General features: G+C 40.7%; 4 pseudogenes and 1 gene segment (V, D, J or C); 3 read left to right on the top strand and 2 right to left on the bottom strand.

Moving 5' to 3' along the window:
• Positions 1 to 10637: 10637 nt before the first annotated feature.
• Positions 10638 to 11254, top strand: LOC102917943 (Ig kappa chain V-III region MOPC 63 pseudogene; annotated as a pseudogene).
• Positions 11255 to 37753: 26499 nt separating this feature from the next.
• LOC102918562 (immunoglobulin kappa variable 4-1 pseudogene) lies at positions 37754 to 38346 on the top strand (annotated as a pseudogene). Its single transcript, XR_013049656.1, has 2 exons — positions 37754 to 37819; positions 38024 to 38346. The product of XR_013049656.1 is annotated as an immunoglobulin kappa variable 4-1 pseudogene (transcript).
• A 7726-nt stretch (positions 38347 to 46072) lies between these two features.
• LOC143272381 (transmembrane and coiled-coil domains protein 1 pseudogene) lies at positions 46073 to 47226 on the top strand (annotated as a pseudogene).
• Positions 47227 to 51184: 3958 nt separating this feature from the next.
• LOC121828227 (immunoglobulin kappa variable 4-1-like) lies at positions 51185 to 51937 on the bottom strand. The segment is given in 2 exon segments: positions 51185 to 51609; positions 51812 to 51937. Coding segments are annotated over 2 exon segments (474 nt in total).
• A 13070-nt stretch (positions 51938 to 65007) lies between these two features.
• LOC143272236 (immunoglobulin kappa variable 4-1 pseudogene) lies at positions 65008 to 65358 on the bottom strand (annotated as a pseudogene).
• Between the last annotated feature and the right edge of the window lie 6731 nt (positions 65359 to 72089).

Here is a 72089-nt window from a genome sequence, read left to right as displayed (position 1 = left end):
AAAGCAGGGCAGTCTCTGTTTTTTGCAGTCAGCAGAAAGTTTCCTAGGATAACTCAAACACATCTGAAGGGATTTTATGTCCCACTGTGTTGACTCTTCATGCCCTAGTCTTTCTGAAGAGGCACATGGGGGTGGTGCTCTGTGGATGCTCTATGGGACATTGCTTCAGGAACACTTTGATCCCTCAAAATTAACCACACAATAATACATTTCATATTATGATTCTGTTTTGTAAAAAGGTAAAAGGAGGCCGGGTGGTGGTGGCGGTGGCGGCGGCGGCGGCGGCGGCGGCGGCGGCGGCGGCGGCGCACACCTTTAATCCCAGCGCTTGGGAGACAGAGTCAGGTGGATCTCTGTGAGTTGGAGGACAGCCTGGTCTACAGAGCAAGATCCAGGACAGAGCGAGATCCAGGATAGGCTCCAAAACTACACAGAGTAACCTTGCATTGAAAAACAAAACAAACAAAAAGTAAAAGGAAATGTTCTGCTATGATTATGGAGGGAAGTTGTCCCCACTAGATGGCCTTTAAGCCAAATCTGTAAATGTCATCAGGCATTAAAAATGCTGATAGGGATGAGTGTGAACTGCAGATGAATTCGGAAGTGTAAACTAATGGACGAACTTACTTTACAGTGAGCAAAGCAGGATCTTCCTATCCTCTAGTCTCAAAGGTAATTCTGGGTTAACTCAACAATCCCATAGATTGAAGAATCATTACACTGGGTCCTATTCAGAGCAGAGAGCATGCAGTCCCCTACATCATCTTTCTCTGGGAGCTAGAACCGAGGTAGCTATAAGAAATTTCCCTCGCTGGGCAGTGGTGGCACACGCCTTTAATCCCAGCACTCGGGAGGCAGAGACAGGCGGATCTCTGTGAGTTCGAGGCCAGCCTGGTCTCCAAAGCGAGTTCCAGGAAAGGTGCAAAGCTACATAGAGAAACCCTATCTTGAAAAACCAAAAAAAAAAAAAGAAAGAAAGAAAGAAAGAAATTTCCCTCATGTATTTGAACACTTAGTCCTCAGATAGTGGTGCTGTTTGGGGGAGGTTATAGAACTTTTTGGATGTAGAGCCTCCCTGGAGGAAGTATGTCACTGTTATTGGTTTTTGAGTGTTTATGGCCTCACCTCACCTCTGGCTCATGCTTTGCTTCCTTGCAGTTGGAGGTTGAGATGTAATCTCTCAGCTTTCTGCTTAGGTCTCCTACTACTGTGCCTTCCTTGACATTATGAACATGTAGCCCTCTGGAATTGTAATCTAGAGTAAACTCTACTTTAAGTTCCTTTTGATCGTGTTATTTTATCACAGTACCAGAAAAGAAATGAATACAGGGAGCAGTTTATTAAATAGACTCATAGACAAACATCCAACAGTTGTTATAAAATTAAAAATACAACTCAGGCCTATGGGACATAGCTCATTGGTAAAGTCCTTGCTGATGAAGAGCTGAGTTCAGATCCCCATCAGCCACCTAGGATACCAGCCATGGTGAGCTGGAAAGGCAGAGATACAGGAGGATCCCAGGACCAGCCAGACCATTCAAATCATTCATCTCTATTTTCAGTGAGAGACTAAAGGTGGAGGGAGATTAATAAGACTCTGATGTGATCTCTGGCTTCCATTTGCATACATATGCAATATATGTGCTACATTTCAGCCAAATTGGAGTGTTAGATATGAAAGAATTAATTTGTCTTAATATACTGTATTAGCTTTTCTGTTGCTGCCATAATGGTAACAACCAACATCAACATGAGAAGGAAATAGCTCTTTTGGGATATATGATCAATCTAGCATGAAGGAGAGTCAGGGCCTCCTCCAAGGGAAAAAAAAGAAGAAAGAAAAGAAAAAAATACCAAGTCCACTTTGTGTTGCCAATATACTCACTGGAGCATGGTAAAACTCCCAGTGGGCAGCCCCCTTAAAGAAAACTGAATCCTTCCCCACCCCCACCAGAAGCTATTAACTGTGAGGTAGTTCAGCATCCCTATCACAATTTTTTTTTCGAGATAAGGTTTCTCTGTAGCTTTGTAGCCTGTCTTGGAACTCACTCTGTAGACCAGGTTGGCTTCAAACTCACAGAGATCCGCCTGCCTCTGCCTCCCAAGTCCTAGGATTAAAGGCATGTGCCACCACCGCTTGTCCCTATCACATTTTTAAAGAGTTCTCTTCAATGGCTTTCTGTCTAGACTGTTTCTTTTTGTGGGGGGGGCAGGTAGAGGGGGTGGAGTGGAGGTGGGAGGTAGAGGTTGTTACAGAAGCCTTTTACGTCCCTCATTTTCAACTCTGTGTCTGCAGTCATTGATATCACTGCAAATGAAGCTTCCTTGCCCTTTATAGTCAGTGGCAGAATGGACCATGGACTTTCACATGGTTACTGGTGAAATCGTGGACCACGGACATCCATCCACATGGCCTCTGGCATCAGCATGGACCAAAGACCTTAGCATGGTCTCCAGTGGCAGTACAGACCATGTACATGAGCAGGACCCTTGGTCACAACACAGGTCATGGACATCATCATGGCCCTGGACAGCAGCATGGCCCACAAACATTGATATGGCTTCAAGCAACAGCAAAGACCAATGACATCCACATGTCCTTTAGTGGTAATGTGGACCATGGATATCAACATGGCCTTTTAGTGGTAGCATGTGGGGCTATGGGCAGCCACAAGGACCACAAATATCAACATGGCCTGGGGTAGCAACATGGACCACAAACACCAGCATGCCCACCTCTCCAAGCACAGATCATGGATACCAACATGGTCTCTGGGAGCAGCACTGTCCATCCAGGAGGCCCAATCCAGAAAATGAGCTGTTCTCCATCTCAGACATTCTATTGTTGCTCAGATCCAGGGTGATAGTGTACTGAGCAGTGTGCTCACAGGCAGAGCCTTCACATACTCCAGGCTGCTGTACACCACTGTGCCGGCCCTACTTGGCAATGACATGCTACCCTGTCCACTTTCACTTTCTACTACACCTGTCACCACCATCAAATTTCTCATTTTGCCTCTCTCCACCACTCATGAGCCTCTCCATTTCTGCATCTTTCCTACCTCTTCATCAAATATTTTTTAAGTGGCATTGCAAATTGCAGTGTGTCACACAGTATGTTTTTTTTATTTAATTTTTTTAAAGAAAATTCATTTTACATACTAACCACAGATCCCACTCTCATCCCTCCTCCCACTTCTCCCCAGGTTCCCCCACCCTGACCCATTTCCCATTCCCTCCTCCCAAAGGGTAAAGCCTCCCCTGGGGAGTCAGCAAAGCATGGTACATTCAGCTGAGGCAGGACCAAGTCCCTCCCTGCTGCAACAAGGGTTAGCAAGGTATCTGACCATAGGTAATGAGCTCCAGAACACCAGCTCATGTTTTTTTCTTCCCCAAATAGATTTACATGCAAATAATCATTGCAAGGAGTCATCGGTATGGTTTAATGTTTCTGGTTTCTGAAGCACCATAATGGATTTTTAAAGAAAAATATTTATTTTTATTGTATGTACATTGGTGTTTTACTTGTATATATTTCTCTGTGACGGTTTCAGATTCCCTGGAGCTCTAGTTACAGACAGTTGTGGGTGCTGGGAACTGAACCCAGGTCATCTGGAAGAACAGTCAGTGCTCTTTACCACTGAGCCATCTCTCAAGCTCCCTGGTTAATGGTCCTTTTAAAACAATGATTTTACATTTCTGCAGCACCTTCAATGGAGGATTAGTAGGAGGACATTTTGGTGGGAATAAGTGTGATGTAGGTAAGTCACATGTTTCAGCTTACATCTGTTTGATTAAAAGAGATTTTAGTGCTTGGGATCCACACAGAGTAACGGTGCTAAGGGCTGAGCTCAACTCGATGCTCCTCTTTCAACGATTGTTAATGTTTGGACCTTGAATGTTCCCTTATTTCATGATGAAGGTAAGGCCCATGTAGCAGAAATTTGCTTTCCAGGCTAGTGCTTTAGGAGGTTGTGGGACTCTTAGGAATAGAGAAATAGTAGAAAGTCTTTAGGTCATTAGTTGTGTGTCTATGAGGAGAACTGTGGTACTGTGTGTTTTCTGGATATGCAGTGAGCATTTTTGCTCTACTGCAATTCTTATTATGATGTCCTGCTTCACCAGAGACCCCAAGCAACAGGACATCCTATTATGAAATGGAATCTCTAAAATCAAGCCAAGGTTAGTCTTTGCTCTTAATGAGTTAGTTATCTTGGGTATTTTGCTACAATGATGGAAAACTGACTAAAACATGGTCTTACACTGTCTCTAATTCAGACAAGAGTTGCTTAAGTGTTTGTAAAATGGGAAATACATGACCACACACACTTTACTTGGTGTTAGTGAGATCATATACAATAATCTGTAACGAGTAATGACCTACTTATTCAAAATCTACTGCTGTATGTAGATTATTTTCAAAGTGAGAAACAGATGCCAGGTATTATATGGAATTCAGTAATTGCTACTAAGAGAAAGAGAGGGTCTCAGAGTTGTCAGAGTCAATAATCAGAGAAAGTAGGTAACTGGAGCAGTCCTTAAAGTTTTACAATCTGGCCTCATTTTCTATTCACTCTGCTTCATGTCCAAAAATGCAGCATGACCAGTTGGCTCCCACACCAGCCACAATGGCTTCCTCATCATCACAACTACATTCCTTTGAATTATAAACCAAAATTACCCTTCCTGCTTTAAGTTGTTTTTGTCAGGTCTTTGCTCATATCAGTGAGAAAATAATGCATCGAGCTTGTGTTAATTTATAGTGGAATAGTAAAAAAAACAAATGCAACAATATAATTTCCTGGGTAGTGAACTAGGATTGTATACTTGCAATGTGCAGAAATGTGCACCCGTGTTAAGTCAAATGCTGCAGAAATCATTTTGTTGAGCTTTCTCGCCACCTTTTGGAAGGAAACGGAAGCACAAAGAGGAGAGATAGGAAGGTAACTAACCTTTTGTGAACGTGCGTGTGTAAGCCCAGACTTCTAGAGGTCATCCATCTTCAATGTTGGAGCAACTGGAAAATGAAAAGGAGCTGGACAAGATGCCACATGCCTGGAATCCCAACACTCAGCAGGAAAAGACAGGAGGATCATGAGTTCAATGGCTGCAGGAAATACAGAGTGGGTACTAAACTGGTCTGGGTTGTCTAGTGAGAACTTGCCAACAAACAACAAGCAACAAAAATCAAAAATGAAAAGAAAAATAAGAGGAAAAAAACAAGAGAAGAAATATTGACAAGACATATGGAAGGTATAAAAACACAAATACAGGGCAAGGAGAAAAGGACAAATAAATAATCTTAAAAGTAACATCTTAATGGATAGAGGAATGAAGTCATTGAAATGAAAGCTACAGACATAGTTGCAGCACAGACTTACATTTCCAAAAGTGCATAGAGGACTGTAAGCTCAAGGAAGTAGAAGGAATGAAAAAAAAACCTTAAGGCAAGAATGTAAGTCTGTATGTGAAACACAAATACCTAATGACTTAACTGTTCAAAGCTCTTTTCAGTTTGAGTAAAGGATTAAAAATTTTAGAATGCATGGTGTGAAATCCACAAGGACTCAATAAAAGTAAGAAAAAAGTCTAGCTTTTAAAGTATCATATGACAGTTAAAAGTATCAGACTGATGTAATGCATCATCTGGGTATTTCTCATGTGCTGTCACTGCTCTCTTTAACTATACTGGGAGGTCATAACTATTCCTATTTGTCATTGATGGATCAATATGGATGTGTCCCTCTCATCTGAGTGATCTGTTAGGCCTATGGCTTTGAGGTCTGGGAGGGATTAGGTGTACAGTGTTTCCAACTTCGACAGTTCATTGGTCACTTGAATTTTCAAGTCTCTAATCACCTACAGGTTACCCCATTAGATGGATATTTCTCAGTATGCAGTGAGAATTTGGAGCCTTGGATCCAATGAGGGTCCCCCTTTAGTGGCATGTGCTATGGTTCTAAAGAACTCTGCACCTCTGGATGACCCGAAGTGCTGATGACTTGCCTTGGAGAAGCCCATCTAGTCTGGATGAGGATGACTTCTAACAACCCACTCATTGGTCATGTCCTGTTATAATGTCTCTAGAGGGAAACGTTCAGTTGGACATTTCATTGTTGGCCATAGCTTGGACAATGTGATCATCTATGGGACTTTTGGAGAAGATGAATAACTGTAACATGGACGTTCCAAACATAAAGGACTCACTCCCTGTGTCAACCCTTCACATTTCTTACTAACTGGGAGTCCCTCCATTCAAGAAAGTGGGGACACTTAAAAATTACATGTATCAGTTGCTCTCTCTGACTGTATATATTCTCCATTTTAACTAGTATTTTTTTCAGTAGTCACTGCTAGAAGTATCTGCAGCTGCTTCCACATGGATCCTTGATTGGCTTCTCCCACAAGTTCTGCACCACCATTGACCTAGCATATTATACAGGCATGATAGATTGTAGGTCAGGGGTTTTGTGGGTGGGTGGGTGTCTTAATTAGGGCTTTTATTGCTGTGAAAAGACACCATTGGAACAGCAACTCTTATAAGGTAATCATTTAATTTGGGTGGCTCGCTTACAGTTTTAGAGTTTCAGTCTATTATCATCATGACCAGGAGCATGGCAGCATGCAGGCAGAAGTAGTGCTGGAGTAGCTTAAAGTCCTCCATCTTTCAGACAACAAGAAGTCAACTGAAATTCACACTGAGGGGAGCTTGAGCAAAAGAGACCTTAAAGCCTGCCCCAATAGTGACACACTTCAAGTACTGTCCCACATCAAAGAGAATAGAATTTAAGGGTGAGAGCTCAAAGTAGGCACCAGCTTAACTTCTTCATGAGTTCTGGTGGTGTTACCCCTGACAATGAGTTCCCATTGTCAGTTTGCAGAGAGAAACCTTTTGCCTTAGCAACAGCCTAAGTTGTTTGGAGATTTCCATGGGACCCCTCTTGGCTAACAACTCAACTGAATGCAATTCAGTCCTGCTACTTGAAGTTTCGCCTTGCTACAAGAGATGACCAGTTGAGACTCTATGTCCCCTGTTGCTAGCAGTCCTAGTTAGGATCACCTTCACACACTCCAGGAAGTCTACACTGTACTAGGCTTCCATAACACCTCCAAATGACCCCCTCATTCCACCCATCTCTCCCCACACTGTCTCCCTCTACGCTCTCTCTCCACACTTGATCCCCTCTCCCATCCCTACCTACCCTTGGTCCACTTCTAAAATATAGTCTATTTCCCCCTTCTAGGGAGATCCCTAAGCCCCCTCCCCCAAAACCTCTCCTTTTTACCTAACCTCTTTGGGTCTATGGATTGTAGCTTGGTTATCATTTTCTCAACTGATATTTCCTTATAAGTAAATTTATACCATATTTATCTTTCTGATTCTGAGTTACCTCACTTAAGCTGTTTTTTCCTATTTCTTTCTTGCAAATTTCATGATGTTATTTATTTATTTTTATCAGCTGAGTGATACTCCATTGTGTGAATGTACTACAATTCCTTTTTTTCATTTTTCTTTATTAAGAAATTTTCTACTCACTATACATACCACCCACAGATCTCACTTCTTCCCTCCTCCCACCCCCAGCCCTCTCTCTCAAGCCACCCCACATCCCCATATCCCCCAAATCACGGTCTCCCATGGGGAGTCAGCAAAGCCCAACACACTGAGCCTAGGCAGGGCCATGCCCCTTTCCAAGGCTGTGCAAGGTGTCACACCACAGGCACCAGGCTCTCAAAAGCCTGCCCATGCACCAGGGATGGATCCCGATCCCCCTGCCTGGTTGTTCCCCAAACAGTTTGAGCCAAACAACCATCTTTCATATCCAGAGGGCCTACTCCAGTCCCATGGGGCTCCACAGCCACTAGTCTACAGTTCATGGGCTTTCACTAGTGTGGCCAGTCATCTCTGTACATCTTCCTACCATGATCTTGACGTTCCCCACCTGCAGAATCCTTCCTCTCTCTCATTGATTGGATTCCCAGAGCTCAGCCTGGTGCCTGGCTGTGGATCTCTGCATATACCTCCATCAGTCACTGGACAAAGGCTCCATGATGACAGTTAGGTTATTTGCTAGACTGGTCACCAGAGTAGACCAGTCCAGGCACCCTCTGGACCACTGCCAGCAGTCCAAGATGGGGTCATCCCTGTGGATTCCTGAGAGCCTCCCAAGCACCCTGCCTCTTCCTATTCCATGATGTCCTCATCTATCATGGTATCTCCCTCCCTGCCCTCCCACTCTATCCCTGTTCCAGCTCGACCATCCCATTTCCCTATGTTCTCATCCCCCACTCCTCACCATCCACCACCCAGTCTGCTCATGTAGATATTGTCCTCTTCTCCTGTTCTGGGTCATCTGTGTGTCCCTCCTAGGGTCTTTCCCTGTTTGCTAGACTCTCTGGAGCTTGTATCACAATTTCTTTATCCCTTCTTCTGTTGAGAAACATCTGTGTTGTTTCCAGTTCCTGGCGATTATGAATAAAGCCACAATGAACATGGTTGAACAAATATCCTTGAGGTAGGATAGAGTGTTCTTTGGGCATATGCCCAGGGATGGTATAGGAGGTCATGAGACAGATGGATTCCCAACTTTCTAAGGAACCATCATATTGATTTCCATAGTGGCTCTACAGGTTTGCACTTTTACCAGCAATGGAGGAAGTTCACTTGCTCCACATCCTTGCCAGCATGAGATGTCACTTGTGTTATTGATCTTAGCCATTCTGACAGGGATAAGATGGAATCTCAGTCATTTTGATTTACATTTTCCTGATGGATAAGGATGTTGAACATCTCCTTAAGTGTTTCTTGGCCATTTGATATTCTTCTGTTGAGAGTTCTCCATTTGGATCTGTGCCCCATTTTTAAATTGGATTATTTGGTTTTTTGATGTCTAGTTTCCTGAGTTCTTTATATATTTTTCATATTTGTCTTCTATTGGATGCAGAGTTGGTAAAAATCTTCCCATTCTGTAGGCTGCTCTTTGATTGATGATGTTCTTTGCCTTATAGAGACTTTTCAGTTTCATGAGGTCCAATTTATTGTTGATCTTAGTGCCTGCATGATTGGTGTTCTGTTCAGAAAGTGCCCATGCATTCAAGGCTATTCAAGGCTATTCCCCACTTTCTCTTCTATCAGTGTATTTGGATTTATCTTTGATCCACTTGGATTAAAGTTTTATAATCTGCAGCATAACAGATATGGATTTATTTGTATTCTTCTACATGCAGACATCCATTTTGACCAGCCACCATTTGTTGAACATGGTTTCTGTTTTCCAGTGTGTATTTTTAGCTTCTTTATAAAAACTTAGGTGTCCATAGGTGTGTGGATTTGTGTCTGGCTCTTCAATTAGATTCTTTTGATCCACCTATCTGTTTTTTGGGCCAATATCATGTGGTTTTTATTACTATACAACTTGTAGTTGGGAAAGGTGGAACCTTAGCAGTGCTTTTATTGTTCAGGATTATTTTACCTATCCTGGGTTCTTTTGTTTTTCCTTATGAGGTTGAGTATTGTTTTTTCAAGGTCTGTAAAAGAATTGTGTTGGAATTTTGATGAGTATTTCACTAAATCTGTAGATTGCTTTTGGTAGGATGGCCAGTTTTACTATTCAGTCCTACCTATTCATGAGCATGGGAGATCTTTTCATCTTCTGATATCTTCTTCAATTTATTTCTTCAAAGATTTAAAGATTTGTCATACAAATCTTTCACTTGCTTGGTTAGAGTTACTCCAAGACATTTTATATTGTTTGTGGCTATTGTGAAGTGTGTTGTTTCCTTGATTTCTTTCTCAGTCCATTTGATATTTGTATATAGGAGAGCTACTGATTTTTTAAAGTTAATCTTATATGCAGCCACTTTGCCGAAAGTGTTTATGAAGTGTAGGAGTTCCCTGATGAAATTTTTTGGGTTGCTTATGTGTACTATCATATCATCTATGAATAGTGATATTTTTCTTTTTTATTTGTATTCCCCTGATCTCCTTCAGTTGTCCTATTGCTTTAGCTAGAACTTTGAGTATTATATTGAATAGATGTGGAGAGAATGGTCAACTTTGTCTTTTCCCTGATTTTAGTGGAATTGCTTTGAATTTCTCTCCAATGTGAAATGCACTGCTGCTTGAAAACTTTAATATTATTGAGATTTCAAAGCGATTCTAAATTTCTCCTATTCTTTATGCTAGAATATCCATACAGTAATTCTTTTTTATCATACTGTTTTTTTTCTTGCTTAGATTTTTGACTTTTTATGAGAGAGAGAGAGAAGGAAAGAGAGAAAAGGAAGGGTGGAGGGAGAATATGATGTTGGATGGATAGGGAGTTAGGAAGGATGTAGAAGGAGTTGGGGGAGGGAAAACATGATCAAAATACATTGTGTAAAATTATTTTAAAAAACATGAGGTGAAGATTCAACAAGGCAGTCACAAAATCCCTTAGGATGTGCTTGAGCTGTTCTGTGAATGGTTTTTCAACTCTAACTACCACTGAAACAAGAGTAGGTGTTTCTTCAAGCACTAGCTTCACTGAGCTGTTTTGCATGTTGCATCAATAGTCAATGGTCTAGGCTGCTCAAAGCATCTTTAAGGGCAGCTTTTCAGTGTCTTAAGATTGACAGCTCTAGTTCATCTCTCAGAGATGAAGTCACCTGCTCTCCTGCTATGGGTTCTGCTGCTCTGGGTACCAGGTGAGAAGGTTCAGGGAAGTGTTGGAGCATCTATTGTAGTCATGGCTGTTTTCTCTGCCTCTGGGCTCTTAATAATTGGAATTATAGCATTATAATTTGTTTCCCCCTTTCCCAGGTTCCCTTTAATTTTCTAATAGATTTGAGTGATGCTTGTGACTGTTAGTATAGGAGTAACATGTCTCACAGTGATATTGTTTCAGTATATTGGCAATAGTAGTTTTTTATGTTTATCATTCCAGACTCCACTGGGGACATTGTGCTGACCCAGTCTCCAGATTCTTTGGCTGTGTCTCTGGGACAAAAAGTCACCATCTCTTGCAAGTCCAGTGAGAGTGTCAATAAATTTGGCATAAATCTTATGCATTGGTATCAAAAGAAACCAAGTCAGCCCCCCAAACTCTTGATCTATAATGAAGGTCATCGAGAGTCAGGGGTCCCTGACAGGTTCAGTGGTTATGAGGTTGCATTAGACTTCACCCTCACCATCCACCCCGTGGAAGCTGATGATGCTGCAACCTATTTCTGTCAGCAAGGAATAGAGCTTCCTCCCACAGCTCTCTATGTCTAAGCAAAAACCTCCTTGGTTTGCTGTATACTGAGGTTTGGTCTCTCAGATGTATTTCCCCTGAGACATCTCAGCTAGGGTCTGTGGAAGGTTTGTTAGAAAAGGAGGAAATCTACAACAGAAAATTCTTAAGCTCATGAGAGCACTGTTTCCCCTCAATGTCTTATAATTAAATAATTTCTTTACTAATGAATGCTGTCTCTGCTTATTATTTCTAAAACAAATTTTTAGATTTAATAATTTTTTACTTAGACAACTATTTAAAACTTAAAGGAAACTTTACCCAGTCATTTAAATAAAATATTAAGCATTTTTAGTAACTTGATTTCCAGATACTGCTTAATATTCTTAAGCTAAGATTCATTTGTTTTGTTTTCAAGACAGGGTTTTACCATGAAGCTCTGGCTATTCTGGAGTTCACTATATAGAAATCACAGAGATTTGCTTGTTTCTGCCTCCTAACTCCTGGGATTAAAGGCATGTGATACCACACATCACTGAGTTTTATCTTTTATTCTATTTTATTTAATTGATACCAGTTCTTTTGTTTTTCTGGAAATATAAGAACCACCTGCCTTACTTGTAGGTTTTTTTTCTATTACTTGGGCATGAGAATTGAAACCCCTCTGCCTCAAGAATATCTGTGATTGATATCACGTAGTAGCAGGCTAGATCCTCCAAGAATTTCTCAGCCTGGAGATTATGAAACAGGATATGTAACATTAATTAGTTCCATGTTGTTTCTATTGTGTTTAAGGTAATTTTTACTTTGATTTGTAGTCATTTGTTATGTTTTTTTTCCAGTTCCATCAATACTCAAGGTCCTTTATTTAAATAACACTTTTAAAAGTTCCAAACATTCTTTCCATTTCTCTTTTCAGGAGGCTACCTGTAAAACAGGACCCCAAGAAAGACACGGGGATCACCCAATGACGGAGAAATGGATGAGATCTACATGAACAGCCTGGACATGAGTGGGAGCAATGCATGGCAAGGGTCGAGGGAAAGAGAGCGGGAGATCCCACCTGGATCAAGGACAGAGAGGGAGAACAAGGAATAGGATATCATGGTAAATGAAGACCACATGAGAAAAGGAAGAAACAAAGAGCTAAAGAGGCCCACAGAAATCCACAAAGATACCCCCACAAAAGACTGCTGGCAATGGCCGAGAGACAGCTGGGACTGACCTACTCTGGCGATGGGATGGCCAAACACCCTAATAGTTGTGCCATAAACCCCATCCAAGGACTGAGGAATCTGGATGCAGACATCCACGGCTAGGCCCCGAGTGGAGCTCTGGGAGTCTAATTAGCGAGAAAGAGGAGGGTTTATATGAGCGAGAATTGTTGAAACCAAGGTTGGATAAAGCACAGGGACAAATAGCCAAACGAATGGAAACCCATGAACTATGAACCAAAGGCTGAGGGGCCCCCAACTGGATCAGACCCCCTGAATGGGTGAGACAGTCATTTGGCTTGATCTGTTTGGGAGGCAGCTGTGTGTTGGTGCCGGGTCCTGGGCTCGTTGCATGAGTTGGCTGTTTGAATCCTGGGACTTATGCAGGGACGCTTGGCTCGGTCTGGGAGGGGGGCACTAGACCTGCCTGGACTGAGTCTACCAGGTCGATCCTGGTCCTCAGGGGATACCTTGATCTGGAGGAGGTGGGAATGGGGTGTGGGCTGGGGGGAGGGGGAGGGGTGCGAGAGGGGGAGAACAGGGGAATATGTGGCTATTATGTTGAACTGAATGGTGTTGTAAAATAAAAAAAAAAGAAAAGAGAGGGAGAACAAGGAATAGGAGACCATGGTAAATGAAGACCACATGAGAAAAGGAAGAAACAAAGAGCTAAAGAGGCCCACAGAAATCCACAAATATACCCCCACAAAAGACTGCTGGCAATGGTCGAGAGACAGCTGGGACTGACCTACACTGGTCATGGGATGGCCAAACACCCTAATAGTTGTGCCATAAACCCCATCCAAGGACTGAGGAATCTTGATGCAGACATCCACGGCTAGGCCCTGGGTGGAGCACTGGGAGTCTAATTAGTGTGAAAGAGGAGGGTTTATATGAGCGAGAATTGTTGAAACCAAGGTTGGATAAAGCACAGAGACAAATAACCAAATGAATGGAAACACATGAAATATGAACCAAAGGCTGAGGGGCCCCCAACTGGATCAGGCCCTCTGAATAGGTGAGACAGTCGACTGGCTTGATCTGTTTGGGAGGCATCTAGGCAGTGGTACCAGGTCTTGGGCCCATTGCATGAGTTAGCTGTTTGAAACCTGGGACTTATACAGGGACGCTTGGCTCAATCTGGGAGGAGGGGACTGGACCTGCCTAGACTGAGTCTATCAAGTCGATCCCAGTCCTCCGGGGAGACCTTTATCTGGAGGAGGTGGGAATGGGGGGTGGGCTGGGGGGAAGGGGAGGGGGGCAGGAAGGGAGAGAACAAGGGAATCTGTGGCTATTATCTAGAACTGAATAGTATTGTAAAATAAAATAAAATAAAACAAATTGAAGGATTAGCAAAATAAATAAATAAATAAATACATAAAATGTAATAAACAAAAAAGTTCCAAACATTCATATATTATATTGATCATATCTGCACACCACTACATTCCTCCAACTCCTTCCTGCCCCATCCCCTTCCAGCTTTATGTCTTTTTTTTGTCATTATTAATAAACTCCTTTAGTCTGGTTAGTGCTGTCCATATGGCCATGTTGCCATCCACTAAGGCGTGAGAAGCTTGCCCCTCCCTCAGTTGACATCAGTTGCCAATATATCATTTAACAGGAATTTTGACTGGCTTGTTCTTGTGCAGGTAACCACAGTTACTATGAGTTAAGGCATGCAATAACCATGTTATGTTCAGAACTCAGAATTTCTCAGGTATCCTCTCTATCCACCAGCTCTTACATTCTTTCTGTCCCCCTTTCCATGAAGATCTTTGATTCTTGGATGGTGGGAGGTTGATATAGATGATTCATCCAGAGCCAAGGACTCAGAGTTTTTTTTTTATTTACTGGGTACTTTGACCAGTTATGAGCTTCTGTATTAACCACTACCCACCTCAAAAAGAAGGTTTGGAATAAAGACCAAAGTTGAGAGCAACACAAAACTGTTGGAGTGGCCATAGATAATTAGAACGCAGTTTGACAGCATGACCATTTAGCAGAACAACAGTAGGTTCACCACCCCTCCTGCCCTCAGAGCCCATGGTCTCTGAATTGATGGGACTTTGTCCAGATTTACTCTAATGGACATAAAATCTCTTCTGTGGGTCAGTCCTCATATCCAGCCAGAAACTGGTTGGTTACTACCATAACCATCAAACCACTATTACAACTGTTGGAATGTTTTGATGTTAGGTCAGAATGTTTTGATGTTATGAAGGATTCAGTGTCAAATGAGAAATTGATGTATTTTATCACCCAGAGTGCCTGCACTACTTTGGGAGGACATTTGTACCAAACACTGGAGTTTGTCCCCTTGCTGTTGTGGAAATACAAGTTAAAGCCACTTTAGACTCCATCTCAACCTCAGTCAGAATGGCCATCATTGGGAATATAGAAGGAAACAAAGGGAGTGGACTTGGTGGGAGTGAAAGCTAGTGCAGCCACTTTGGATATCAGTCTGAATTTTTCTCAAGGGACTAGAAATAATCTATCACATGGCCCAGCTATGCCACTACTGACTATGCACCCAAAGGACTTTATATCTTATGACAGAAATACTTACACATCCATGTTCATTGTTGCTCTATTGTCAATAACTAGGAAATTGAATTAAAGTAGATGCCTATTAAATGAAGAATGGCTGATGAAAATGCAGACACATGTAATATAATATTACTCAGCTATATAGTAAAATGAGATTATAAATTTGCAAATGAATGGATGAAATGAAAAAAATTTTACTAAGTGGTATCACCAAGGCCCTCAAATACAGACTCCACATGTTCTCTCTCACGTAAGGGTCCTAGATTTAAACCTTTTACTTTGTGTGGTTATCACGGAGTACATGCAACTTCTAGAAAACTAGAAATGGACTATTGGTGGGGCATTCATTTAGGAAAGAAAAATAGTAGCACATAGTGTAATGAATGTAGGAAGGGAAAGTGGTAGAAGCATAAGGGTTCTAGCAGGTAGTGAAGTGATAGAATGGGGAAACAAAGGGCCAGGGCCAGGGTTACCCCAAGTGACATATCCATGAAGAAGTTACTTGCAAACCTATGTTCTTGCAATCAAAGTTAGAAAAAATACAAAGAGATAGCACATGTGATATGAAAAAACAGGGAGGAGAGAATACTGGGAGCTAAATATTTAAATGGAAATTAGAAAAAAAGTGTTGGGGAAAGATGTGGTAGGGCTGGGTTGTCCAAAAACATTAACCTTAATAGTTTACACACTAATTAAACATAAAACTTGGAGTTTGCATTGAAGTAGCCCACTTTAATGAGGAAGCCTGCTCCCAGAAGACATGCATTATTATACAAAAGTCTCAGTGCCAGGAATGGGTTACCTCACTAAAATTGATGTTCCAGAGGAATCCTTGTTAACATAGGCCATTGCCTCTGCTCTTGGTTATCCACCATATCTAGATGGTAAAACCCTAATCAAAGATATCACACATTTTGATGGCAGGACAAAGAGAAATCAGTTTTGAGCTGACCTGGAAACTCTCCTTGCTAGCTGTAGATGTAACCATCTTGTTAAAAAAGAAACACAGAGCCAATGCAGAAATGAAAGCCCAAGAGGTCAGAGATAAGAGCTGAAAACCTTACTCTTCACTCTGCTGCTGTACTCCTCAGCATGAGAACTACTTCCTGTGTGTTTGTCATCTTATAGACTTTCTGTTCTGCCTTCTCATTGGTTGTAAACCCAACCACAGGACCTCCTCGTCACTGCCTGTCTGTACAGACCTCCAGGTCTTCTATGGTTGGTATTGAGATTTAAGGTGTGTGTCTTCATGCTGGCTGTATCCTTGAACACACAGAGATCTGCCTAGCTCTGCCTCCCAAGAGCTGGGATTAAAGGAGTGTACCACCACCGCCCAGCTTCTGCTATGGCTTGCTATTAGCTCTGACCCCAGGCAACTTTATTTATTAACAAATAAAATCACAGTTCAGTACAAATAAAATATCACCATAGCTAGCTATATTTTATAGTGCTGGCAGGTGCTGTATAGGCTTCTGGGGGAGAAATATATCCATGCTCATATTTCTGCATGGTCCCTGCATGCTACCATACCAGCATACCAGGCCAGATATACCACAACTGTGGCACAACTGTTTATGGGGTTACTATGACGATATTAACTAGATTGAGCTAGATCTAATCTGTATGAGGGAAATTCATGCCTCTAATATAATCATGGTCAAAACTCATAGCTAAAGAAACCATAGGCTCCAGTGGGAAAGGAAAGTGTATCGATATTTTTCTAATTGGTCATACTGTCAAACTGCCTTATATGTTTATATCGATAGATTGGTGCTGCTCCCAACCTTGCTCAAGCCTCTTACTGCACTGGGTAGTGGTTAATGCAGAGACTCATTACTATTCAAAGAGCTGAGACTAAGTGATTGTTGGTGATCAGTCATAGATGAGTGATTTATATTTCTCCATCCCCTCAAAGACTTAGAAACATTTTGGAGGAAGAAAGAAAGAAAGAATGTGAGAACTGGAGGATAGTGAGTTGTGGCTATTGCAAACATGAATTCCCGCTAGCTATACAAGACCTGCTTAAGATCTAGCCAATTAAAAATTTCAGTGTGAAAGAGAAAGAGATCCCATAGCTGAGAAATTATTGTAAATTGATGCCTTCTTGGGGAGAGATGGCCCCTGGTACATTCTTAACAGTCTATTGTAATGGTTCTCAACCTGTGGGTCACAAATTCTTTGGAGATTGAATGACCCTTTCATATGGGTCATATATCAGATATTCTGCATATCATATATTTACATTACAATTCATAACAGTAGCAAAATTACAGTTATGAAGTAGCAACAAAATAATTTTATGGTTGGGATCACTACAACATGAGGAACTGTATTAAAGTGTCACAGCATTAGGAAGGTTGAGAACCATTGCTCTCTTGGATGACCCCACAGCCATGTGTATATGGGCAGCACTAATTGGACTCTTAGCAAAAGGGTGGTATATGGGAGGGTTTGGAGGGAGGAAAGTGAAGGCAGAAGTGATGTAATTATATTATCATCTCAAAGTAAAAGAAATAATTGAAACTAAACGAAGAACAGAGGACAGGAAGTTGGATTGTTGAGATAGAAGAGTACTGGGAGAGTTGGAGAGTGACAGGTAGAGATGATAAAGATACATTGTATACATATATGAAAATTTCCAAGAGGAAACGAAATTTAAAATAGAAACAAACAGTGGTAGGAGTGAGCAGAAACCCATGTTTTTATGAAAAGGGAAAAATCTTTCAAAGGACAGTGTAGTATATTTTTGAATGGGGTAGAAAGTGACCTAAAGACTGGTTTTCAGCTTTTCATTTTATGTCAGAAACACTTATGGCTCATACACATTCTTGCTGTGTGTCATTTTGCTAGCACTGAAAGTTTGGCACATGAGACAGAGCATTCTACAGGACTTTCCCCTTGGTTGCAGCAACACTGAAAGCTCCTTATGCAATTTCTCCGCTCTCTCCCTGATGTGACCTCTGACCAGTCTCTTTCCTTTATGCTGCTGGACTGCATATGCTGACTTTTATAGAGAAGGAAAAGAAGTTTAGAGCTCCCTTCCAAGCAGCCATCAGCATTTATGCTCTAGGAGGAGTTTTAACTTGCATTGTATTGTTAAAATTTGCACTTCGTTTTAGTACTGCATGGTGAGTATAAAGTATAATGTAATTATTTCTGTCTAACTGGGAGCAAAAAGGATTAGAATGGGCTGAATCTGTCATTTCAAGGTTAAGTGCTAGTCTCTCTTCTACTGCCAAAAGACAGCCTTCTCTCAGCCAGTTGGTATTCTTTAGTGCATGCACTATACAGGGACAGGTCTTGAGGTAGGTTGAATAGCATTTTTGTAATGAGTCCTTAGTGCTTCCAGCCCCTAAAAGGAGGAGGATGATTCTCATTGCTCACAATTGATGTCCATTCTCCCAATGAACAGTTGGTACTTGGGCATGTGCTCTTCTGCATGTACACACACACACACACACACACACACACACACACACACACACACACACACACACACATACACACACACAGGGGGGGGGGAGAGAGAGAGAGAGAGAGAGAGAGAGAGAGAGAGAGAGAGAGAGAGAGAAGGGGAGGGGAAGAGAGGGGTGGGGAGGGGAGGGGAGGAGAGGAGAGGGGAGGAGAGGAGAGGAGAGGAGAGGAGAGAGAGCAGACAGATACTCCCCACACACCCAAGGCATGGCAGAATCTTATACATCAACTGTGGATTTTTCTGGATGAAGATCAGCAACTGAATTTCTCTCTTAAGATCTTGTCATGAGTCTGTGTACTTCACAAAGATGCTGACAATAAATTCAGATTTAACTAACAGGTCAATTAATTGGGACTAAAGTACTTTTAAAACTTTTAAAATGATGATGGCTGTTTGTCCATGAGAATGTCAAGTAGGATGCCTTGGGACTTTTTCAGTTAATTCCTTATGCTCTTAAGTACTAAGTCATGGTTTGAAGTCAAAGGCTTTGAATTTAATGATTTAAAAATCAGTCTTAAATTACTCATATAACCTTTGCAGTGTCTTGGGGAGTATCTCGTGGAAGGAGAACTTAGGTTCCTCACTTCAAATTTACAATAACAAGGACAGAATAAATGAGTGGAAATTGAGAGCTAGTGACTTATAGATGATCTGTTCTGATTTGAAAATTCTCCTTTTTGACAGTGACATAGAAAGCAAAGTAAAAACATAAAAATCACCTCACATGAATAATGAATATAAAGTAAATTGTGATAATGAGTAGATGTAAGACTGTACAGAAAGAGCAAGTAGAATATGCCATTGAAGGGACTGCACACTGGTACAGCCACTGTGAACTTCAGAATGGAGGGTCCCCCAAAAATGTGGACCTACCATATGATTCAGCTAATACTGCACTAGATATAGTCCTGAACAAATATAAACCAGCATGAAGCAGATGTCTTAGTCAGTGTTCTATTGCTGTGAGAGACGCCATAACCACGGCAACTCTTTTAAAGTGAAGTATTTAACTGGGGCTTGCTTACAGTTTTAGAGGTTTAGTCCATTGTCATCATGGTGGTGAGTACTGTGGCATGGAGGTAGACATGGAACTAGAGAAGTAGCACAAGAGTTCTACATTCAGATCCACAGGCAGCAGGAAGAGAGAGACTCTAGGCTTGCAATGTGCTTTTTGATGTCAGAAAGTCCACCCAAAACTGCAGACTTTCTCCAAGGCCATACCTCCTAAACCTTTCAAATAGTACCAATCCCTAAAGACTGAATATTCAAATCTGTGAGCCTATAGATGCCATTTTCATTTAAACTACCACAGCAGAGACACTTCCATACCCATGTTTATGGATCAAAAGGGATGATACTTGGGGGAGCAACTGAGATATCAATTCTAATTTTTATCAACATGAAATATGTGTAGTAGATACAGACAGTCAGAATTGATAATTTTTGGGAAGATGCAGGATTTACCAAAAGGGTTCTGCTTATCTCTGATGGCATCCAATCTGATCCACTTTAGCATCACTTCCCTGATCCAGATACCCCTCCTCTGACCATTTTCTCCTCAAATGATGATATTGTTATTGTACAAGCACTGGAGTTAGCCGATAAAGCTAGAAGAAAGACAGTTCACTGATGTAAACCACTTCACCCAGAGATGCATGGTATGTCAGAAGGGGTTAACTGGACTAGCAGAAGCAAGGGACCATGCCAAGAGAAATGACCACACCAATTTTGGAGAGGTGTGATCTGTTCATGATCATAGTTGGAGCGTACTACCTCACAGATGCAGAAGGCTCTGGGTTTTCTGATAAGCTATTCATAACCCTACAGAATAGAAGAACACACTGCTTGGACCATGCTTTTTGCTTACACCAATATGACTAACACTGAAATTCCTAGTTAAGATTAAAATTAGTGTACAAGTTTACAGATATGTAGCTACACTAGTGGCATGCTCTCTTTCTACTACGGTGATGGAATAGGTGGTTTGGGCCATTTTGACACTAACTTGAAGACTGGATTGTATTGTAAACCAGCACCCAGTGGCTTTAACTTATAGAAGAAAACATCATATTTTAGGTAATGTGGAAAGTTTTGTGGAGGGCCACTGGGCATATACCACAGTGTCTCCAGTAGTTGATTCCTTTTAATAACTTTGAATGAGTTAACTGTTTCTAAATTCTGAATTGGTTCACTAAGTAAAGATACTGAGAATTGTCAAAACTTTTTATATTACAATTTGGTAGACTTTAAAAGTGTATCTAATAACTTCTAAGTGCATAAAATGTAATTTTACAGGGATGTATGTATTCCTTGAGAATGCCATTTAAAACAGGAATAGGGTGCTGTTTGAGACCTCTAGAGTATAAAAGTAGAATGTGTAAGGGGGAAAGGTGCCTGAAGCCCCTTACTGAGGCTTTAAAAGACTGTTGGCCTCATGTTTTAATGCAGTTCATGTGTTAGTGTTTGTCACACTAGATAAATTGTTTTAAATGAAAAAAATAAAAAGAAAGAAACAACTCCCTGGTGTTCCTGGAAGAAATGGATGCACTCTGGGGGACACACCATTCATTCTTTAGAATAGATTCAATCCAAGGAAGAAAATCAATTCCCTGAGTCCAGCCATTGAGAGGGCATTAAGACTTGTCTTAGTTTTGTACTTGTTGCTGGGATTAAATATCCTGACCAAAAGCAATTTAGAGAGAAAAGGGTTTGTTTGGTTTATATTTCCAGGGTACCGTCCATCACTGAGGGGAAGTTAAGGCAAGAGCTCAAGCAGATTGGCTCATCACAGCCACAGCCAGAGACAGAAGGCAATAAATGAACTGATGCTTCCTCCTTGCTTACTGCTTCGGCTTTTCACTCTTGTACAGTTCCTGGTGCCATCCATGAAATGGTGCTGCCTGAACTTGAGGGTGTCCTTTGGCCTAAACTAACAACCAAAACAGTCCCTCACAGACATGCCCACATGCCAACCCCATCTAGGTAATTTCTCAATTGAGGCTTTCTTCTCATGTGATTCTAGGGGAAATTAACAAAGTGAGAGGGAAACTGACCCAAAATGCATTTGACAGGGACAGAGAGGATGACCACTTGGCAATGTGAATACAAAACTATAAACATTCCATGGACCAAGGTGTTTCTCAGGTAAGATTTCCAAAACCAGGTAGTTTCCCCCCAAATGCTAACACATAAGTTTCAGAGGGTCTTTGTTCTTGGCAGGCTCTCTGTAATTAGTGTACATTTTCTCCTGGTGTAGAGGTCAATCAAAATCACTTTCCAGTTTCTGTTTAGCCTAAGATGTAAAATCCATACTATTTGATCTTCCCAGGCAACTGTTCTCCTAGACATATCCTTGCTAATGCCAGGAGCCTTTCCCTGTAATAAAATCCTCTATCTTTTGTTCTTTCTTTGTCGTCTACGTATCTCAGTCTTCTTATTCATAAAACAAGGACCTGGAGGGAATGAAGACATCAAATGTAAATGTCAAGTTATTTCAGAGGCAGTGTTTGCATTGGATGCACAAAGAGTCTGTTTCTAAGGGCATCTGGGTTATTGTCAGAACTGTTTTCTTAGGGACTATCAGTTGAGGATGCTGAAGTTTCGTGGGCTATAGAGTGAGTAGACACCATCTAACATCCTATATATCACTGAAAGTTCCCTCACATGAGAGATGCTCAGTACTCAAAACAGACAGAAGAACTGACAGAAGAAAAGCAAAGATGTCCCCATCCTCTGGTCGCTGGCAGATCTCATTGAGTGAAGACAACCCTGGATTTGGATAGACTCAAGCCTAAGGTCAATGGGTAAATTCAATTGGGAGTCGCCAATGTGAATGAACTTCTGCAGAGCCCAGGGTCTCTGAAGCTACAGGTACTTAATTGACGGTGAAATAGCCTTTTTTTTTTTTTTACAGCAGGGTTATTAACACTTATGTGATCACTACAGGATGAAGACAGGTCTTCTGCCTGTCAATATCTCAGCACTACGATTTCTGTCCCCACACATTATGCATTCCAGAGTTGTCACCCAGTCAGGACAGTACTGATAGCAGGGCACATGACAGAGAGGGTAGGAGGCTCTGCCCAGCACACTCACTGCAAAGCCAAATGTGACCAGCAGAAACTGCTTGCATGCAAAGGAGGGGAGTTACTGGTTTGAGGGTAGACCAGTTGGGTGTCAGACACTTGTCCACCACAGAATTAGGAATAGAAAAAAAGTGTAAGGACATGAGTCAACGAGATTTCCAGACTCTCTGTGTTTATAACAGGCAGCACCAAACTTCTCAGGGCACAAAGTTATCAAATACTTCATCCTTTCCTCTTTTTGTGTGAGAACCTTGTGTGCTCCATTCTTTATTTCACTGCATCTGTAGTAGTTTTTTACTTTATTATATTAAAAACACATATTATTTTAAAAATTTCCTTCTTTCCTTCATCTAATATTGTATATGCCCCCAATTCACTTATTGGGATTTCAACTTTCATTTTAAGGAAGGAAGTTGAAAGTCCCTGCAGTGAAACCATTGGGACATTGACAAATATAGTTGGAGAAATCCAGGATGAAAAGACCTCCTATGCTCATAGGTAGTGAAAGTGACAGGAACATGGTGCCAACCTGATATATAAATGTAATGCATCTACATATTCCAGTGACATTCCCCAGAGCCAGAAAAGCAATGCTGAAATTTACTGTCTCAATAACATTAAGTGAAGAGGGTGTTTTACAGCGTTCAGTTGTGCAGTCACTTACGTGTCCTTTGCTCTGAGTTGCACTGGAAGTGTGGAGCCCTGTTGGAATTTATTTTGGCTCAGTTCTGGAGGCTCTACTCCATGGGTAGAAGGTCCTGTTCGAGTCTATGGTGAGGCAGCACATCAGGGTAGGAGTGTGTAGAGCAAAGCTGAGCATCTTGTGGTCAGGAAAGAGGAGGAGATCACAGGCACAGAATTCTTCCCAGGAGCACAGTGTTAGTATCTCAAACCTTTCCAGTGGTTCTCTATTTATACATGTTCCACCACCAAGCAAAAAATTCCCAAAGAACATATTTCTCATACTTGGTTGCCTTACCAAGACTTAACACAAGGAAAGGAGCTTAGTCCTACCTCATTGTGATATGCCATGCTTTGTTGATAACCATGGGGGGGCCTGCCCCTTTCTGAACAGAAACAGAGGAGGAGTGAACTGGGGTGAGGAGAGGGAAAGTGGGAGCAGGGAATGTGGTTGCAATGTAAAATTTAATTAATAAAAATTAAAAAAACAAACAAAATACCCTAAGCCAGCCTGGAGACCAAGGCTTTACCACGTGGCCCTCTGGTGGACAGTCAGGCTACAATCTACTTCAGTCCTCCAGAGGGTGGTATCAAGTTTCACTCAGCCTCATGACTTATAATGGTACTATGCATGGATAGCAGGGTCTAGGGCCTTTCACCCTGTCATTCCTGGAAGTGGAAATGTCTGAGTTACCCTTGCATTATACACAATGTTCACCATTGTCAGTGCCTCCAGCTCAGGGGCCACGAAGAAGGGAAATGCCTATCATGGAAGAGTCTCACTTCCCAGCTAACCTGGGGTTTGTCTTAAAGGCTTCAGTCTTGTGTGGAGTTGATAGTGAGTATCCGGAGGGATATAAGTCCAGCATCATAATTTGCCTTGTGTTTCAGAACAGGAACATTGCCAGGATATCTGACACTCTGTCCACAAGTTGGGATTAGAAAGCTTGGTGGTGATTAGCTGGAATCATTCTAAGTTTAGGTTTCCAGCCTCCTCCTTCATCCCATTCTCACAGCTCACTGCTTCTTCTGCTCCTGATGACATTTAGATTAAAGCCTCTTAGTGGAGCCAACAACAACTTCTAATCTAACCATGACACCTCGTTATTTCTCCATCTTATTAAAACTGATTGTTTTCTCTGTTTGAGAAGTATCACAATGCAAAATACAGTGTTGTTATGAGATGCAAAAAATTAGTTTAGGTTGGAGAGGTGGCTCAGTGGTTAAGAGCCCTTCCTGCCCTTGCAGAGTACATGGGTCATAGCAACTGAGTGTTTCTGAGCTGATTTGCATATTGAGACATTAGTCACAATGCAGATTGCTCAAATCACCTTTAAAGGCTGCTTGCTATCATCTAAGAAGCACCCTCTACTCCAGCTCTCAGAGATGGGGTCAACTACTCTCTTGCTGTGGGTACTGCTGTTCTGGGTTCCAGGTGAGAGGATGCAGTGCCAAGTGCATCCACTGTGGCCATTACTGTGTCCTGATCACTGATATTATAGTGTTTAATTGGTTTTAAGTTTCCTTTTCATTTTATTTTTCTCAGAGTATATCTCATGACGGCTATTACAGATTTCAGATATATGATGGTTTTACATGAAGTTCTTGTAGTATATCTGTGACAACAATGTGTGTTTATCCTTTCAGGTTCCACTGGGGACATTGTGCTGACCCAGACTCCACCTTCATTGACTGTGTCTCTTGGGGAGAAGGCCACCATCTCCTGCAGGGCCAGTGAAAGTGTTAGTGTAGGTAGAATACATCTTATGCACTGGTATCAACAGAAACCTGGACAGCCCCCCAAACTCCTCATCTATGCAGCATCCAAACTAGCATCCGGGGTCCCTGCCAGGTTCAGTGGCCGTGGGTCTTGGACAGACTTCACCCTCACCATCCATCCTGTGGAGGCTGATGATGCTGCAACCTATCACTGTCAGCATGGTAAGGAGCTTCCTCCCACAGTGCTCCAGGGCTAAACAAAAACCTCCTGGGGTTGCTGCTCACTGAAGCTCAGTCTCAGAGCTGTTTATCACTAGACATCTCAACCGTGTGATTTTAGAAATCTTGTTTGTAAAGAGAGTGAAGCTGTGGAACAGAGGTTTTTTAAAATATAATATATGTGTTTGTCCCACCATGTATACTTTATAATTCATCTGTTTGATTACTTGATAAAGGCCTCCCTGATATTATTTTTAAGGATTTAGATTCAATAAAACTTTCTTTGTTCAATACACTGAGTAGACAATCATTTTAAACTTACAGGAAACTTTTCCCTGTTGTCCAAAATAACCTTAGCTTGAGCTCTGAAGATTGTTAGTGGTCTTGCAGACAGAAACTGACATTCTCACCCTAATGTTACATTTCCACTTCTATTTTCTTCAGATTTCAAAGTACCTCTTCAGTGGACCACACACAAAGGCCTCCTCCAGCTGATTTACTGCTCAGCTTCTGTTCTGGATCTGTGTCCATCGCAAATGCTCATCCATGGGCTTAAACTCATTAGCTGTTCTTTTCTCCTCATCCAATACTCACATCTTTTTTTCTACAATATCTCCCACAATGGGGCCACATTCTCTTCTTGCGTCCTTTCACTCTTTGCTATTTTCTATTGTAGGTGGAGTGCAAAGTCTCACTGCATATCCAGAGCTGATTTGGAAATCACTTTCTAGTGTTCAGTGATCCTGAACATGCCATCTGTGCGCCCCTTTCCCCTCACTGCACAGTTCCCTGACACCATGCCCTTTTTATTTTCTACTTGTTCTACCAGTGTAGATGCATGAACACTAGAGGTCTAAGGGTGCACAGCCACGATCATGGAGGATTTACTTCTTAAACACCCTGCACTTCTACATGAGTCTTCCCTGGGCTTCTGCATCCTCCTCACATGGAGTGGGAAAGCTCAACAGAATGATCCTTAGCAACTTACCACAGACGTATACCTCTGAGTTTTTCAAGTTTACAGTTCTAGCTCAGGATATTGAAGCTGTATTGTATTAGTTTCCTACTGCTTCACAATAAGTTGATACATACATAGATACTATCAACAACACTTACAATCTGGGCAGGATCGGTGTCTGTCCTCTCATCAGAGTCTCATAGGCTACAGATAAGGTGTTGTCATGCCTGCACTCACATGTGGGTACACTTTTTCCAGGGCCATGGAGGAGGTTTCCAGCATCTCTTTTAGATGTGTCTTTCTGCAAAGAGGGCCGCTAGGAAACACACGGAGCTAAGTACTAACCCAGCCATCTGCACCTACCCTGTGAGTTCTCACATCTTTCTTCCCCTTGACATTTACCTGTCTCATCTCCTCTGCTTTAACCTATTCTCTGTTTATGTAACTGAATACCAGAAACTAGGATTGAACACAGAAAATACATCTATTTAGTACAGCTCTGCACTTGAAAAATCCTAAGAGCATGTTGCCTTGATTGGACCACATCTCCTGAGGTCTTTCTTGGTGTTTCATAACATAGTGAAAGACATCACATGCTGAGATCCATGATCTGCCAGATCTGCCTATTTTTACCTCTAATTATAAAGCTAATAGGGCCTTTATTGGGCCTTCCCATCATGACCTCATATAATCCTAACTGCCTCCCAAACACACTATTATCATATTCCTGGATCTGAATTTGAACATTGAGTTTCTAACACTTGTTGGTATTATGCATCTCTTCAGATACAGCCCACTCTTTCTTAACCCCCTTTTCCACTCTTGAGCCTCAGATTGTGCCTTGTTCAGATCTATGCTTTCCTGCTAATTCCTGCTGCCTTTGGTGTCCCACAGAGATGTTCTTCTGGATAATCTTTGCTGGTTGCAGTAGGCTGCTCCTCTCACACTTCTAAACATTAAGGATTTTCACAGTAACCCACAGGGGCAATCAGATTACTTGTTTTCTAGTTTTTGTGTGGGCATTTCCAATTACCTCTTCTCTCTTACATCTGATCCTGTCATTGAAGGGTCAATGGCTAACTTTTCCCAGTTACTACAAATTCAGGATTTCCATCTTCCTACTCATTAAGACATGGTTCATCTAGAGAACTATTCTTTCTTCTTCCTTTGTGTACAGCTGTATAAAATGTGAGTGTGCATGTGACACAGAGTGCACATGGAGATCAGAGGACAACCTCAGATGCTGGTCCTCTTATCTGTTGCCACTGTGAACTTCTGGAGATCCTCCTGTCTCTGCTTCCCAGCTTTGAGTACAAGTGCTGGGATCACAGATGTTGGAAGCACTTCATTTGTCCATAAGTAAGTTCCAGGGATTCAAACTCAGATATTAGGCCTAAATAAACAATATACACTGAGCCATTTCTCCAAGCAAACCTGTTCCTTTGAAAATTTTACTTATTTATTTTTTTGAGTGAGGTCCTCCACTTTCTTTGAATACATCTCATTGTTTAGACCTGTTTACATAGGCCAAGCTGTCCTGGACGTCACTGTACAGCCCAGAATTTCTTTGAATTGGGATATTCCCATGCCCTCCTCCTGATTGCTGGGATTAGACATGAATCAACATGCCCAGATCTTTACACTTTCTAACTGCTCTAAAGTGATAGCCAGAGTCATGGGAAATTTATTTAAAACAGACATGATGCCATATCCTGGGATACTTTGGGCTTTTACATGCTCTACAAATGGTTCTAGAAAGCTCCATAGCACTCTTTTTGTAGCATTTGACTCAGCATGAATTCCTTCCTTCCAAGTTTACACATGTAAGTTTTCACAAGAAATTGTGTTGTATTAATTTTGTATTGCTCACAATAAGTTAACACAAATTCAGTGTTATAGAAACCACTTATACTCATAAGTAGGGCATGGTGTGGTAACTCTTCTCCTCCAGGTCTCATGATTGAGTCAGAAAATAGACCCCCAAATTAGTTAGATGGAGGCCAGGGGTCACAATGGGAAATATCTCTGTTGTCAGAACCTGAGCAGACAACTATAAATATTCCACCAGCAGGATCATTCCCCGAGAAGACTTTAAAAGCAAGACTGCTTTTCCTGACTGCTAAAATAGACCCAATAAGGAGTTCCTTAAATGACAGAGTTTTCTTCCAATTTAGGACAATTGGATTTACTCTCCATGTTCTATATTTAGATAAGCTTATATATCTTCACTATGAGGAGATAGACAGATATGACCATAAGCAACTTCTGGACTAACTAGGAGGAGGCATATGATTCCAAAGATAAACACCTTCCCATAGAAAATTATGCCCTCAAGCCAATATTTCTCTGGCACCAGAGGCCATTTTCCAGCTTCAGGCATTTAGGAGGTGGACTAGGGCCCAATCCTAGAAGTTGCCAGTCAGCCTTAAACATAAAGGAAACTTAAGAATGACCATAGGGAGTAAGGATCACAAGTTTGGTGCAGGTGAGGGCAGTCACTCCTGTTGATATGAGCCTATACTGCCATGAGTACTGTCAGCCATGCACCCAGGACTTCAAAGTTCAGGTGACATTATAGACATAGAAAGACAGGATGTCAAGGACATCTTCTTTTATTTTTAGATAGATAGTGAATGCTCATCAGTTTGTAATTCTCTGGCCTGATGAGACACTGAAACTCCTGGGATCCCTAATCTCTAAGTGAGAAATGCTTAATATTTTCTTTACTTTGACTTGCCCTGCTATAGGCTGGAAAACAGAGAAATATGGTGTTTTAAGAGCAGTATTAACTACAATACTATTATCCATATCTATCCAGATCATCTAGGCATAAGGCCAGGAACCATTTGAATTCTTCTGTATGCAATTTTTTTTTGCTTTCTTGGAAGATTCAAACATCTACAGACATTGGTAGGTGGGATATACCCTACTAACCTACCAATACTACATCTGTGGAGGATCAACATCATTCTGAAAAACTGGCAGGTGGAAATTCTCCATTTTCTCTTTCCAAGCCATCCTACTCACTGTCTCCTTATTTACTTTTGAGGGCCTACTCTTTGAATCGACCACTATTGTGTAGTTCTTTGGCTCCATTTGTTTTTTTCCTTAAGGAAAATGCCACATGAATTTGTTCCCACCAGAGTTAATCTCACTTTCTTGCAGGACTAAAATTTGATTAAATCTGACTTTAGAAAATGATCAGATGGCTTTCACTCATATACTGAAGCTCCAGGAAGTCCCAGAAACTAAACAGATTCACTAGGCTCCACTCTCCCAGAATAGACAAAGCTGCAGAGAAGACTCCCAGAGAAGTTAAGATGCAAAGAAGACTCTGAAACAAGACCAGCTGCCTAGAAGAAGCAGATACCACCTGAGCTGCCTGGAAGATGTTTAGTCCAACTGTTCTAAAGAGCAACTCTTCAAACCGTTGAGCTGCGTTCAGGCTGTGCAATGTGCTCCAGGTTCCAAGATTTTGTGTGCTATTACCCACGCTGCGTGTGGGACTTTGGTGATGTAGCTGTCTTTGAGTCATTTCTTCTCTTGTAGGTAACCCCTTACTCAAACGCCTATAACCTGAATGAAATTCATTGGTTCACAATAATGGAGTTTGGTGGTATGTGTACTTGGTCTGTCATGGGCTCCCTACCTGTGATGAGTAGGTATGTGTGATGCATCAGGAAAAGTCTCATCACACAAGCAATGTCCTGTTGTACAGCCTGATGCCTTCCTTGAAAAGCTCAAAAGTTTTTGAAATGTTAATCTAACATTCCTCCATCTCTGGACACCAGAGAAAAAGAACTGATTCAAAAGGATACATTCATAAATGATTCAGTTTGAGACACCATGAGGAAGCTACCAAAACTACCTATTGCACTAGAATATATCGTAGATTATGTGAAGATCACAGTCCTGATCTTCTATAATCCATATCAAGAGGAGGCACAGCAACAAGGAAGGAGACAAAAGTAAAGGTTGACAGGTAAGTAGTGGTCTTAGAGTTACACAGGCCTATGAACCCCTGAATGGCCTCTGATGCTAACTAATATGTTTGAAGATAGTTGGGGAGTTTCAGGAAAGACTGCCTGTGCAAGCAAAGGAAGCTGCCATGAGCTGAGAGCTCCCGAGGCTGTCCTCTTCAGCCCTTGGTGCTCAGGCTGCCATGACTACTCAGAAGCTTGGGGAAAGGAGGTAAATGTCTTAGTAGATTCTGGAACTAAATATGTAGTTCTTTTATCCAGTGTGAGACTTGACTCTCTCCTAGCTCACCATAAAGGACATCTCAAGGAAACCTTTAATACCATATTTCTTCGAGCCATTTTATATACCGCTAGGGATATTTACTCTATTTGTATAACTTCTCTTTTTAAAAATTTTATTTTATTTTATTTTACAATATAATTTAATTCTACATATCAGCCACAGATTCCCTTGTTCTCTCCCTTCCTGCCCCTCTCCCCTTCCCCCCAAGCCACCCCCCATTCCCATCTCTTCCAGGGCAAAGACTCCTCCGAGGATTGAGATCAACCTGGTAGACTCAGTCCAGGCAGGTCCAGTCCCCTCCTCCCAGGCTGAGCCAAGCATCCCTGCATAAGCCCTAGGTTTCAAACAGCCAACTCATGCAATGAGCACAGGACCTGTTCCCACTGCCTGGATGCCTCCCAAACAGATCAAGCCAATCAACTGTCTCACCTATTCAGAGGGCCAGATCCAGTTGGGGGCCCCTTAGCCATTGGTTCATAGTTCATGTGTTTCCATTCATTTGGCTATTTGTCCCTGTGCTTTATCCGACCTTGGTCTCAACAATTCTTGCTCATATAAACCCTCCTCTTTCTCATCAATTGGACACCAGGAGCTCCACCCGGGGCCTAGCCGTGGATCTCTGCATCCAGTTCCCTCAGTCATTGGATGGGGTTTCTGGCACGACAATTAGGGTGTTTGGCCATCCCATCACCACAATAGGTCAGTTCTGGCTGTCTCTCGACCATTGCCAGCAGTCTATTGTGGGGGCATATTTGTGGATTTCTGTGGGCCTCTCTAGCACTTTGTTTCTTCCAATTCTTATGTGGTCTTCATTTACCTTGGTCTCCTATTCCTTGTTCTCCCTCTCTGTTCTTGATCCAGCTGGGATCTCCCAATCCCCCAAGCTCTCTTTCCGTCGAACCTTGCCCTTCATTACCCCGACTTATGTCCAGGCTGTTCATGTAGATCTCATCCATTTCTCCATCATTGGGCAATCCCCATGTCTTTCTTGGGGTCCTATTTTCCAGGTAGCCTCACTGGTAATGTGAGTAGCAGTCCAGTCATTCTTGTTCCACATCTAGTATCCTCCCATGAGTGAGTTACATACCATGTTTGTCTTTCTGAGTCTGGGTTACCTCACTCAGGATGATTTTTTTTAGATCCATACTTTACCTGCAAACCTCATGATGTCATTATTTTTCTCTGCTGAGTAGTATTCCATTGTGTATATGTGCCACATTTTATTTATCCATTCTTCAGGTGAAGGGCATCTAGGGTGTTTCAGGTTTTGGATATTACAAACAATGCTGTTATGAACATAGCTGAGCAAGTGCCCTTGTGGTACGATTGAGCATTCCTTGGGTATATGGCCAAGCGTGGTATAGCTGGATCTTCGGGGAGATTGATTCCCAATTTTCTAAGAAAGCACCATATTGATTTCCAAAGTGGTTGTACAAGCTTGCATTCCTACCCAGTGGAGAGAGTTCCCCTAGTTTCACATCCTCTCCAGCATAAGGTGTCTTCAGTGTTTTTGATCTTAGCCATTCTGACAGGCATAAGGTGGTATCTCAGAGTTGTTTTGATTTGCATTTCCCTGATGATTAGGGATGTTGAGCAATTCCTTAAATGTTTTCAACCATTTGAGTTTCCTCTGTTGAGAATTCTCTGTTTAGTTCTATAGCCCATTTCTTAATTGGACTGTTGGGCATTTTGATGTCTAATTTTTTGTGTTCCTTATATATTCTGGATATCAGTCCTCTGTCAGATGTGGGGTTGGTGAAGACCTTCTCCCATTCTGTAGGCTGTTGCTTTGCCTTGTTGACTGTATCCTTTGCTCTACAAAAGCTTCTCAGTTTCAAGAGGTCCCACTGATTGATTGTTTCTCTCAGTGTCTGTGCTACTGGTGTTATATTTAGGAAGTGATCTCCTATGCCAATGCGTTCAAGACTACTTCCTTCTTTCTCTTCTAGCAGGTTCAGAGTAGCTGGATTTATGTTGAGGTCTTTGATCCACTTGGACTTAAGTTTTGTGCACGGTGACAGATATGGATCTATTTGCAGCCTTCTACATGTTGATATCCAGTTATGCCAGCACCATTTGTTGAAGATGCTTTCTTTTTTCCATTTTACACTTTTGGCTTCTTTGTCAAAAATTATATGTTCATAGGTGTGTGGGTTAATGTCAGGATCTTCAATTCGTTTCCATTGGTCCACATGTCGGTTTTTATGCCAATACCAAGCTTTTTTTTTTTATTATTGTAGCTCTATAGTAGAGCTTGAAGTCAGGGATCGTGATGCCTCCAGAGGTTGTTTTATTGTACAGGATTCTTTTGGCTATCCTGGGTTTTTTGTTTTTCCATATGAAGTTGAGTATTATTCTTTCCAGGTCTGTGAAGAATTGTATTGGTATTTTGATGGGGATTGCATTGAATCTGTAGATTGCTTTTGGTAAGATTGCCATTTTTACTATGTTAATCCTGCCTATCCATGAGCATGGGACATCTTTCCATTTTCTGCCATCTTCTTCAATTTCTTTTTTCAGGGATATTTACTCTATTTATATAACTTCTTAATGATATATAGCTCAATGCTTATGCTAGGAAGTAACATCCTTGTCTAAAGAAATATCATTATTTTCATGCCTCCAGGCCATGTGATCTACTTACCCTTCAATGAAACAAAATAATCTGGAAATTTAGATGACTCAGGGAAGATTTTTCCAGCATCTTCATTACTATCCCAGTCTATATTCATCTCAAGATCCCTACATCTTTCATCATCAAAGACAACATTTTCTAAAATTGGAAGCTGTTAATGGATTAAAAATCATCATAGACAGGTTAAAGTCACAGAGTCATAAAATCATGCAACAGTCTCTTTAACACCCCAATAGTCAGAGTTTAAAAGGCTAATGAGTAATGAGGGCTAGTAGAGGCCATCTTTGTTAACCACGCATGGTCTATATCCATTCTGTTGCCCCAATCTCCATCCTTTGTTAACATCACCCCATTTAGGGAGCCAAAGAGTTCACAGTCATATTTGATGCATGTGAGGCACAGACGTAGATGCAGACAGAACACACATACACATAAAATACAAATAAATAAAATTTAATTCTGAGGTGTCATAGTGCTCCTGCAATTCACATCTTTATAGCAGAGCAGTGACAGTGAACTCCCCACAAGGAACTTCTAAATAACAGAAAGTGACAGTTCCACAGAGCCAGCCACAAAATCACTTGGGATACACTTAAAATACTCTAGGGAATTCTTTACTAATACCAACTGCCATAGAGTGACACAAGAGCAGGTGTCCTTTGAGCACCAAGTCTAGCTTCCTGAGCTAATTTGCATATTGAGATATTGGCCACAGTGCAGATTGCTCAAATTATCTTTAAAGGCAGCTTGCCTGTGCCCAGGAAGCAGCCTCTAGTCCAGGTCTCAGAATATGGTCAGCTGCTCCTCTCCTGCTGTGGGTACTGCTGCTCTGGGTTCCAGGTGAGAGGTTGTAGTGCTAGGACTATCACCTGTGGCTATTGCTGCTTTTTATGCCTTGATGTCTTTGATCATTGAAATTACAGCATTTAATTAGTGTTAAGATTCCTTTTATTTTATGGCTTTTCTGTGAGTAGCTCATGAGTGCTGTTACAGATTCCACATACATGATTGCTTTATACTGGGGTACTTTCAGTACATCTGTGACAGCTATGTGTGTTTATCATTCCAGGTTACACTGGGGAAATTGTGATGACTCAGTCTCCAGCTTCTTTGGCTGTATCTCCAGGGCAAATTGCCAGTATCTCCTGTAGGTCCAGCCAGGGTGTCATTACAGCTGGTATTCATCTTATGAATTGGTATCAACAGAAACCAGGACAGTCCCCCAAACTCTTTATCTATGATGCATCTAAAGTAGTATCTGGAGTCCCTGCCAGGTTCAGCGGCAGTGGGTCTGGAACAGACTTTACCTTCACCATCCATCATCCTGTGGAGGCAGATGATGTTGCAACCTATTATTGTCAGCAAGGTCTAGAGCTTCCTCTCACAGTGCTCCAGGGCTAAACAAAAACCTCCTGGGGTTGCTGTTCACTGAAGCTCAGTCTCTGAGCTGTTTCTCACCAGACATCTCATCCATGTGATTTTTAGAAATCCTGTTTGTAAAGAGAGCGAAGCTGTGAAACAGAGATTTCTTAAACTAATGTGTGTTTGTCCCACCATGTATGCTTTACCAATTATCAGTTTGTTTACTCAATAAAGACATACCTAGTACTATTTTCAAGGCATTTCACTTTTACTGTTCAATACACCAAATAGACAACCAGTTTAAACTTACAGGAAAATTTCCTTAGTCTTTCAAAGTAATCAGAGCTTGAACATACAAGGCTGTTAGTTGTCTTACAGACACCAGCTGACATCCTCACTCTAATGTCACATTTCCTCATCTATTTGCTTGAGATTTCAAAGTTCCTCTTCAGCAGATCACACACTCAAGCCTCCTGCAGCTGATTTACTACTTAGTTTCTGATCTACATCTCTGAGTCCATCACAGATACTCATCCACCAGCTTAGACCCATTAGCTGTTCTTTTCTCCTCATCCAATACTCACACCTTTGTATTATCTTCCACAATGTGGCCACATTCTCTTCCTGACGTCTTCCACCTTACGCTATCTTAGTTTGTGAGTTGAGTGAAAAGTCTCACTATATCCAGAGCTGACCTTGAAATCATTATCTTGTGCCCAGTGACCCTGACCTTGTAGCCCACCTACCCTTTCCCCCTTAGTGCTGAATTACACATTACCATGTCCAGCTCCTTTTCATTTCCTAGTTGTTCTACCATTGCAGGTGCATGAACTCTAGAGGCCCCAGACTGCACAGCCATGATCTTGGAGGATTTATTTCCTTGACACCTTTGACTTCTACATGAGTCTGTCTTGGGCTTCTTTAACGTCCCTGTGTGGAATAGGAATGCTCAACAGAATGATCCTTAGTAACTTTTCTCAGGTGCACAACTCTGAATTTTTCAAATTTACATTCCTAGCTCAGGATGGAAAACTGCATAGTATTAGTTTAACACTACTGTACAATAAGTTAATACAAATGTAGTGACTTACAAGCACAACACCTATAACCTAGGCAGGGTATATCTGGGTCCTCTGTGCAGTGACTTAGAGGCTATAGTCAAGGTATTTTCAAGGCTTCACTCTCATCTGGGTATCCAGAGAGTCTTTTTCCAAGGCCAGGGTTGATGTTTTCAACATCTCTTTTAGATGGTCTTTCTGCAATGAGGGCAGCCATGAAACACTCATGGAACTGAGTACTATCCAGCCATCTGTGCCTACTCTGTGAGTTCTCACATCTTTCTTCTCCTTGACATTTATCTGTCTCATCTCCTCTGCTTTAATTCTCTATTTCTGTAACTGAATACCAGAAACTAGGGATCTAACACAGAAAATCCATCTATTTATTACATCTGTGCTCTTGAGGAATCTTAAGAGTATGTTGTTATGATTGTACCACATATCCTCGGGGTTTTTTTTTTTTGGTATTTCATAACATGATTGAAAGGTTTTTTTCTTGTTCACTATGTCAGCAAGACCATCTTAATCCAGTTTAAATACTGCTAATATCTACATTATCCTTGAATATGCATTTCTGGAATAAAGAGTGTTGGTCAACAGCCATGACTTCTTTTTTTTTCATTTTTCTTTATTAAGAAATTTTCTACTCACTCCACACATCACCCACAGTTCCCACCTCCTCCCTCCTTCCACGCCCCAGCCCTCTCTCCCAAGCAACCCTACATCCCCACATTCCCCAAATCAAGGTCTCCCATGGGAAGTCAGCAGAGCCCGGCATGTTGAGCCTAGGCAGGTCCAAGCCCCTCCCCACTGCACCAAGGCTGTACAAGGCATCATACCACAGGCACCAGATTCCCAAAAGCCTGCCCATGCACCAGGGATGGATCCCAATCCCCCTGCCTGGGTGTCCCCCAAACAGTTCAAGCCAAACAACTGTCTTCCATATCCAGAGGGCCAAGTTCAGTCCCATGGGGGCTCCACAGCCACCAGTCCACAGTTCATGGCCTTCCAGTAGTGTGGCCGGTCATCTCTGCACATCCTCCCATCATGATCTCAATGTCCCCGACCTGCAGAATTTCTTCTCTCTCTCATAGATTGGATTCCTGGACCTCAGCCTAGTGCCTGGCAATGGATCTCTGTATCTTCTTCCATCAGTCACTGGACAAAGGCCCTATGATGACAGCTAGGTTATTAGCTAGACTGGTCACCAGAGTAGACCAGTCCAGACACCCTCTGGACCACTGCCAGTAGACCAAGGTGGGGTCATCCTTGTGAATTCCTAAGAACCTTCCCAGCACCCTACCTCTTTCTATTCCCATGATGTCCTCATCTATCATGGTATCTCCCTCCCTGCCCTCCCACTCTGTCCCTATTCCAGCTCGACTCTCCTATTTCCCTATGTTCTCATCCCTCACTCTTCGCCCTCTGCCACCCCCACCCCCCCAGTCTACTCATGTAGATCTCATACACTTCTACTTTGCTGGGTCATCCATGTGTCCCTCCTAGGGTCTTTCCCTGTTAGCTAGCCTCTCTGGAGCTTTGGGTTGCAGCAGCCATGACTTCTTGAAGGAATCATGTTTCTTTATTCTCCTCCATTCCCCAATGGAGAGTCCTCTTTCGGATCCTGAAGTTGTAGGGAGGATACATGTTAGTTTCTGTTGGGTTTACCTTTGCTTTGAGATTAAAGTTCCTCTGATCTCAGGTTTAAATTAATGTCCCCAGGATTTCCTGGAGCAAATATGGGCTTCTCTTTGCATCTCTGTTCCATGTTTGGCCCAGAAACTGGAGTCCAAATGTCTGAGGCACTGTTCACTGTCCTTACTGTAAGAGCTGCTTTGGAGACAGAAGTTAATAAAAAAAAAATAGCATTAAGTATCGCATTTTTGGATTTCCTCTTTTCTTTCTTACTTCCATCCTTCCTTTGTTTCTTTGCATGTTTTCTTACTCTATGTAACCTAATTTGTTGTTGTAATTTTTTTGAACATATCATTTCCCTAGGACTGTCAATTTCAGATAGCTCTCCTAATGTTTCTGCAAAGGTCACTTAATTTAAATATGTCTTAAATTTTAACTAAAGCATCTATTAGGGATCCCAGTACAGTCCTGCTGGAGAGCTGTAAGCCAATACTTTTCAGTGATTTCTCATGTTCTTTGTGATGGTACATTTGCCTGTTGATTGACAGCAGCCACTCTCACACACACTGCCCAGGTATCTTTTTGCCTTTGTATTTGCTGACTGCTTTGCATGGGCCCCTCCTACCCAGCCCAGCTGCTCAGAACTTATAAACCTGACCTTTACAGTGAGAAATGATCAGCATCATTCAGCAGGGGGAGCAAGATGGAGTTACAGACCCAGTTCCTCATGTCCTTGCTGCTCTGGGTGTCTGGTGAGAAGTTAAAAAGTAGTATAAACTTTCATAGTCACTTCTTTGTATATAAGAAATTTGCAATGTTTGCTAGTGTGCAATATTTTTATACAATAATATTTGGACAATATGGCATTATAAGGACATTAAGTGACAAATTTCATCTGTATTGAATACTGTGGTGTTTTTTTTATTATGCGTGATCACTTGTTTTCCTGATTGCAGGTGCCTGTGCAGATATAGTGATGACCCAGTCTCCATCCTCCCTGGCTGTGTCTGCAGGAGAGAAGGTCACCATCAGCTGCAAGTCCAGTCAGAGTCTTTTAAACAATAACAAGAACGGTTTAGCCTGGTACCAGCAAAAATCAGGGCAGGCTCCTAAACTGCTGATTTACTTAGCATCCACTCGAGGTACTGGGGTCCCTGATCGCTTCACAGGCAGTGGGTCTGGAACAGATTTCACTCTCACCATCAGCAGTGTCCAGGCTGAAGACCTGGCTGATTACTACTGTCAGCAGCATTATAGTATCCCTCTCACAGTGTTTTAGCCTCCAGCAAAAACCTCCTCTGAGAGTCTCATCAGCTGCCCGCACCACACACAGCCCTGGACCTGCACACTTCCCCTTTCTGCCTGAGAGCTAGTGTGGATAAAACATTGATGGAGATAGTTTGCAGAGCCCAGATAAATATAATGAGTTCAATGATTCTTATGTCGTTTGGTATGAAAAACCTTTATGTGAAAATGCAAAAGAGAACTCAGTATTATTTTCCTACTCTTTCTGTAACCTATTACCCCAAACTCTGTGTCTTGAATATAAGGGATTTATCTTTTCATAGTTCTGGAGCTTTGGTGTCCATCATAAGAGTCTATGGGCTGAAGTGACAACAATGACAAACTGTATGTTGATGTGGAGGCTGTGGAAAGAGTGTTACCTGCTTTTTCTAGATTCTCTAGGGCCTTCTTACTTCCTTATTGCTGTCATTTTTTTCTGTTTTTTCCTTTCCTTTCCATAAATTCTGTTACATTTTCTTACATTTTAGTTAATTAAGTACCTCTCTGTCTTCATGTGAGTGTGTGTTTGTGTGTCTCTGTGTCTGTTTGTACATGTTTCTTGGTGCACATGTGACTAGGCATAGTTGTGGAGATCAGAGGATGCTTAAACTTGATTGTCTCTTTGTCATTAAGTTCTGGGGACCAAGCTCAGGTTTGTCATCAGGCTTGGTGTCAAGTGTCTTTGCCATCTGGTCCATTTTGCTGCCCCTTATAATCTTTTATTGATGTAAATTCATTGGACACAATTTTCTTAAAAGAAATGCTTTTCCAGTATCTCATGGTGATGCTTTATTTGTACTGAAAGTGATTTTATTTGTATGTTTATTTATTTATTTATTATTTTACAACATCATTCAGTTCCACATAATAGCCACAGATTCCCATGCTCTCCACCCCCTGCCCCCTCCCCCTCCCTCCAGCTCACCCCCCATTCCCACCTCCTCCAGATCAAGGTCTCCCCCAAGGACTAGGATCGACCTGATAGACTCAGTCCAGGCAGGTCCAGTCCCCCCCTCACAGACCGAGCCAAGCGTCCCTGCATAAGTCCCAGGATTAAAACAGTCAACTCATACAACAAGCCCAGGACCTGGCACCACCGCCCAGCTGCCTCCCAAGCAGATCAAGCCAAATGACTGTCTCACCCATTCAGAGGGCCTGACCCAGTTGGGGGCCCCTCAGCCTTTGGTTCATAGTTCATGTGCTTCCATTCATTTGTTTATTTGTCCCTGTACTTTATCCAACCTTGGCTTCAACAATTCTCGCTCATATAAACCCTCCTCTTTCTCACTAATTAGACTCCCAGCGCTCCACAAGGCGCCCAGCCATGGATGTCTGCATCCAGATTCCTCAGTCCTTGGATGGGGTTTATGGCACAACTATCAGGGTGTTTGGCCATCCCATCGCCAGAGTAGGTCATTCCCGGCTGTCTCTCGACCATTGCCAGCAGTCTTTTGCAGATCTCCGTGGGCCTCCCTAGCTCTCTGCTTCCTCCCCTTCTCATGTGGTCTTCATTTACCACGGTCTCCTATTCCTTGTTCTCCCTCTCTTTTCTTGATCCAGCTACGATCTCCCATTCTCTTTCCCTCAACCCCCACCCTTCATTGCTCCCACTCATGTCCAGGCTATTCATGTAGATCTCAGCCATTACTCCATGTCTTTCTTGGAGTTCTGTTTTCCAGGTAGCCTCACAGGTGATGTGAGTAGCATTCCAGTCATCCTTGTTCCACATCTAGCATCTTCCTATGAGTGAGTACATACCATATTTGTCTTTCTGAGTCTGGGTTACCTCACTCAGGATGATTTTTTCTAGATCCTTCCATTTGCCTGCAAACCTCATGATGTCATTGTTTTTCTCTGCTGAGTAGTATTCCATTGTGTATATGTGCCACAATTTATTTATCCATTCTTCAGTTGAAGGGCATCTAGGTTGTTTCCAGGTTTTGGCTATTACAAACAATGCTGATATGAACATAGCTGAGCAAGTGCTCTTGTGGTATGATTGAGCATTTCTTGGGTATATGCGCAGGAGTGGTATAGCTGGATCTTGGGGGAGATTGATTCCCAATTTTCTAAAAAAGCTCCATATTGATTTCCAAAGTGGTTGTACAAGCTTGCATTCCCACCAGCAGTGGAGGAGAGTTCCCCTAGTTCCACATCCTCTCCAGCATAAAGTGTCTTCAGTGTTTTTGATCTTAGCCATTCTGACAGGTATAAGGTGGTATCTCAGAGTTGTTTTGATTTGCATTTCCCTGATGATTAGGGATGTTGAGCAGTTCCTTAAATGTCTTTCAGCCCTTTGGGTTTCCTCTGTTGAGAATTCTCTGTTTAGTTCTAAAGCCCATTTCTCAATTGGACTGTTGGTCTTTTGATGTCTAATTTCTTGAGTTCCTTATATATTCTGGATATCAGTCCTCTGTCACATATGGGGTTGATGAAGATCTTTTCGCATTCTGTAGGCTGTTGCTTTGCCTTGTTGATCATATCCTTTGCTCTACAAAAGCTTCTCAGTTTCAAGAGGTCCCACTGATTGATTGTTTCTCTCAGTGTCTGTGCTACTGGTGTTATATTTAGGAAGTGATCTCCTATGCCAATGTGTTCAAGACTACTTCCTACTTTCTCTTCTAGCAGGTTCAGAGTAGCTGGATTTATGTTGAGATACTTGATCCACTTGGACTTAAGTTTTGTGTACGGTGACAGATATGGATCTATTTGCAGCCTTCTACACTTTGATATCCAGTTATGCCAGCACCATTTGTTGAAGATGCTTTCTTTTTTCCATTTTACACTTTTGGCTTCTTTGTCAAAAATTATATGTCCATAGGTGTGTGGGTTAATGTCAGGGTCTTCAATTTGATTCCATTGGTCCACATGTCGGTTTTTATGCCAATACCAAGGTGTTTTTATTACTGTAGCTCTATAGTAGAGCTTGAATTCAGGGATCGTGATGCCTCCAGAGGTTGTTTTATTGTACAGGATTCTTTTGGCTATCCTGGGTTTTCGTTTTTCCATATGAAGTTGAGTATTATTCTTTCCATGTCTGTGAATAATTGTGTTGGCATTTTGATGGGGATTGCATTGAATTTGTAGATTGCTTTTGGTACAATTGCCATTTTTACTATGTTAATCCTGCCTATCCATGAGCATGGGACATCTTTCCATTTTCTGACATCTTCTTCAATTTCTTTTTTCAGGGACTTAAAGTTCTTGTCATATAGGTCCTTCACTTGCTTGGTTAGTGTTACCTCAAGGTATTTTATGTCATTTTTGGCTATTGTAAAGGGTGATGTATCTCTAATTGCCTTCTCAGCTTCTTTGTCCGTTGTATATTGGAGGGCTACTGATTTTTTTGAGTTGATCTTGTATCCTGCTATGTTGCTGAAGGTGTTTATAAGCTTTATCAGTTCCTGGGTGGAATCTTTGGGGTCACTCAAGTATACTACCATGTCATCTGGCAACAGGAAAGGTTGACTTTTTCCTTTTCAATTTGTATCCCCTTAATCTTATGTTGTCTTATTGCTCTGGCTAGAACTTCAAGTACTATATTGAATGGGGATTCAATATAGGGGAAAGTGGACAGCCTTGCCTTGTTCTTGATTTTAGTGGAATTGCTTTGAGTTTCTCTCCATTTAATTTGATGTTGGCTGTTGGCTTGCTGTAAATTCCCTTTATTATGTTTAGGTGTGTTCCCTGTTTCCTGATCACTCCAAGACCTTTATCATGAAGGGGTGTTGGATTTTGTCAAATGCCTTTTCTGCATCTAGTGAGATGATCATGTGGTTTTTTTCTTTGAGTTTGTTTATATGGTGTATTACATTGATGGACTTTCCTATGTTGAACCACCCTTGCATCCCTGGGATGAAGCCTACTTGATCATGGTGGATAATTGTTCTGATGTGTTCTTGGAGTCTGTTAGCCAGTATTTTATTGAGTATTTTTGCATCAATTTTGTTCATGAGGGAGATCGGTCTGTAGTTCTCTTTCTTTGTTGCATCCTTGTTTGGTTTAGGAATCAGGTAATTGTAGCCTCATAGAAGGAGTTTGGTAATGTTTCTTCTGTTTCTATTATGTGGAACAATTTAGAGAGTATTGGTATTAACTCTTCTTTGAAGATCTGGTAAAATTCTGCGCTGAAACCTTCTGGTCCTGGGTTTTTTTTTGGTTGGGAGACTTTTAATGACTGTTTCTATTTCCTTAGGGGTTATTGGATTATTTAAATAATTTATCTGGTCTTGATTTAACTTAGGTATGTGGTACCTATCCAGAAAAATGTCCATTTCTTTTAGGTTTTCCAGTTTTGTGGAGTAGAGGTTTTTGAAATATGACCTGATAATTCTCTGGATTTCCTCAATGTCTGTTGTTCTGTCCCCCTTTTCATTTTTGATTTTGTTGATTTGGTTTCTCTCTCTGTGTCTTTTGGTTAGGTGGATAAGGGCTTGTCTATCTTGTTGATTTTCTCAAAGAACCAACTCTTTGTTTCCTTAATTTTTTGTATTATTCTTTTAGTTTCAATTTTATTAATTTAACCCCTCACTTTGATAATTTCCTGGCATCTATTCTTCCTGGGAGACTTTGCTTCTTCTTGTTCTAGAGCTTTCAGATGTGCTGTTTAGTCACTAGTGTGAGATTTCTCCAACTTCTTTATGTGGGCATTTAGTGCTATGAATTTCCCTCTTAGCACTGCTTTCATAGTGTCCCATACATTTGGGTATGTCATGTCTTCATTTTCATTGATCTCTAGGAAGTCTTTAATTTCTTTCTTTATTTCTTCCTTAACCCATTGGTGATTCAGTTGAACATTATTCAGTTTCCATGAGATTGTAGGTTTCTGTAGTTTTTGTTGTTGTTGAAATCTAACTTTAAACCATGGTGGTCTGATGGAACACAGGAGGTTAATCCAATTGTTTTGTATCTGTTGAGATTTGCTTTGTGGCCAAGTATGTGGTCGATTTTAGAGAAAGTTCCATGGGGTGCTGAGAAGAAGGTATATTCTTTCTTGTTAGGATGGAATGTTCTGTAGATATCTATTAGGTCCAATTGGGTCATGACATCACTTAAGTCCTTTATTTCTCTGCTAAGTTTCGATTTGGGAGATCTGTCCAGTGGTGAAATTGGGGTGTTGAGTTCTCGCACTATTAATGTGTGGGGTTTTTTATGTGGTTTAAGTTTTAGTAATGTTTCTTTTACATATGTGGCTGCCCTTGTGTTTGGGGCATAAATGTTCAGAATTGAAACTTCATCTTGGTGGATCTTTCCTGTGATGAGTATGTAATGTCCTTCTTGATCTCTTTTGATTGATTTTAGTTTGAAGTCTATTTTGTTGGATATCAGGATGGCTACACCCGTTTGTTTCTTAAGACCATTTGTTTGGAAAGTCTTTTCCCAGCCTTTTATTCTTAGGTAGTGTCTGTCTTTGAATTTGAGATGTGTTTCTTGTATGCAGCAGAAAGATGGGTCCTGCTTTCGTATCCATTCTGTAAGCCTATGTCTTTTTATAGGTGAATTAAGTCCATTGATATTAAGGGATATTAACGACCAGTGATTCTTCATCCCTGTTATTTTTGGTGGTAGTGTGTGTGTACTTCTCTTGTTTGGGGTTTACTGTTGTGGCTTTATCTATTGCCTGTGTTTTTGAGTGTGTATCTGACTTCCTTAGGCTGGTATTTTCCTTCTAGTGCTTTCTGTAGGGCTGGGTTTGTGGATAGTTATTGTTTAAATCTGGCTTTGTCTTCGAATGTCTTGTTCCTTCCGTCTATGATGATTGAAAGTTTTGCTGGGTATATTAGTCTGGGCTGACATCCATGGTCTCTTAGTGTCTGCATTGCATCTGTCCAGGTTTTTCTGGCTTTCAAAGTCTCCATTGAGAATTCGGGTGTTATTCTGATGGGTTTAAATTATAGGTCACTTGGCCTTTTTCCTTTGCTGCTCTTAATATTCTTTCTTTATTCTGTACATTTAGTTGTTTAATTATTATGTGTCGAGGGGACTTTTTTGGGGGGTCTAGTCTGTTTGGTGTTCTATAGGCTTCTTGTATCTTCATAGGCATTTCCTTCTTTAAGTTGGGAAAGTTTTCTTCTATAATTTTGTTGAATATATTTTCTGTGCCTTTGAGTTGGTATTCTTCACCTTCTTCTATCCTTATAATTCATAGGTTTGGTCTTTTCATGGTGTCCCAAATTTCTTGGACATTTTGGTTCATGACTTTGTTGGCTTTAGTGTTTCCCTCGACTGATGAAACTATTTCTTCTATTGTATCTTCAATGCCAGAGATCCTCTCTTCCATCTTTTGCATTCTGTTGGTTATACTTGCATCTGAAGTTCCCAATCTTTTACTCAGGTTTTCTATTTCCAGCCTTCCCTCTGTTTGTGTCTTCTTTATTTTTTCAATTTCCCTTTTCAGGTCTTGGACTGTTTTCTTTATTTGTTTCTTTGCTTTTTCATGATTTTCTTTCAGTACTTTATTGTTTTCTTCCTGTACTTTATTGTTTTCTTCCAGGACTTTATTGTTTTCTTGCAGGACTTTATTGTTTTCTTCTAATTTGTTTGCCCTTTCCTCTAGTTGTTTACAGAATTCTTCCAATTTTCTTGTGTTTTCCTCTACACAAGCCTCTAACTTCTTCATGATGTTACTCATAAGGCTACTTTCTTCTGCTTCTTCCAATTTTTGATGTTCAGGTCTAGATGTTGGAGGCGCGCTAGGTTCTGGTGATGCTGTATTGCTCTTTATTTTGTTGTATGTACTTCTGCCTTGACGTCTGCCCATCTCCTTGTGGTTCCTTCTTGGTCTTATCAGTGTACTTGGTTCAGAAATAGCTGACAGATTCGGGAAGTCTCTCTCTCTTGTCCAGATGGGAGTTCTCTTGTCCAAATGGGAACTCCGAGGCAGGATGGAAGCTCTTATCTGGACCGGAAGTCTCTGGTCCAGAAGGGAGGTCAGGAGTAGTATGGGAGCTGGGGGCCGGCCTCTAAGTCTCAGGAGGTGGCTGGGGTCTCGGGCTGATGGGTGTCGGGGCAGGGCGTGGAGATTGCAGGGGCTGCCAGGTGGGGCTTGGAAAAGGGGATCCTTCCTGGTGGGGCTAGAAGGGGACCTGCCAGGTGGCTAGAACCTGGGGCCAAGTTGGGCAGGTTTTCCCGGAGTGGCTGGTGCCCAGGGATGGGGTCCGGGTTGGGCCCGGATACTCACCTCTGGTCCAGAAGGGAAGTCGGTGGCAGGATGTTAGCTGGGGGCCGGTCTCTAAGTCTCAGGAAGTGGCTGGGGTCTTGGGTAGATGGGCTTGGGGGCAGGGCACGGAGATTGCAGAGGCTGCCAGGGGGGCCTTGGAAAAGGGGATCCCTCCCAGTGGGGCTAGAAGGGGACCTACCTGGTGGCCAGAACCTGGGGCCAAGTTGTGCAGGTCTTCCCAGGGTGGCTGGTTCCCAGGAATGGTGTTTGGGTTGGGCCTGGATACTCACCTCTGGTCCAGAAGGGAAGTTAGGGCCACATAGGGTTATTAAGAAATACCAGACCCTCAGTGCACAAAAGCTGCCATCACACACCTGCAGCAGAAGATCTTAAAGCTCACAGAACAGATCAAGATTGCGCAGACAGCCCGAGACGACAACATTGCTGAATACTTGAAGCTTGCCAACAGTGCGGACAAGCAGCAGGCTGCTCGCATCAAACAGGTGTTTGAGAAGAAAAACCAGAAATCTGCACAAACCATCCTCCAGCTGCAGAAGAAACTTGAGCATTACCACCCCAAGCTCCGTGAGGTGGAACAGAATGGGATCCCCCGGCAGCCCAAGGATGTCTTCAGGGACATGCACCAGGGTCTGAAGGATGTGGGTGCAAAGGTGACTGGCTTCAGTGAAGGTGTGGTGGACAGTGTCAAAGGTGGATTTTCCAGCTTCTCTCAGGCTACCCATTCAGCAGCAGGGGCTGTGGTCTCCAAGCCCAGAGAGATTGCCTCACTGATTCGGAACAAATTTGGCAGTGCAGACAACATCCCTAATCTGAAGGACTCATTAGAGGAAGGACAAGTGGATGATGCAGGAAAGGCTTTAGGAGTGATTTCGAACTTTCAGTCAAGTCCAAAATATGGTAGTGAGGAAGATTGTTCTAGTGCCACTTCAGGCTCAGTAGGAGCCAACAGTACCACCGGGGGCATTGCTGTAGGAGCATCAAGCTCCAAAACAAACACCCTAGACATGCAGAGCTCAGGGTTTGATGCACTACTGCATGAGATCCAGGAGATCCGGGAAACCCAGGCCAGACTGGAGGAATCCTTCGAGACCCTCAAGGAGCATTATCAGAGGGACTACTCCTTAATAATGCAGACCTTACAGGAAGAGCGATATAGATGTGAACGACTAGAAGAGCAACTGAACGACCTGACAGAGCTCCACCAGAACGAGATCCTGAACTTAAGCAAGAGTTGGCCAGCATGGAAGAGAAAATTGCCTATCAGTCCTATGAACGGGCCCGGGACATCCAGGAGGCGCTGGATGCCTGTCAGACTCGCATCTCCAAGATGGAGCTGCAGCAGCAACAGCAGCAGGTGGTGCAGCTGGAAGGGCTGGAGAATGCCACGGCTCGAAACCTTCTGGGCAAACTCATCAACATCCTCCTGGCCATCATGGCAGTCCTTCTGGTCTTTGTGTCCACAGTAGCCAACTGTGTGGTTCCTCTCATGAAGACACGCAACAGGACATTCAGCACTTTATTCCTGGTGGCTTTCATTGCCTTTCTCTGGAAGCACTGGGACGCCCTCTTCAGCTATGTGGAGCGGCTCTTCTCAACCCCCAGATGATGCTGGCGCAGAAAGCAGTGCTCCTCACCATCTGGCGAGTGCTTGCCAAGAGAGCTAGACAGCAGCATTACCCACTCTGAGGTTTTCTACAAGAGAGTTGAGTGAATCTGTTTACATTTAGAATAATGTTTTTTTTTTTTTTCTTCAAGAGACGCAATTGCAATAGTATTTTTTAGATTTTATCCAAGAAGTTTTTTGGGCAAAATCTTGGATCATTTTTATGTAGCATGATTTTCCTTGGGATGCAAATCTGAAACAGTCCCTTAACATGAACCAACAATCTGTAACACACTGAAGGGCATTCTGAATTGAGGCTTGGAGGGCTGCACTAAAACCCCTAAACAGATGCAAAACCTGACCAGGCCCAACACCTGCCCTGCTTGGGCTCCTCTCCTCATCTAGACTGACTCTACTGTGAAGTCCCACCACATTCCAGGTTGGAAATTTAGATTCAGGGTGGATTTTCCCTGCCATGGAAGAACACTCACATCTCCCAGGCTTTCTCACGCTAACCCTGAAGTATGATGACTTCTGAACCTGCGCCTTCCTTAACTCTGCCGGGATTGGAAGCAAGAGCATCAAGCCCACAGGATGACTGTGCAGTCCTGTTCAGTATTGTGAAGTAGCCCTTAATCCTAACTTTAAGCAAAATCCCTTGGCCTCACTTTGAGGGTTTTTTTTTTATATATGTGTATAGTTACCAACTTAAAAATAAAAAATCCGAACAACATACTTGAAGAATGTAATACTCAAACTCTCAGTGCTTCCTTATAATTTCTAATAGGATTTTTTAAATTATTGTTATTATTATTGGGGTATTTTTGTTTGATTGGTTTTCAGTTTTTTTTGTTTGTGGGGTGGGGGGTTGTTACTGGGTTGGAAGGGTCTTTTATTTTTTCCTTTGAAATAAAGCAGTGATGTTTTCGAAAAAAAAAAGAAATGTTTTAATGTCTATAATTTTGCTGGGGTTTCCTGATTTATTAGGTTGTTTTCCATTTTTCCTAGTCCTCAACTATATTGGAGTTTCTGGCTTACAGTGTTGAACACACTGGATACTTTTCTGATAGCCATTGTTCTTTTGTTCCTCTCATGACACCAACATTTGTCTGTGCTCTCATGATTGAAACACTCTTTCTCCTATGTGCATAGTCTTCCTGGCCAAGAAATGCCTTAGGTTGTGATTGTTTTGTAATGTCCTTATTTCTCCCTCAATTTAAATACAATTTTGCAGGAGATGGTTAACTTTTTTAACAATTACTTACTATCAGGACCTGAAATATATTGTTCTATGCTTTTCTGGCCTTTACAGTTTCAAATGATAGTTCTGATGTGTTTGTCTTTGGAGGAGAGTTGGCATTTTTCAATTATATCATGGGACATGGGTTTTTTACTTTGTATTTTTTTACATTATAGACACAATCCTTGACATGGGGAGGTCCTTCTCTGGTGTCATCCATTAGACAACTAAATGCCTTTCTGTGTTTGTCACTTTTTTCTCTTTTATGAAATATTCTGTTCTCATTTCATTCAATATGTTCCCTATGTCTTTGGTTTTTATCTCAGCTCTTCTATATCTTATGATTCTTGGTATAGGTCTCTTCATCACAGGATAGAATTCTTTGACATTATAGTCAAGATAATTTTCTTTTACAATACTGTTTCTACTTCAAACCTGATCCAGGATATTCTTTCTTCAGTTTTATTGAAATTGTTGTTAATTTATTTGTTCCAAAGGTTGTATTTGATACATTGTATTTTTTTTTGAGACAGGGTTTCTCTGTGTAGCTTTGCGCCTTTCCTGGATCTCACTCTGTAGACCAGGCTGGTCTCAAACTCACAAAGATCCTCCTGCCTCTGCCTCTGGAGTGCGGGATTAAAGGCGTGCGGCACCACTGCCTGGCGATACATTGTAATTTTAATTCCCACCATTTCAATTGTGTTTTTTTCCTTTATTCATCTTCTCTGCTGTGTAGCTGATTGTTTTACCCATCTGACTTATGACTGCCTATGTATCATTAGCTTTCCTCCCTACATCCTTGACTGAATAAATATTTTGGTTGTATCTTTTTTGGTGATCCATTATTTTTTAAATCTTCACTCAACATTGTACCAATTTAGATCTTTGAGTTGCATCCTTGAGTGAATTATGATCCATTGTAGACATCAATTTTTACTTGATTTTTAATGATCTTCTGTTTCTTTGTTATGATTCCTAACTGTTAGCTTAAGTACCCATTTGGTTTATTTGAGGCTTTTCTAAATTCAGCAACCTACACTCAAGGATTTCCTGCCCAGAACCACTCAGAGAACCACTCAGCTTTAAGGAATTGGGAGATCTTCAGCAACATTATGCAGTCTGTAATATACTTGTCCCCTGCCATATCTCCAAGTTACATGCTCAATACGTTTCTTAATCAGAACATGGACATGATTAGTTAGCACAATTTTCACATGGGAGCACAAAATAATCCCTTCTGAGAACATTAAGCTTTATTAATTCATATGAAGTGTAAAGACTGGAAGGCAGAATGTGCTGACACATAATTATATCCAACATTAAGTAGACAGAGATTTCTCAGTTTCCACACTGAAAATCAGGTATGGAGACTTCACAGGGAGATATGGCCCCCAAAACAAAGACAACACATAGCACATTTTCCTTCCTCGGCAGATTCTAAGTATGTAAAAATTCATGTGTGTATGTGTGTATATATGAGTACATGTGTGTATATATGTATATGTATGTGGATATTGTGTATCTATTGTGTATATGTACATATGTATGTGTGTATGTGTGTGTATGTGTTGAGTATGGAGGTGTGCCTATATGATTGACATAGACAGATAAAAGCAGAAGAGGGACTAGGGAAAAAAAGACAGCAGGAAAGGGAAGGAGAAATAGGAAAGGTTAGTGCATATGGTCAAAATATATGAGATGCAGATGAACAGTCCTTTTAAACAAGAAACAGAGAGCCACATGCAGTGTTAAAAGCCTAAGAGGTCAGAGCAGCAGCTGAGAGCCGCATTTCTTAGACTTTGCTGCCACTGTCCTCCTTCCCCTCAGAAAGAGACCTACTTCCCGTGGATCTGTTTTTTTTATTGACTTTCTGTTCTGCCTTCTCATTGGCTGTAAACCCAACCACATGACCTCCTGGTCACTGCCTGTCTATACAGACCTCCAGGTGTTCTATGATTGGCATTGAGATTAAAGGCACGTGTCTCCATACTGACTATAGCCTTGAATGCACAGAGATCTGCCTGTCATGTGACCAGGATTAAGGGCACGTGCTACCACTGCCAGACTTCTGCTATGGCTTGTTATTAGCTCTGACCCCCAAGCAACTTTATTTATAAACATACAAATAAAATCACATTTCAGTACAAATAAAGCATCACCATAATGAGATACTGGAAAAGCATTTCTTTTAAGAAAATTGTGTCCAATGAATTTACATCAATAAAAGATTATAAGGGGCAGCAAAATGGACCAGATGGCAAAGACACTTGACACCAAGCCTGATGACAAACCTGAGCTTGGTCCCCAGAACTTAATGACAAAGAGACAATCAAGTCTAAGCATCCTTTGACCTCCACAACTATGCCTAGTCACATGTGCACCAAGAAACATGTACAAACAGACACAGAGACACACAAACACACACTCACATAAAGACAGAGAGGTACTTAATTAATTAAAATGTAAGAAAATGTAACAGAATTTATGGAAAGGAAAGGAAAAAACAGAAAAAAATGACAGCAGTAAGGAAGTAAGAAGGCCCTAGAGAATCTACAAAAAGCAGGAAACACTCTTTCCACAGCCTCCACATCAACATACAGTTTGTCATTGTTGTCACTTCAGCCCATAGACTCTTATGATGGACACCAAAGCTCCAGAACTATGAAAAGATAAATCCTTTATATTCAAGACACAGAGTTTGGGGTATTAGGTTACAGAAAGAGTAGGAAAATAATACTGAGTTCTCTTTTGCATTATCACATAAAGGTTTTTCATACCAAAAGACATAAGAGACATTAAACCCATTATATTTAGCTGGGCTCTAAAGCAGAAGGGGGAAGAGGAAGTGTGCAGGTCCAGGGCTGTGTGTGGTGCGGGCAGCTGGTGAGACTCTCAGAGGTTTTTGTTGGAGGTTGAAGCACTGTGGGAGGAGTACTGCGATACTGCTGACAGTAGTAATCAGCCAGGTCTTCAGCCTGGACACTGCTGATGGTGAGAGTGAAATCTGTCCCAGACCCACTGCCTGTGAAGCGATCAGGGACCCCAGTGTACCGAGTGGATGCAAAGTAGATCAGCAGTTTAGGAGCCTGCCCTGGTTTCTGCTGGTACCAGGCTAAGCGGTTCTTGTTATTGTATAAAAGACTCTGACTGGACTTGCAGCTGATGGTGACCTTCTCTCCTGCTGACACAGCCAGGGAGGATGGAGACTGGGTCATCACGATATCTGCACAGGCTCCTGCAATCAGGAATATCAAAGTTCATGCATAATTAAAAAAACCTACAGAATTCAATACAGATTAAAATTTTCATTTAATGTCCTCGTAATGCTATATTGTCAGAGTATTATTGCATAAATATTATTACAGCCTGACACACATTGTAAATTTTTATATACAAAGAAGTGACTCAAAAAGGTTATAATATTTAAAATTTCTCACCAGACACCCAGAGCAGCAGGGACATGAGGACCTGGGTCTGTGACTCCATCCTGCTCCCCTGCTTGTCTGATGCAGCTCTGTTCTCACTGTAAAGGCCTGGTTTATAAATTCTGAGCAGCTGGTCTAGGCTGGAGGAGTTGATGCAAAGCAGTCAGCAGATACAAAAGCAAATGCCTGGGCAGTGTGTGTGACAGTGGGTGGTGTCAATCACCAGGCAAATGTACCATCACAGAGAGCATGAGAAATCACTGAAAGATATTGCCTTACAGCTCTCCAACAAAAATCTAGCATGATCTCTAATAGATGCTTTGGTTAAAATCCAAGACATATTTAAATCAGGTGTCTTGTGCAGAAACATTAGGAGAGCTATCTCAGATTGACTGTCCTAGGGAAATGATATGTTCAAACAATTACAACAACAAATTAGGAAACATACAGTGAAGAATATGTGCAATTAGTGAAAGGAAGGATGGAATGAAGAAAAGAGGAAAGCCAAAAATGAGAGAATTAATACTAATTATTTTCATTATCTCCCATCTCTGGAGCAATTCTTATAGTAAAGACAATGAACAGTGCCTCAGTTATTTGGGCTCTAGTTTCCGGTCAAAAATTGAACAGAGATGCAAAAGAAGCCCCTGATCGCTTTGTAGAAATCCTGAGGACATTAATTTCAACCTGAAATCAGAGGAACTTTTATCTCAAAGCAAAGGTAAACCTTACAGAAAGCAACACGTATCCTTCCTACAACTTCAGGAAACAAAGATGGCTCTAAATTGGAGGGAATGGATGGGGAATGAAAGAAACAAGATTTTTTCAAGAAGTCATGGCTGTAGACCAACACTGTGCATTCCAGATATGCATATTCTAGAGTAATCTAGAAATTAACAGCATTGGAACTGGGTTAAGATGATCTTGCTGACACAGTGAATAGGGAAAAACCATTTCCAGAAGGGGGTAAAGTCATCTTAAATCAAGTAACAATTTTATAGACACCAATAGACTTCATCATCAGAGATCATTGCCATCCAAAGGAAAAAAAATGTTTGAGAATGAATGAAAATCAGTAATAATAACAGAAATCATAGAACCTGCTTGGATTTCAGTTTAGTGGACAGTAAAAGTGTATGTAAGAAGACAATTGTAAAGACAGTATTATGTATAAAGTACAAAAAAACCCAGAAGAATAAAGAAATAAATAATAAATAAATAAATTATTAAATAAATAAATAAAAGATCATGGCAAGGAGTCATGATTCCAGAACTGAGGAAACAGAAGCAGGAACATCATGAGTTTGAGGCCAGCCTCGGTTACATAGCAAGTTCTAGGCCAGTCTAATCTATGCATGGAGACAGTCTCCCCTAGACTTGTCCACACCTAGCCTCCAGCAATTCATTAAAACACTTCAGGTTCTTCTTCTCTTCCCTGCTTCCAAAGTAGAATTAAATCTTGTTATCTTGTGAATCTCTGTAACAGCCTGGGTCTGTAATCTTGGGGAGTAGCTTTTGATTTGTGACCTCCTTTCTCCTATGGGTCTAAACAGAGTTGATGATTTTACAGTTTGTTCAGTTTCTTCCTTTTTGTTAAAATGCAGTGGCCTCTTCTAGGAACCTCACACAAAGAACTAAAAGCTTCAAGGCTCTGTTCCATTAACTTTTCTGTATTACATGTACTACCTCATTGATTTCTCAAACCAGGTTTGGAATACATGGCTGTCTGTACTCTGTAGGTGTGTTTATGTGTTTTGTGTGAGATTAGTTGTTCCCATGGTTGCTGGACACTCAGAGTAAGGATACGCCACAGTGCCTGATTTTCATGAGGCATTCAGAATCTTAAAAAAAAAGAAAACTTCTGAGTGTTGTATGATGTTTTGTTTCTGTTCTGACAATTAAAACTTGCCTGGAGAACAGAGAGCAGAGCTGGCCACAAGTTAACCACAGAGGTCAGGCAGTGGTGGTACACATCTTTAATCCCAACACTTGGGAGGAGGAATTAGGAAGATCAGGATATCAATACCACACTGGGGTACACAGGATTGAATCAGTCTAAAAGGGAAACAGAGTGAGGTGGTGGTGGCACAGACCTTTAATCCCAGAACTCAGAACTGAGGAGGTGGAGACAAGAATACAAGGCAGATAGAGGCAGGAATATAAGGTGGGTAGAGACAGGGTCTTGCCCATTCAGTCTGAGGATTCATAGAAGAGGGATGCCATTTATGTCTGAGATTTGATAGAGGAAAGAAATTTCTGGTGGCTGACTGCTCACACTCAGAAGCTCAAGCCTGGCCAGTGTTGACACATTCACATCCTGATGCCTGCAGAACCAGATGTAGAACTCTCAGCTACCTCTCCAGCACCATGTATGCTTGAGTGGCATTATGCTTTCCACTGTGTTGACAATGGACTATGTCTCTGAACTGTTAGCCAGCTCCAATTAAATGTTTTCCTTTATAAGAGTTGGTGTGGTCATGGTGTCTCTTCACAGCAGTAAAACTCTAAACATGGAGGTTTTCAATTTATGATAACACCCATTTTTCAAATCTTTTTGTTGTTACTGTTGTTGTTTAAGGACCAAAATCTCTCCATATGTGTCACAGTTAATTTATAATAAACCTACCATTGAACTGAAAAAAAAAAACTTCCATTGGCACTTGAGTGTTAGATTTAATTTTAAGCACCAATATCACTTTCAGCTGATTTTTTTTTCTTTTTTAATATGAAAACAATTGTCTGTCCTCTTTGTTACATGCAGAACATGTGAGAGGACCTACATATTCCTACATAATTATATTCTTGACTTCTAGTAGAATCATTTCCTATTTTATGTAAAAGTAACCTCAATTTGCTTCTTGAATTTATCATTTTCCTATAAAGAATGATGTTTTAATGGACACATTTGTCTAGTGATATCTTCCATGACATAACCAAAGTTGTGGAATGAGACCGTCTACCTAATCCTTTCTCCATTTAGTTTGTTCTTCAATGGTGCACTTTTGATCTAAAAGATCAGAAGAAAGAAATCACATGCTTTCAAAACTGTTATGGTGGATGAGCTGGCAATTAAGCTGGAATGAGATGTGTTTTGTCTTTACAGCATCTTCTGCAGAATTAAAGGACTGATGAAGTTTCAGGAAGAACAGGAACAGGCTCTGATTGGTCCCAATAGAGAGCATCAGCACAGGGACGTTCTCACTACTTTTTCAGTGTTTCTGTCTTTGCTCTGGGCTTCTGACAAATGATGGCACTCATCATATCTGGAAGCCCCTTGAGATTGTGTTTTATTGGAGAAAATGAGGCTTGACTGAACACTGTTTTCTTATTTTGACTTAATGTCTAAGAGGTGGAGCCACTAACACTAATTTTATTACACAGAACACCTCCCATTAAGTGTGCAAAATGGCTTGAATGCTTACAGAATAATCCAATGGTATTATTGTTAAACATATCAATATTTCAAACTTCCAATTCTCACTCTTTTCTTTGAAGTAAAGTGAAGCTAGAAACACCTTAACCTGTATTTATTGTATTGTGAAGAATAAAAATCCATTAAGTGATTAAAGTTGAAGATTCTCATCCAGACATGCTCAACACATGATAGGATGGCCATGTTACTTTCTGTTCGTGGTGATGAATGTATGGTAGAAAAAAAACGATATTAGCTCAGAGCCAGACAAGAAAATAGAATAAGGTGGGGGAGGTAGCTTTAGGGCCCTACATCACTCCTCATGGATGTGCCATTGATGACCTAAAGACTTAACACTAGACTTGTATTTTGAAAGTCCTACCATCACCCAAATAGGCATGCTGGGGAGCAAGCATTTTATCTCATGGACTTGAGTGTCAATCCAGATCCAAATGTGAAAATTCTTGCAGCTTAAGGGAAATGCACTGATTTCCAATCAGACCCTCATATTGTAAATAACATTACAATGGATATCTAGAGTGAAGACCTCCTGACTAGTTAAATACTTTAAAGGAGATGCATGACTTTGCTAACATCTTAAATTGTCACCCAATTGTTAGAAAAGTGATTGTTAGAAAAGAGCATTATCTGGGACTTGGCTGAGATTTGTGTTCAAAGTTTAGCCTTGTGAGGAATTGATGGTGACTCTGAAAAGAGTAAAAAAGTACAATGTCGAAGCTTCCTCATGTTTCATAGTGAAGACAGTGTTGCTTTATCTGATTCTCTGACCCCAAAACCAAGCTCAGACTGCTGAGTTAGAAGCTGATTGACAAGATCCCTGGGTCCAGACTCTGTGATATTATCCCAGCTTAAGTTCTCATGAGCAAATCTTCTGTCTTTAGGGTTGATGATGACTTTGAGACCTTCGGTCCTCACACTTTCCTTTGTAGTGAAGGGAAGTGATGAAAGCTACAGCTTTATTAAAGGATTCTGGTTCATGTTGATATGTAGATAGATGGATAGATAGATAGATAGATGATAGATAGATAGATAGATAGATAGATAGATAGATAGATAGATATAGGTATATATGACTTGCTTTAGAATGCTTACCTAAGATTTTGTTTACTTAATAAAAATAATCTCCTACAGAATTTCAAATTTATGAATTAAGTATTAGAGTAAAATAACTCATGTCTAATCAAAAATGTCAACTATCTGACACTAAAACGTTTTTAACCTTTTGTATTAACTGATATGTGTTTGTCTGTGGGCTTTTGTAATATAATTCTTTAATTTCTTTCCATTGATTCTTTTGATCTTAACCTCCAAGAAATGTTTTTAAGTTAAAAGCTTTAAGTGATCCTCTATTATGCTGAGAAAATATTAACAAGTTTTGATGGGATCATTTTAAGACAGCATAGGTGAAGTAAAAATGGTGGTTATTTTACTTAGAAAATAGGGCAGAAGCCCTGCATTGGACCTTTGATAATGCATTTGTTATCAATTTGAATTTTAAAAGACCACAAAGTCCAGATTATGCTGTGGATAATTGATTGATAAATAAAACACTGATTGGCCAGTAGCCAGGCAGGAAGTATTGGCAGGACTAGCAGAGAGGAGAATTGAGAGAACAGGAAGGCTGAGAGGAGGAGACACCAGCCTGCTGTCCAGGGAGCATCATTTAAAGGCAGCAGGTAAAGCCACAGAACACATGGTGACATATAGATTAACAGAAACGGGCTGAATATAGGAGTAAGAGCTAGACAATGGTAGGCCTGAGCTAATAACCGAGCAGTTTAAATAATATAAGCATCTGTATGTTCATTTTGTAAGTGGGCTACAGGACTGCCGGGCCTTGGTGGGACCCAGAGAGAACAACACTAGCTACACAGATTATCTTTAAAATATTTTAAATATTTGCATTCATATGTACATTTATTCATATATGTAACGTGATTAAGGCACAGACATAAGTTACTCTAGTCTAAAGAGGGGAATCTTGTCCAGTAGGAAACTTGTGCTCTAGAGCAGGAAGAATCACTTCTTTAGTCATTAAGACCCAGCATCTCTTCAGTGGCAACAACTGGCATTACCCTTTAAGGATTTTTGTTTGCTTGTTATTCTGTTGTTGATGAAATCTTTCCATCCAAAAGTGTTAGCACTTTCTGCCAGTATGTCAGTGTTCTGTATCATGTGAAAACTGTATCGAAATGAAAACATTAAAATCAAAACACAGACATCTTTTTAGCCCAGGGAAGCTGAGCCCTGGGTAATTGAGAGGGTGGTTGCAGGAGAGAGAAAGTGATAAAATGGAGTAACATTTAGGTCTCCCTAAGAAGTGTTACCAGATCAGCTTTACCTTTAACTTTTGTACTTACCTTTTAGACTGTTTTGTTCTCCTTTTTCAGGTCACAGTGCCATAGGGCCCTCTTCCCCAGAAAAGGGGTTCAGGATATCCCAAGAAGTAACATGCTTAAGTCTGAAGTGGGAGGGCTGACTCCCACATTCTAGAGACTTCCTCTCAGCTCAGACCTACACAGCACAGGACAGGTTGGCAGTAGAGGCTGCTCTGCTTTGACAGGGAAGGGCCCGTCAGCCTGATTAGGTGAGAGAGGGTTCAGGGAATTAGGTTTAGAGGTTTGAGCTGCCAAAACCTGATGTGCAGAAATGAAGGACAGGAGTGAAAATGGAAAGGAGAAGATTGCAAATATGTTAGGTCTTTTGTTATTTTTGAAGTTGTCCAAGTCAATGCCTGCCTTTCCCTCATACTTCCTGTTTCACAGGGCGGCTCCCTTACTACACTGTAAGCAGATTTCGGTCTCAGACAAGCTCCATGTTGGACCACACTACCAGGAAGAGATGGGGCCTCCCATTGGCTGGCATATAAATACACACACACACACACACACACACACACACACACACACACACACACACACACAGGCACATTTGATCCCTGCTCCACTCATTAACTGGAGTTAGAGTAGCCTCCAGCCAGTACCTCTACTTGTTAAATCCTTCCTGGGAAATCTCCTGCTCTAGTAGATGCAGTTAGTTCAGCTAAATGGGTAGGAGCTATTTTAAGAGATCTCATAACTGCAATATCAAATGAAAACAGCAAGAAGGAAAGAAATTAAGAAACTCCCTCAATGTTTGTGCCACTATTGATCCAGCATATCATGTAAGCAGCTCACAGTTGTAGATTACGTATGCTCAATATTGGAGAGAAAGTTTCATGAGCTCCTGAGAAGAAGGTATATTCTTTTGCATTTGGCTGAAATGTTCTGAGAATATCTGCTAAGTTATTTAGAATTATGAAATTATTTAATTTCAGCATTTCTTTGTACAGTTTTGTCTGGATGACATGTTTATCAGCAAGTGTGGAGTATTGATGTCATCCACAACCACTGTGTGAGAGTCAATATGTGCTTTCAGCTGCAGAAGCAGTATTTCTTTTATGAACTTGAGTACCTTTGTGTTTGGTGTATAAATGTTTAGAGTTACAATATCCTTTTGAAGTCATTTTTCTTTGATGATTATGTCATGTCATTCCATATATCTTCTGATTTGTTTTGGTTTAAAATCTATTTTGCCAGATATTAAAATAGCTCTCCCAGCTAGCTTCTTGGGTCCATTTGCTTGGAATAGCTTTTTTCAAACTTCTACACTGCAGTGATGTCTATCCTTGATGTTCAGGTCTATTTCTTAGATGCAGCAGAAAGACGGATCATGTTTTCTCCTCCATTCTGTTAGTCTGTGTCTTTTGATTAGGGAATTGAGGTCATTGAGAGTAAACTCTTTCATAATGTTTATTTTTTTAAATTCTGTTTACTGGGATTCATCTAGTAAATTCTCATTTGTTAACATTTCTACTGTACTGGCAGGTTTTGAACAGAAGATCCTGGCTTGATCTTTCATGGTTTTGGTAATTTTGAGATGTGATCTGGGCATGAGGACTTCCTTTGTTAGTTCTATACTGTGAATGATTGATTGACAAAGTGCTGATTGGCCAGTAGCCAGGCAGGAAGTATAGGTGGGACAAAAAGAGAGGAGAATTCTGGGAAGTAGAAGGCTGAGACTGGGATAGACACTGCCAGCGATCACCATGAGAAACCTGATGTAAGATAGCAGTAATCCATGAGCCACGTGGCAAGGTATATATTTATAGAACTTGGTCAATTTAAGATATAAGAACTAGATAACAAGAATCCTGCCACAGCCATACAGTTTACAAGAAATACAAGTCTCTGTGTGTTTGATTGGGTCTGAGCAGCTGTGGGACTGGTGGGTGAGAGAGATTTGTGCTGACCGTGGACCAGGAAAACTTTAGCTACAGTTCTAAGTTGCCATGCACAAAGGATGTTGGGACATAGAGGAGGATGTATGGGATGGTTGGGTCTAGAGGTTGGAAGTGGCTTGGGAGGAAGAAAGACAGGTAGATATAGGGTCATGGAATAGTGAACAGATTGTGCCTCCTGGTCCAGTCCTTGAATGTTTTTGTATATCTGGCTGGGTGAAAAGGTTGTGTGTCCATATGGGAGGGCCCTGTAAGGTGAAGCATCAGCAGGAAGAAGTCCTAGCAGAATTCTAGATGTTGCTTGATGCACAGACAGGAGTAGCTAGACAAATTTGGGACAATGAATATGGGACTGGGGCTAAGTCTGGCTGGTTGGGAAGGGTGTGGGGCAGAGGAGGCCAGGGAGATTCCTAGGGTTAGTCTGGGGAAAAGGATGCAGGAGATGTAGTTGGAGAGGCTTTGTATTCTGTTTTCATTTAATTCTAGGAATTTCAAATTTTTCTTCTTGATTTCTTCCTTGAAACAATTATCATTCATTAGTGTGTTGCCTAGTTCCTAGGAGTCTATGTATTTTATATGCTTTCTACTGCTCTTCTTATTCAGTTTTATTACCTTGTGGTCTTATAAAATATATAATGTTAATTTAGTTTGCCTATGTTCATTGAGTCCTGCTTTCTGTTGAAATACACACTAGTTTTGGAGCATATTCCATGAGCTGCTTTGAGGTTGGTTACATTGTGTATTACATTGACGGACTTTCGTATGTTGAACCACCCTCTCATTCCTGGGATGAAGCCTACTTGATCATGGTGGATAATTGTTTTGATGTGTTCTTGAAGTCTGTTTGCCAGTATTTTATTGAGTATTTTTGCATCAATGTTCATGAGGGAGATTGGTCTGTAGTTCTCTTTCTTTGTTGCATCTTTGTTTGGTTTAGGATTCAGGGTAATTGTAGCCTCATAGAAGGAGTTTGGTAATGTTCCTTCTGTTTCTATTGTGTGGAACAATTTAGAGAGTATTGGTATTAACTCTTCTTTGAAGACCTGGTAGAATTCTGCACTGAAACTATCTGGTCCTGGGGTTTTTTTGGTTGGGAGACTTTTAATGACTGATTCTATTTCCTTAGGGGTTATTGGACTATTTAATTAGTTTATCTGGTCTTGATTTCAGTTAGGTATGTGGTAACTATCCAGAAAATTATCCATTTCTTTTAGATTTTCCAGTTTTGTGGAGTAGAGGTTTTTGAAGCATGGCCTGATGAGTCTCTGAATTTCCTCATTGTCTGTAGTTATGTCCCCCTTTTCATTTCTGATTTTGTTAATTTGGACTTTCTGTGTGTCTTTTGGATGAGGGCTTGTCTATCTTGTTGATTTTTTCAAAGAACCAACTCTTTGTTTCATTAATTTTTTGTATTGTTCTCTTTGTTTCTATCTTATTGATTTTAGCTCTCACTTTGATAATTTCCTGGTGTCTGTTCTTCCTGGGAGACTTTGCTTCTTCTTGTTCTAGAGCTTTCAGGTGTGCTGTTAAGTCACTAGTGTGAGATTTCTCCAACTTCTTTATGTGGGCATTTAGTGCTATGAATTTCCCTTTTAGCATTGCTTTCATAGTGTTCCATAAGTTTGGGTATGTGGTGTCTTCATTTTTGTTGATCTGTAGGAAGTATTAATTTCTTTCTTTATTTCTTCCTTAAACCATTGGTGATTCAGTTGAGCATTGTTCAGTTTTCATGAGATTGTAGGTTTTCTGTAGTTTTTGTTGTTGTTGAAATCTAACTTTAAACCTTGGTGGTCTTATAGAACACAGGAGGTTATTCCAATTGTTTTGTATCTGTTGAGATTTGCTTTGTGGCCAAGTATGTGGTCGATTTTAGAGAAGGTTCCATGGGGTGCTGAGAAGAAGGTATATTCTTTTTTGTTAGGATGGAATGTTCTGTAGATATCAATTAAGTCCATTTGAGTCACAACATCAGTTAAGTCCTTTAATTCTCTGTTAAGTTCAATTTGGGAGATCTGTCCAATAGTGAATATGGGGTGTTGAAGTCTCCCACTATTAATATGTGGGGTTTTATATGTGGTTTAAGCTATAGTAATGTTTCTTTTACATATGTGGGTGATCTTGTGTTTGGGGCATAAATGTTCAGAATTGAAACTTCACCTTGATGGATCTTTCCTGTGATGTGTATGTAATGCCCTTCTTCATCTCTTTTGATTGATTTTAGTTTGAAGTCTATTTTGCTGGATAATAGAATGGCTTGCTCTGCTTGCTTCTTAAGAGCATTTGTTTGGAAAATCCTTTCCCAGCCTTTTATTCTTAGGTAGTATCTATCTTTGAAGTTGAGGTGTGTTTCTTGTATGCAGCAGAAAGATGGGTACTGCTTTCACATCCATTCTGTAAGCCTGTGTCTTTTTATAGGTGAATTAAGTCCATTGATATTAAGGAATAGCAATGACCAGTGATTGTTCATTCCTATTATTTTTTGGTGGTAGTGTGTGTGTACTTTTGCTCTTTGGGGTTTACTGCTGTGGCATTATCTATTGCCTGTGTTTTTGAGGGTGTATCTGACTTCCTTAGGTTGGAATTTTCCTTCTAGTGCTTTCTGTAGGGCTGGGTTTGTGGATAAGTATTGTTTAAATCTGGCTTTGTCTTGGAATGTCTTCTTCACTCTGTCTATGATGACTGAAAGTTTTTCTGGGTATGTTAGTCTAGGCTGGCATCCATGGTCTCTTAGTGTCTGCATTATATTTGTCCAGGTCTTTCTGGCTTTCAAAGTCTCCATTGAGAATTTGGGTGTTATTCTGATGGGTTTGCCTTTATAAGTCACTTGGCCTTTTTCCTTTGCTGCTCTTAATATTCTTTCTTTATTCTGTATGTTTAGTTGTTTAATTATTATGTGGCAAGAGGACTTTTTTGGGGTGTCTAGTCTGTTTTGTGTTCTATAGGCTTCTTGTATCTTCATAGGTATTTCCTTCTTTAAGTTGGGAAAGTTTTCTTGTATGATATTGTTGAATATATTTTCTGTGCCTTTGAGTTGGTATTCTCCTCTTTCTTCTATTTCTACTATTCATAGGTTTGGTCTTTTCATGGTGTCCCAAATTTCTTGGACATTTTGGTTCATGACTTTGTTGGCTTTAGTGTTTTCTTTGACTCATGAATCTATTTCTTCTGCCGTATCTTCAGCACCAGAGATCCTCTCTTCCTTCTCTAGCATTCTGTTGGTTATACTTGCATCAGAAGTCCCTGTTCATTTACTCAGATATTCTATTTCCAGCATTCCCTCTGTTTGTGTCTTCTTCATTTTTTTTCTATTTCCATTTTCAGGTCTTAGACTGTTTCCTTCATCTGTTTCATTGCTTTTTCATGATTTTCTTTCAGGGATTTATTGTTTTCTTCTGTTTTTTTGTCCTTTCCTCTAGTTTTTTTTATACCATTCTTCCCAATTTTTGTTTGTCTTTTCCTCAATTTCAGTTTTGATTTCTTCTATATAAGGCTCTAGACTCTTCATGATGTTATACATAAGGCTATTTTCTTCTACTTCTTCCATTTTGTGATGTTCAGGTCTAGCTGTTGGAGGTGAGCTCGGTTCTGCTGATGCTGTATTGCTCTTCATTTTGTTGTATATACTTCTGCCTTGATGTCTGCCCATCTCCTTGTGGATTTGTTCTTGTTCTTATCAGCACTCTTTGTCCAGACAGAGCTGACAAATTCAGGAAGCCTCTCTCTGTTCCAGATGGAAGCTCTAGGCCAGATGAGAGCTGGGGGCTGATCTCTGAGTCTCAGGAATTGGCTGAGGTCTCAGGCGGATGGGCGTGGGGACATTACGTGGAGATTGCAGGGTCTGCCGGGGGTCTTCGAGAAGGGGAACCTTCCCCGTGGTTGGAGGGTCCTGCCCGATGGCCAGAACCTGGAGCCAAGTTGGAGAGGTCTTCTCTGGAATGGCTGGTGCCAAGGGATGGGACCTAGGGGCAGGCCTCTCTGGGTATGAGCCCAGGCACTCACCTCTTGTCCAGATGGGAGCTCCTGGGCAGGATGGGAGCTGGGGCCTGGTCTCTAAGTCTCAGGAAATGGTTGGGGTCTCAGGTGGATGGTCGTGGGGCCAGAGCATGGAGATTGCAGGGTCTGCTGGGGGTCTTCAAGAAGGGGAACCTTCTGGTGGGGGTAGATGGGATCCTGACCAATCGCCAGAACCTGGGGCCAAGTTGGGCAGGTCTTCCCTGAAATGGCTGGTGTCCAGGGATAGGACCTAGGGGCAGGCCTCTCTCTCAATAAGTTTCTTAATCAGAACACTGATGAGATTAGTCTGCATATTGTTTACACAGGAGCACAAATGATTGCCCTCTAAAAACACTAAATTCTGTTAAACAATACATGATGGAAAGACTGTAGAGTAGCATCTACTAACACAGCATTACACCCAATGTTAGAGTGGAGAGAGGTTTCTCATTCTCAACAGTTGGAAAGCAGATGAGGGGCCTTCAGAGGAAGATGTAGCCCCAGAAATATGAGCAGCAAATATTACATTTTCTTTCCTTTGTGGATCCTAAATATGTTGTATTGTATGTTAAGTTTGTGTGTATAAATGTATATATATATATATATATGTGTGTGTGTGTGTGTGTGTGTATGTATAAATGTGTATCATTTTATGTGTGCATGATCATATGTGTGTGTGTATTTGTGTTTGTGCATATGCATGTGGTATGTGTATACAAATGTGTGTATGTACTTATGTATATGTGTGTGAAAAATAGAAGAGAGATTACAGTAAAAATGGGTCACAGCAGGAAAGAGAAGGGGAAATAAGAAAGATCAGTGGATGTGGTCATAATATATGATACACTTGAAGACATTGCTTTTATGGTATGTGTATGCAATGAATATGCATTAATAAAGAAATTTAATGTTAAGAAAGACTGCTCAGAGAGCAAAGACTCTTGCCACAAAGCTTGACATGAGACCTGAATTTTATCCCCAGAACTGATACAACAAAAAGAAAGACTCATGTCCAAGTTGTTGTCTGACTTGTGCACCTACATACATGTACACATGCAAGTTTGCATGCACAAAAATGTAATTACATAAAATATAATTTAAAAGTAAAATAATTTATGAAAAAGGAAAGAAAACCTTGAGAAATATTTAGCAATAAAGAAGTAAGAAAGTCCTCTAGAAACTAGAAAAAGAAAGAAACTTTCCTAGAGCAGCAAACTGAAATGATGTTTGCCTACATCATCACTTCAGCCCATAGAGTCATATGTTGGATACCAGAACTCTTGAACTATAAAAAGATAAATCTCTCACACTCAAGCAACAGGGCTTATGATAAACTGTTACAGAAAGATAATACTGGTTTCTTTCCTGCATTTTCATATATACATTTTTTTTATACCAAAAGACATAAGACACATTGAACCCAATATTTTTGCTTGGCTCAGCAAACTTTCACATCAGAGCTTCAGGCACACCAGTTCTCAGGCAGAAGGGGGAAGTGTGTAGTCAAGGTCTGTGTGTGGTGCAGGCAGAGGTTTTTGTTGGAGGCTGAAACACTGTGGGAGGGATATCATAATCCTGCACACAGTAATAATCTGCCAGGTCTTCAGCCTGGACACTGCTGATGGTGAGAGTGTAATCTGTCCCAGACCCACTGCCTGTGAAGCGATCAGGGACCCCAGGGTCCCGAGTGGATCCCCAGTAGATCAGATGTTTAGGAGCCTGCCCTGGTTTCTGCTGGAGCCAGATTAAGCGGTTCTTCTTGCTAATGTTGCCAAGCAGACTCCGACTGGACTTGCAGCTGATGGTGACCTTCTCTCCTGCTGACACAGCCAGGGAGGATGGAGACTGTGTCATCACGATGTCCCCACAGATACCTGTGACCATGAAATGACAATGAACATGCACAGAATCACAAACACACATTTTGACAGTTGATTTTTCATTCAATGTTCTTATAATATCATATTGTCAAAGTATTATTATGTAAGAAATATTATGCCCTAGGATGCCTTGCAAATTTCTTATATACAAAGAAATAACTCTGAAATAATTATGATAGTTTTGGACTTCTCACCAGACACCCAGAGCAGCAGGGACATGAGAACTTGGGTCTGTGACTCCATCTTGCTTCCCCTGCTGTATGATGCAGTTCTCATGGGAAAGCCCTGGTTTATAAATTCTGAGCCACTGGGCTGGGCTGGAAGGGCTCGTGCAAAGCAGTCAGTAAATACAAAATCAAATGCCTAGGGAGCTTGTGTGAGAGTGGCTGGTGCAATCAACAGACAAACATACCTTCACAGAGAGCATGAGCAATCACTGAAAGGGATCCATTTATTGCGTCCCAAGAGAAATCTAATAGGTACTCTAATAGCAGCTGTGGGTTAAAATCCAAGACATAGTTAAATCAGGTGACTTTTGCAGAAATGTGAGGAGAGCTATATCAGATTGTCAGTCCAAGGGAAATCATAAGATATGCTCTCAAAAATTGCAACAACAAATTAGGAGACAGAGTAAGAAGACATGCAATAAAAGAAGAGGGGGGACTGGGTCAAAATTTGCTATCACAGATCTGCAAAGCCACTCTTACACTGAGGACAATGAACAGTGTCTCAGACATTTGGCCTCCAGTTTCAGGATAAGCATGGGACAGAGATGCAAAGAAAAGCCCAGAATTCTCTCTGTGGAAATCATGGGGGTCATGAATTTAATCCCAGGATCAGAGAAGCTTTAATATGGAAGCAAAGATAAACCCAGCAGAAACTAGCAAGTATCATCCCCACGACTTTGAAAACTGATAGATGCCTCTAAATTTGGGGAAATGGAAGAGGAATAAAAGAAACCAAATGTATCATGGGGGTGGGAAACAGGTGGTAGGAATAAAATTCGTGTCATCTTAAAAAAAAAAAAGAAACCAAATTTCTCCAAGAAGTCATGGCTGTAGACAAACACTGCCACGAGTGTTTATTCTAGAAATGCATATTCCATGGTAACTTAGAAATTAGCTATATTGAAATGGGTCAAGGTGGTATTGCTGACATAGTGAATAGATAAAAACTTTGCCAGGAGAGGGCATAGCCCTCCCAAATCAAGCAATAATTTTACAAAGACCAATAAATGTTTTGGCTGTATGCATGTCTGTGTATGACCTGTTTACCTGATGCCTACAGAAGCCAGAAGAGGGAGTCAGAGCTTCTAGAATTGGAGTTTCAGATCACTATGAGCTGCACCCATATGGGTACTGGGATTTGACTCTAGACCCTCTGAAAGAGCAGCCAGTGGTTGCTCCTAGTCAATGTGAATCTCTTCAGATACATTAATGCCTTCTGAGTAAATAGAAATGACTTTAAAGAAGAAATGAAAAATTCCCTTAAAGAAATGGAGGAAAAGACAAACAAAAAATTGGAAGAAATCAATAAACATCTTAAAGAAAGCCAAGGAAACCAAGGGAAAAATAATTAAAGAGGTGAAAGAAACAGTTCAAATCATGAAAATTGAAATAGAAGTAATAAAGAAGACATAAACAGAGGGAATGCTATAAATAGCAAATCTGACTATACAAACAGGAACTACAGATGCAAGCATAACTAACAGAATAAAAGAGATGGAAGAGAGAATCTCCATTGTGGAGCATACAAAAGAGGAAATAGATTCATCAATCAAAGAAAACACTAAAGCCAAAAACATCAGAACACAAAAATGTCCAGGAAATCTAGGACACCAGGAAAAGACCAAACCTAAAAGTAGTAGGTATAGAAGAAGGAGAAGAATTCCAGCTCAAAGGTACAAAAAAAATTCAACAAAATCATAGAAGAAAAGATTCCCTACCTAAAGGACATGTCTCTGAAGATACAAGAAGCGTACAGAACACCAAATAAACTAGACTCCCTCACCACATAATAATCAAACTTGAAAAGCATACAGAATAAAGAAAAAATATTAAGAGCAGCAAAGGTAAAAGGCCGCGTTACTTATAAAGACAGAACCATCAGAATAACATCTGACTTCTCAATAGAGACTCTGAAAGCGTGAAGGTCCTGGATAGGTATAATGCAGACACTAAGAGACCACAGATGCTAGCCTAGACTATTATACCAAGCAAAACAGTCAATCACCATACATGGAGTACACAAAATATTGCAAGGCAAACCAGATTTAAACAATACCTATCCACAAATGCAGCCCTACAGAAAATACAAGAAGGAAAACTCCAACCTAAGGAAGTTAGATGTATCCACACAAACACAGACAATAGATAAACCCAGAGTAGCAAATCCCAAAGAAGGGAAATACATACATACTACCAGCAAAAAGATAACAGGAATTAACAGTCACTGCGCATTAATATCCATTAATATCAATGGACTCAATTTGCATATAAAAAGACACAGGATAACAGAATCGATAAGAAAACAGGATCCATCCTTCTGCTGCATACAAGAAACATAACTCATCTTCAAACACAGACATTATCTTAGAGTAAAGGGTTGGAAAAAGACTTTCCAATCAAATGGACCTAAGAAACAAGCTGATATAGCAATTCTAATATCTATCAAAATAGACTATAAGCTAAAATTAATCAAAAGATATCAAGAAGGACATTAAATATTCATCACATGAAAAATCCATCAAGATGAAGTCTCAATTCTGAATATCTATGCCCCAAATGCAAGGGCAACCACACAGGTAAAAGAAATATTACTAAAGCCTAAATTATATATCAAGGCCCACGTACTAATGGTGTGAGACATCAACAACCAACAGACTCTCACCAATGGATATGTCTGCCAGACAGAAACTTGACAAAGAAATGAGGGAACTAAAAGATGTTATTACTCAAATATAACAGACATCTATAGAACACTTCACCCAATACAAAAGAATATACCTTCTTCTCAGCACAACATGGAACTTTCTCTAAAAATGACAGTATACTGGGTCACAAAGCAAATCTCAACAGATACAAAAAAATTTGAATAACCCCCTGTATCTTATCAGATCACAAGTACAAACTTGTATAGCAACTTTGGAAATCAGTATGGCAGTATGGCAATTTCTCAGAAAATTGGCAATCAATCTTCTTTAAGACCCAGCTATACCACTCTTGGGCATATACCCAAAGATATGTTTATATCAGTTCACAGACATGATGGTAGAACTACCTCAGAATAATAATTTTTCACTTTTTCTAAAAGTTCAAATCCAGTTTAGTACTTGAGTTCTAGGATGTGAACTCTTAGAAAAAGTGAAAAATTTGTCAGTGTTGGGCTTCATTATTGCACTACAACATGATTTCTTGAGGAAATCTTGCGTTTTCACTCTCTCCTCCCATTTTCTATTTATCATACCATTCTTTTCAGTCTGTAACATTTGGAAGGGTAGTGCCAAGTTTCTTTTAGCCTTACACTTGCAATGATATTAAAAGGATGATATATAAATCCATGGAATGAACTTTAGGCCTGTCTTTGCCTCCGTTTTCAATGCCCGGCATAGAAACTGCAGCTCAGTAGTTTGCAGTCATTTTCAAAGCTGTAGGAAAGCAAGAGTTTCAATGCTTGGCAATTTTGGTAGAGTGCAGTAAATAATTGGACCTCAATTTTTACTTTTGCCTTCTGATTTTCCTTCTTTACCCCTCCCTTTATTCATCCACTGTCTTATTTCTGTTCTCTCCTCATTCTTAAACTTTCCTTTCCTCTTTCCCTTCCCTTTACTTCTCTTTTTCTCCCTCCCTCCCATTTTACTTCCTTTCTCCCACCCCCACTTTTCTCTTCTGTCCTTTGTCATTTATTCCATATTAATTTCTTTCATTTTGCTGTTTTCTGTTTTTACTCAACATGCGTATTGTTTCCCAAGGATTGTTATTCTGCGGTAGTTCTACCTCATGTCTGTGAACAGATATAAACATGTCTTTGGGTATATGCCCAAGAGTGGTATAGCTGGGTCTTAAAGAAGATTGATTGCCAATTTTCTGAGAAACTGCCATACTGATTTCCACAGTGGCTGTACATGTTTGCACTCCAACCAACAGTGTGGGAGTGTTCCCCTTCCTCCAAATCCTTTCCAATATAAGCTGTTGCCACTGTTTTTGATCTTCGCCATTCTGATAGCTGTAAGATGGTATCTCAGAGTTGTTTTCATTTGCATTTCTCTGATAACTGAGGATATTGAGAAATTCCTTAAATGTCTTTTGGACATTTGAGGTTCTTCTGTTGAGAAATATCTGTTTAGCTCTGTAACCTTTTTTTTTTATTAGATCGTTCATTATTTTGATTTCTAGTTTCTTGAGTTCTTCATACATTTTGGAGATCAGATGTAGGGTGGGTGAAGATCTTTTCCCATTCTGTAGGCTCTCGTTTTGTTTTGTTTATTGTGTCCTTTGTCTTATAGAAGCTCTTTGGTTTCAGGAGATCCCATTTATTAATTGTTGCTCTCAGTGTCTGTGCTGCTGGTGCTATATTGGTCTCCTGTGCCAATGCATTAAAGGCTATACTTTCTCTTTTCTCTTCTATCAGGATCATTATAACTGGATATATGTTGAGGTCTTTGATCCACTTCGACTTAAGTTTTGTGCATGGGCATAAATATGAATCTATTTGCAATCTTCTACATGCTGACATCCAGTTATGCTAGCACCATTTGTTGAAGATGCTTTCTTTTTTCCATTATGCAGTTTTTTTTCTTTGTCAAAAATCAAGTGTGTGGGTTAATGTCAGGGTTTTCAATTTTATTCCATTGGTCCAATTATCAGGTTTTTATGTCAATACCAAGCTGTTGTTTTATTACTATAGCTCTATAGTAGAGCTTGAAGTCAGGGATGGTGATGCCTCCAGAAGTTGCTTTATTGAACAATTATTTTAGCTATCTCGGTTTTATTTTGTTTTTCCATATGGGGTTAAGTATGGTTCTTTCTGGGTCTGTGAAGAATTGTGTTGTGATTTTGATGGGAATTTTATCAAATATGCAGATTGCTTTTGTTAAAATTGCCGTGTTAATTCTACCTAACCATGAGCATGGGCAAATTTTCCATTTTCTGCAATTTCTTTCTTTTCAAAGACTTAAAGTTCTTGTCATACAAGTCTTTCATTTACTTAGTTATAGTTACCCCAAGGTATTTTATATTATCATGATTATTGTAAAGGGTAATGTTTCTCTGATTTCATTCTTGGCCTATTTATTATTTGTATATAGGGAGCTTCTGAAATTTTTAAGCTAACCTTGTATGCTGCCTTTTTACTGAAGGTGTTTTTCAGCTGTAGAAGTTCCTTGGTAGAATTTTTGGGGTCACTTGATGATACTATCATATCATCTGTAAATAGCAAAAGTTTGTCTTCTTCCTTTCCTATGCATACCCTTGATCTCCTCTTCTTGTCTTATTCCTCTATCTAGAACACCATGTACTATATTAAATAGATATGGGGAGAATGGACAGCCTTGTCTTGTTCCCCATTTTAGTGGAATAGCTTTGAGTTTCTCTCCATTTCATTTGATGATGGCTGTTGACTTGCTGATCTCACCTTTTTCATGAGGGGATGTTGAGTTTTTTCAAAGGTTTTTTTGGCATCTAATGAGATAATAATTTGTTTTTTTTTCTTTCAGTTTGTTTATATGGTGTATTACATTGACAGATTTTCATATGTTGAAACATCCTTACATCTCTGGAATGAAGCCTACTTAGTCTTGTTGGACAAGGCTTTTGATGTGTTCTTGGATTCAGTTTGTCAGTATTTTATTGAGTATTTTTGCATCAGTGTTCATAAGGGACATTATTCTGTAATTCTCTTTCCTAGTTGCATCTTTGTGTGGTTTGAGTATCAGGGTAACTGTAGTCTCATAAAAAGAATTTGCCAATGTTTGTTCAGTTTCTATTGTGTGGAACAATTTCATGAGTATTGGTATTAGCTCTTTGAAATTCTGGTAAAACTCTGTCCTGATTTCCTCTGATCCTGGGCTGTTTTTGGTTGGGAATCTTTCAATGACTGTTTCTGTTTCTTTAGGGGTTATTGTTCTCTTTAAATTATTTTTCTGGTCTTGATTTAATTTTGATATGTTGTACCTATCCAGTAAATTGTCCATTTCTTTTAGATTTTACAATTTTATGAAGTATAGGTTTTGAAGTATGACCTGATGATTTTCTGGATTTCCTCATTGTCTGTATATGTTTCCCTTTTCATTTCTGACTTTGTTAATTTGGATGATCTCTCTGTCTTTTGGTTATTTTAGATAAGGACTTTTCTATATTGTTGATTTTCTCAAAGAACTAACTCTTTGTTTCATTGATTCTTTGTGTTCTTCTCTTTGTTTCAATTCTATTGATTTCATCCCTTAGTTTGAATATTTCCCAGCATCTATTCCTCCAGGGTGATGTTGCTTCTTTTTGTTCTAGAGCTTTCAGGTATGCTGTTAAGTGACTAGTGGGAGATTTCTACAACTTCTTTATGTTTGCATTTAGTGTTATCAATTTTCTGCTTAGCACTGCTTTCAGAGTTCCTCATACATTTGGGTGTGTTGTGCATTAATTTTTATTGATTCTGGGAAGTCTTTAATTTTTTCTTTATTTCTTCATTGGCTCATTGGTGAAACAGTTGCAC

This window comes from Peromyscus maniculatus, chromosome 3 (genome assembly GCF_049852395.1).
Source record: "Peromyscus maniculatus bairdii isolate BWxNUB_F1_BW_parent chromosome 3, HU_Pman_BW_mat_3.1, whole genome shotgun sequence".
Lineage (NCBI taxonomy): Eukaryota > Metazoa > Chordata > Mammalia > Rodentia > Cricetidae > Peromyscus > Peromyscus maniculatus.
This window is presented reverse-complemented; position numbering and strand designations above follow the sequence as displayed.